Raw genomic sequence first — 69,208 nt, forward strand, 5'->3', positions numbered from 1 at the left:
ATCCCCCTCATTCTTCTCTTCTGCAGACTAAACAAGCCTAGTTCCTTCAGCCTCTCCTCATAAGTCATGTGCTCCAGCCCCCTAATCATTTTTGTTGCCCTCCATTGGACTCTCTCCAACTTGTCCACATCCTTTCTGTAGTGGTGGCCCAAAACTGGACACAATACTCCAAATGTGGCCTCACCAATGCCGAATAGAGGGGAATAATCACTTCCCTCCATCTGCTGGCAATGCTCCTACTAATGCAGCTCAATATGGCATTAGCCTTCTTGGCACCCAGGGCACACTGCTGACTCATATCCAGCTTCTTATCCACTGTAACCCCCAGGTCCTTTTCTGCCGAACTGCTGCCTAGCTCGTCAGTCCCCAGTCCGTAGTTGTGCATGGGATTCTTCCGTCCTAAATGGAGGACTGTGCACTTGTCCTTGTTGAACCTCCTCACATTTTTTTTGGCCCAATCCTCCAATTTGTCTGTCACTCTGTATCCTATCCCTACCTTCCATAGTATCTACCACTCCCCCTAGCTTAGTGTCATCTGCAAACTTGCTGAGGGTGCAATCTACTCATCCTCCAGATCATTAATGAAGATGTTGAACAAAACCGGCCCCAGGACCAACCCCTGGGGCACTCCGCTTGTGACCGGCTGCCAGCTAGACATGGAGCCATTGATCACTACCAGTTGATCCTGATGATCTAGTCAGCTCTCTGTCCATTTTATAGTCCATTCATCCAACCTATACGTCTTTAACCTACTGATAAGAATACTGTGGGAGACTCTATCAAAAGCTTTGGTAAAGACAAGGTATATCACGTCCACCACTTTCCCCACATCTACAGAGCCAGTCACCTCTTCATAGAAGGCAATCAGGTTGGTCAGGCATGACTTGCCCTTGGTGAATCTATGTTGACTGTTCCTGATCACCTTCCTCTTTTTTAAGTGCCTTAAAATGGATTCTTTGAGGACCTGCTCCATGATTTTTCCAGGGATTGAGGTGAGGCTGAGCGGCCTGTAGTTCCCTGGATCTTTTCTTCCCTTTCTTGAAGATGGGCACTTTATTTGCCTTTTTCCAATCATCAGGGACCTCCCCCAATTGCCACGAGCTTTCAAAGATAATAGCCAATGGCTCTGAAATCACATCAGCCAACTCCCTCAGCACCCTCGGGTGCACTGCATCTGGCCTCATAGACTTGTGTATGTCCAATCTTTCTAAATAGTCTTGAGTCTGTTCCTTCAGCACTGAGGGATGTTCACCTCCTCCCCATTCTGTTACACCCAGTGCAGTAGTCTGGGAGCTGGCCTTGTCTATGAAGACAGAGGCAAAAAAGGCATTGAGTACCTCAGCTTTCTCCACATCCTCTGTCCCTAGGTTGTCTCCCCCATTGAAGCAAAAAGGCATTAAACACCTTAGTCTTCCTGATGTCATCTGTTATTAGCTCTCCTTCCCAGCTAAGTAGAGGACCTACACTTTCCTTCACCTTTCTCTTGATGCTAATATATTTATAGAACTCATATCTTCCTGCCTTTTATGTCCCTTGCTAGGTGTAACTCATTTTGTGCTCTAACATTTGTGATTTTTCTCCCCACAGGCTATTGCTACTCTTTTATATTCATCTTTAGCATTTTGTCCATTTTTCCACTTTTTGTAGCACTCCCTTTTGTTTTCTGGTCATTAAACAGATGGAGCCATAGTGGTCTCTTACTCTTCTTCCGTTCTTTCCATGACGTTTTAATAGCTTGCTGTTGTTCCTTTAATATCATCTTAGAGAAACTGCCAGGTCTCGTGAATTCTTTTTTCCCTTCGGTTTATTCCCATCGGACCTTACCTACCATTTCTCTGAGTTTGTCGAAGTCTCTTTATTTGCATTCCATGGTCTTTATTTTTCTGCTCTCATGCCTTCCTTTCCTTTGAGTTATGACGTCTATCTTTTCATGATCACTTTCACCCAAATTGCTTTCCACCTTCTGTTTCATAACCAATTTCTATCTCTGTCCCCTGATTATTTCTTCCATCTTCTCAAACAAACATTCCAAGAACATGTTGGACATTGGATTACTTTTCCAACAGATGTCTGGGTAGTTAAATCCCCCCCCCCCCATTACTAATTATGTTTTGAATATTTGTGTTATTTGCATGACAGAGTCTAGAATGTCAGTCTGCAGGGAAAGAGTCTGCACAGAATTGTGATGTGAAATACTAAATTATGTTCTGAAATCTCTCCAATTGCCCTTTTTCCTTGATGGTCTGCAGCGTAACATCCATGTTTTGCTTTAGATCATCCCATCCTGCTGTGGGACAGGGAAGAGAAATGGCTGCAGTGGGGCCAGATCAGGTAGGGATTATTGGGGAGTTGCTGGTGGGTTCCTGCCAGAAGGAGAGGGGCAGTAAATATATTAGAGGTGGGGGCTTCTGGGTGGCTGTTGGTAGGTGGAGGAAATAAAGAGGTGGGGGGAAAGGGAGTGAGACAGGACATGCCAAAGATGCTGGGATTTGTTTACTTGGGGCCTAGATTGTAGGAACAGACTCATGGGGTTTATGGGTGGAAATTTCCATATTTGTGGAAAGGGAAACAATCCCCCTGGCCTGGGCAGGGAAAACTGACCAGACTCCACGTGCTGGAGCCTGAACCTACGAGCCAGAGTCTTGTATGAAATATGGGGGAAACCCCCACCAATGACGATTAGGGGAGATGACCCATCCCCTTCCATCCAACTGCTGGCAATGGGAAGGGTGTTGGGATTCCTACCAGGGGGTATTTCTGGACCGCGCTAAGTCTCTCTTTCTCCCCTCACCCTGATGGTTCCTGGCATCTCAGGGGGGCGGGAGGGGGAACGGACTCTGTCATCTGTCTGAGCTGCCATCTGGTTGGCACCCCTCCCCCATGAATAGTGGGTTGTCAGTGGGGCAGCAGGTACTGAGTGGGGGGCTCTTACTCTTTCAGAGGCTGGTGACCTTCGAGGAGGTGGCTGTGTATTTCACCAGGGAAGAGTGGGCTCTGCTGGTCCCAGCTCAGAGAGCCCTCTACAGAGATGTCCTGCAGGAGAACTATGAGAATGTGACCTCGCTGGGTAAGGATTCCTGTCCCTTGACTATGAGAAGGGGAAATGAAGAGTTAAGGTTCATGACATCTCACAATGCAGCTCAACTCTGCCCAGTCTCAGCAACACCCCGACAGGCCAATGACACGGATACTAGCACTCTGCCCTCCCCGCTACAGAACACTGGGAAGAGAGCACAGGAGCAGCATAGCAGAAAGTCTAACAGCTTTGCTTTGCCAAGGCAAAACTTGGGGTTAGGGCCAGTGTAGGGAACAGAAGCTACCTCCACCTGGCCTGTGCTCAAACACTGAGCCTACTGCACACAAACTTCTACAGACTTCTAAAATGTTACCACCCCTTTACCCTCACGCTGAGGATTTCTTGAGTCATTGCCGTCACTTTAAGCCCTGGAGACTTCTAGCATGCATGCCACCTGACTGCCGACAGTCTCCGTGACAAGAACACATCCTCGTGCACCTTCACTGAAACAACCTACAACACTCAGCCCTGAAATGAGGCACCCCTGTTCCCTCGAGGTTCACATGCACCTGTCTTTATATCACAGTCCAACTAATCCCACCACCATTCAGTTAGGGCTACAGCTGACACAATACACACAGCTGGAGTGCAGGTGGACAGATGCTGGTATCCCAGTCTGTAAAGCACAACACAAACAATGGCATCTTCTCGTAGTACTTCCTCCTATCGATCATAGATTAATCTATTTTAGGGCCAGGAGGGACAATTGAGTCATCTAATCTGACCTCCTGTATTATACAGCCATAGATTTTTATCCACTTGCTGTCGTATTGAGCTGAATACCTTGTGTTCGACTAAAACATCTTCCAGAAGGGCATCCAGTCTTGAGTTGAAGACTTCAGGAGATGGAAAATCTGCCACCTTCCTTGGTAGTTTGTTAACCTACTTTACTGACCTCAGCTCCAGGACTAGGGGTGGGGGGCAGAGTTAAGATTGTATTGCAGGTGTGGTATGTTGTTTGGTTCTTCAGTTCCTGGTTTTCAGGCTTTGCATTAGCCACGTCTCCTCTCCAGAGATGTTACAGACAATCCTCCAGTAATATGTACACACTCCTATTGCTAACACAATGAACTCCTCGGATACTGAAACTTAATTCAGGAAGGATGGGCCAAGATATTAAAGGAAATTTCTGTCTCTGTCACCCCCCTGGCTGTCTGAATCCATGTATCTCTTGTCTTATTCTTAGATGGTTAGATGGTCAGACTTTTGTTCTGTGTTTGCAGAATGTCTAGCACAATGAGATCCTGCTCCAAGTCTGGCATTACCAGGCTCTATGATAATAGAAATAATAAAAATGGGGAAATTCTAGGCAGTGGGAGGGGGAATGTTGGAGGACCAGGGGGGGCAGGCTTGAGGCAAAGAACGCCTGTGAGGGTCTGTGGGATGGAGTGCGGATGCCATGGAGCAGCTGCTGTAGGGAATCGGGATGTGTGGAGGGGCTAGAAGGAAAGGAACTCAAGAAGCTGGAAGGGTTGTGCTGGATGGAGTAAAGGGAGGGTATTTGCCAAGTAGTGGATGCTCCAGGAAATGGGGGTGTCAGCAGCAGGATAGGGACCCTTTTTGGCAGGAGCTCCTGGGAGTCAGGGGCAAGGAACATTTGTGCCAGTAGGAGGGTAGGGTGGAAAATGGTGGGGGAGCAGAAAATTTGGGAGACCTGCTAGTGAGGAGGGCTGGCTGATGGGAGGGGAGGAAAGAAAGCAGTGGGTGCTGCTTGGGCAAGGAGGTGGGGAGGGCTGAGAACAGAGGGAGGCAGGGCAGTGGGTGTCATGGGGAGTGACAGGGCCAATTGCATCTCTGACTGGCATCTTTGACTGCCCCCACTCAGCTGTCAGGCCGCGTATCTTTCCCTCTCCTGCAGTGCCTGTGGGCCTGTCTCTGGAGTGTAAAAAGTAGTTCCAGAGTGGCTTCCCCTCTGGGTGGAGTTCTCCCCTTCTGGAAAATGACATGACCTTTTCTGGGTTTCAGGAGCCCCCTTTGATGCTGAATGTCGGGCTGTGTGTGTTCCCCATGGAGAGGGGGATAGTTCAGTCTCGCAAAAGCAGAGTGTCCTGGGATTTTACTGCTCTAAAAGGAGCTGGGGTTTAAATAATGGAACTTTTTGGGGATCAAATATCCCATGACTTCATCTGAACTCATTTGTCTTCTTTCCATGGAGCAGGGTTTCCAGGTTCCAAACCTGGTGTGATCTCTCAACTGGAGCGAGGGGAAGAGCCATGGGCTCCAGATCTCCAGGGCTTTGGGCAAAGAGAGATCCTGAGAGCCACTTGCAAAAGTGAGGAATCGTTAAACCAACTCAAAAACGCTCAGTGCCTGAAGGAAACAGATGGGATTCCCCACAAAGCCCTTGTGAGCTCTCAGAGTTCAGGATTGTCCTCAGCAGGTATCGTCTCTGCTAGCTACTTATTGCTTCTGGCTTCCTATCCATCCTGACTGACCCCTGGCAGTAGCTCCTTCCATCCCCCCTCTTCCCGGGAGTGTTTGGATGGGACATGGAGGCAGAATTGGAGAACAGTTTGGGGAATTCAGTCCCTGGTATTTTTCCCTATCTATCCAACTGATATTTTTTGTTTTCCACGTTTCCATCCCTGTTTCTGAGGTGTGTCTCTTTCTCTGTCCCAGCAGGTGATGGGATGGTGACTGAGAAGGACGAGCAGAATCGTTGGCAGGAAAATGCTGAGCAAATGGAATCACATGGACCATTATCACACAGATCCAAAGGGAGTGTGTCCTGGAGTCGTGAGCTAGGAAAAGCCTGTGGGAGTCAGCACAAGTCAGAGGGGGAGCAGGGGAACCAGGCAAGGGAGAAAGTTGGGAAATCTGTTAATTATCAGGGAACTCACAAGGAAACCAAAGCCCAGCAGAGAAACCCCATGAAAGAGAGAAATAACACATGCACTGAATGTGGGAAAAAGTTCCGCAGCCGCTCCCACCTTATTAGACATGAAAGAATCCACACAGGAGAGAGACCCTATGAATGCTGTGAGTGTGGGAAAAACTTCACTCAGGGCTCACACCTGCTTACACACCAGAGAATCCATACAGATGAGAGACCCTATGAATGCCATGACTGTGGAAAAAGCTTCAAGGAGAGATCAAACTTGGTTACGCATCAGAGAATCCACACAGGAGAGAGACCCTATGAATGCCATGAGTGTGGAAGAAACTTCAGTCATAGCTCGGCTCTTACTATACATCAGAGGATCCATACAGGAGAGAGACCCTACAGATGCTGTGACTGTGGGAAAAACTTCAATTCCCAGTCAGACCTTATTAAACATCAGAGAATCCACACTGGGGAGAAACCCTATGAGTGCTGTGAGTGTGGGGAAAACTTCAGTCAGAGTTCAGCCCTTATTACACATCAGAGGAGCCACACAGGAGAGAGACCCTATGAATGCTGTGAGTGTGGCAAAAACTTCAGTCATAGCTCAGCCCTTATTACACATCAGAGGATCCATACAGGAGAAAGACCCTACAGATGTAACTGTGGGAAAAACTTCATTTACTGGTCAGACCTTATTAAACATCAGAGAATCCACACGGGGGAGAGGCCCTATGAATGCTGTGAGTGCGAGAAAACCTTTACTCTGAGTTCGCACCTTATTGCACATCGGAGGATCCATACAGGAGAGAGACCCTATGTGTGCTGTGAATGTGGGAAAACCTTCAGTCAAAGCTCACACCTTATTAAACATCAAAGCATCCACGCAAGAGAGAAACCCCATTGATGCTTCAAGTGTGGGAAATGCTTCAACCAGAGCCCAGCCCTTATTTATCATCAGAAATGCTGCAAGGGAGATAAAAACCATCAAAATATTGTCTAGGGCAAAGAAGAGTCTCCTCCCGCCCCTCCTTTGGTACTTTTGCTAATTCCCACGTTGTGAACTTTTGGGCTGTTGGCAGCATTTTTGTCACCATGGTCTGTTCGCTCCCTCGGCTAAATTGCCCTGTTTGCCCTTTTGCAGCTCATCCTTCCTTAGAGGAACCTCCTGGTCCTTTTTATCTACTCCTATGTCATGGAATTGTGTCCCCCTCCAACAGCTCCAGGTGGGGAAAAGGGGTGATCTCAACTGAGATCTACACTGAGGATAAATCTACCTGGGCCTTGTCCCCACTAGGATTTTCCGTGGGGTGAGTGAGCTTGTGTTAGCTATCCTGATGTAAAATACAACTATTCTTGCAATAAAAAAAGAGCCCTATATAGTCGCTGGCCTAATCCAGTATGTTTCTTCATGACTTGATATAACCTCCATCACTTTTCCTAGTCTAAACAAACCTTGAGCATCATGTTTATACTCTTCTTTCTGCTGCGACGTGATTGTTGTTCACCAAGTTTCCCAGATGGGGGCAGATTGTCTCATTCCCACTTATTTTCACATTCCATTGGATTGTGCTGAACAGCAGTTATTTTTGTACCATTTTGCTCTTTAAATATATTTAAACATGAGCAGGAGCAGGCAGAAGAAAAAAAGTGGTTTTTTTAGCCTCTGGCACAAAAAGATGATGGGGTGAGTTGGATGGTCCCTCAGTCCCCTCTCCCCAGGGCTGTGTTTCGAAGGCGCACAATGCCTCCCTCTGCCTAGACAAGGCAGCAGATCCCTGTCTTCAATGATGTATGGAGCTGCTAAAGGAGACTTGAAGCAACGAAGTATTTTTTATACACAAACTCTCTCCTTAAAAATTCACAATTTCCATACCTGGTTTTGGTGTTTAAACCTGGCCGTGCTCAGCACCAGCAAAGCAGCAAATCATGCAGGGAAGCAGTGTAGTCATGACCATTATTTCTATTGCCTTAGCCCTAGAAGCCTCAGTCACACAGACCAGGGCCTGTTATGCTAAGTGCTGTACAAACACTGACCCCGAAGGCAGTCCTAGCCTGGAAGAGCTGACAGTCCAGACAGCCACAGGGTGGGGGAAGGGTAGACGGTTCCAGCAGAGTGAACAATGTGATGGCAGCGACTGGCGTGTTAATGCCACAGCTTTTTTCTTTTTGCTGGGTTGAATTGGGATGGGACCAGCTAACTGGAGGGGACAAGGACGCTGAAGGGAAGGGGTGAGCATGGACAACCAGGGCTGGGGAGAAGAGAGTAAGATGAGTGGCGCTGAGATGGAGCGATAGGGAGGGAGGTGAAAGGGGTAGGAGGACTGACAGCTCAAACAACGCCGCAGCACGGGGAGAGGAGGTCCGGTCACACTGCAGAAAGGTCTCTGCATCTCCAGAAGGCCCTGCTTTGGCTGCTGCTGCTCCTCCTGGCTGGTTCCTCTCTGCAAAGTGTCCCCTATGAGCCCACCCAGGAGCTGCAGGAAGCGGAAGGAGAATCTGCTTCTCATGTGGCTTTAAGGCCCGAGGCTGGGCTCAGACAAACAGGGCTCTGGATGTAGCCCACGCTGGCTGTTGCCTTCCTGCAGCTGGTAATGGTCCTGGGCTCAATCCCTAACATCTTTTGTGCTGAGACTTTGCTTATGCCCAGATGTCCTGGACGAGTGATTAAGCCGTTGGACTCAAAAGCCATTGAGATTTCCCTGCACAGCTTTGAATCCTGCCCACAGTCAGAGCCAAGCGCCCGTCCCACGGAGGTCAGTCGGGTTTGTGCTCCTCAGTCACCTTGGTGCTGTTGAGAATCCCATCCCCTGTGCTTCCGGGGACAATGGTCAATGCTGAAGGAGAAGGGGGGAATCCTTGACTCCTGCAGAGAAAGATCCCATCAGCCAGACTGAATGCAAAGGGAATGGAGGGGCAGTCGGTGTTTGGAGAACAGAGATGCAGGCAATTCACACACGGCAGGGACACTGTCTCTTTATGGGAGCAGGAGGAACATGCAATCAGTTTGGGATGCTGCTGGTGGATACTAAAAACGCTGGATTCAATGACCGATGAGGCCAAATGAGGGGGAGCAGAATGGCAGCTCCACGCAAGCACATGGCTCTCCGACACCCCAGTTACAGACACCCTGCAGTGTCCTAGCTAGAGAGAAAAGGCAAACAAGGACCCAGCCCCTGCAATGTCTCTCTCCTGGGAGAAATGCCCCTGGACAAGTAGGAGCTGGGTTGGGAGTGGGGACAGAGGAGACCTGAAGTCCCTCAGAGGTATGGGAACTAGGCAATGCAGAGTGAGAGGCTTCGCATCCTGCCCAGCTGGCACTGAGGGGCATTGGCAGCTATCGCAGGCTGCGACAGCTTCATTAGCAGCACAAGAGGCAGGTTGGGATCGAGGTGCCTGGGGAATATTTTTCATCCTTTTCTGTAGATTCAGGGATGGCAGCTTCCACTCATGGGTCTCCCGCTAGAGGAAATGGTATTTCTTTGAGAAACGAAGCTTGTAACTGAACGGAACAAAATGAAAATGGCCACACGATGCGGCCAGAATCTAAGGACTGAAACGCCCCATGATTCCCCTGTGTGCATCAACTCTGAAAAGGGCTTTATTTCGACTCCCGCTATTGCCATGGCTGGTAAATATAAGAACCAAGCAATTTCAATGGCTGTGACACTGGGGTGCGGATGCTCTCACCGGGTCTCCAGTGGAATACTGATTTTATACCCCAGTGACTAAAGCCGTGACTAAAATTAGTGATCCTGGTGTAGCCTGATTTTGGGTGTTTTAGTAATTTGAAGGGGTTTCTAGGCTCGCCAATTGATCTGATCAGAAGATAATGAGGTTCTTGTCCCGGAATCAGGCTCCAGAAGAGTTTTATAGGCACCCCGGGGTGCCTGACAGGAAGGTTCACAGTGGTAGCCAAATGTATATAATGCTTTTATTAAGATAACATAAAATGATAGACAAATGCCTGATTAAAAGAAAATGAATAATCAAATTGATAGGATTACAGTCTTATTTTAGCGACGCATCTGATATATCTATATCTACGGTATGCTTTGGATTAATATACTCACACCCTTCCCTATGACCTGGTTGAGAGAGATGTTCGGTTCCTCAACTCTTGAGTAGAGGGATGGAGAGCTAGGCAGTGCTTGAGAGCTAAGAGCTATAAGGCAAAAACTAACACTACAAACAATACTACGTATAAACGAAGAATAAAATCTTAACACTCACTAAAAGAAGCTTCAAGAAGCAGTAGCTAATGATCGTCCCTAGTAACACGATTTGCCCCTCTTTATACCCTGAACAATATGGGGCCTCCTTCTAAGTCCAAATTTGGATTCTTCACTCCCAAATTATTAGGGTACACTTATTCTGCGTATTAATGACATATCCACGTCCTTTCCAGGCGGTTCGTTTATCTCCCCTTTGTTATTTCTGGTTCTGTGGTGTATCTGTGAAGTTTACTTGGGGCATAACCTGAGACAGCCTTCCCCCCCCATTTTGAAGCCTCCTGAATTATTTAGGGCAAAGGTTATAACCATATATGTCTTATCCTTTACCTCATGATTTCTTATCTGGGCCGAAGGTCCCGAACATATGTGTGCTACCTGCCTTAGCTTTCACACAGGATGTGGCCTGTGAGGTACCTCGCATTACAGCTACAATACGTGAATATGAATCTATGATTCTATTATAATAAACGACACCACTTACATCGATAAGGAAAGAGATATTTATATATATTTATATATGCCAGGAGCAGGCTAGTCCTATAGGCTACACTGGGCAGCAGGGAACCTCCCTAATCGTCTGGGGAATCCTGGGGGTCCCACGGTCAGCTCTCCTTTGCTCTCCATCACTTCTTCCCTAACAAACAGACCCTCCCCCCCCACACACACACACACGCTCCCAGGCCTCCGTTATCAATATTACAACAAGCCCAACCCAGCCCACCCTCTCTCCCAAAAACATACTGTGGGATACAGAGTCCCTGTGACTCAGAGACAGGGGCTTGTCTCTTCATCTCCCAGCAGGGAAGGAAAGAGGCTGAAGATTAAAGGAGACAAATGGAGCTAGACAGAAATGAAAAAGCCTTTCCTCTTCCACTTAAAGTGTCACCTCAACCTCATCCAAGGAAATCTCTCACACTGGGTCAGTCAAACCACCAACTTTTTCATAAGCAGCTGAATGAATTAACCAGAGTGATAACTGGACTGGATGGCCACTCTCCTCCATTGCTGAGGGCTGGTAATGTTTAGAAGCCACGTTAATTTATTTGGCTCAGTCACCACCGAGATCCATCTATAGGGCTGGGTGGAAAAATAGTAGCATGTGCTCCAGTAGCACAAGTGGTTAGTGCACAGTACTTATAGAGCAGTATGGTGTGGAGTGATGCTGGGGTTGTGAGTTCAAGTCTCACCTGGAGCATCAGTTTTCATTAATCAAATGGCTTCCCCCAATCATCTTGCCCTGTGGAATATAAAAGTCCATCACAGGAGGCACTGAGGAGCAGAAGATTCAAGATGTTATAAGATGGTCGAGTTCAGGATCCTGACAAAAGGAAGAAAGGAGAACAGCAGGATACGGACCATGGACTTCAGAAAAGCAGACTTTGACTCCCTCAGGGAGCTGATGGGCAGGATCCCCTGGGAGGCTAATGTGAGGGGGAAAGGAATTCAACAGAGCTGGCTGTATTTTAAAGAAACCTTATTGAGGGCACAGGAACAAACCATCCCGATGTGCAGAAAGAATAGCAAATATGGTAGGTGTGCAGCTTGGCTTAACAAAGAAGTCTTTGGTGAGCTTAAACACAAAAAAGAAGCTTACAAGAAGTGGAAGCTTGGTCAGATGACTAGGCAGGACTATAAAAATACTGCTCGAACATGCAGGAATGAAATCAGGAAGCAAGGGACATGAAGGGTTTCTACAGGGATGTTACCAACAAGAGGAAGATTAGGGAAAGTGTGGGCCCCTTACAGAATGAGGGAGGCAACCTAGTGACAGAGGATGTGGAGAAAGCTGAGGTACTCAATGCCTTTTTTGCCTCTGTCGTCACAGACAAGGTCAGCTCCCAAACTACTGCACTGGGTGGCACAGAATGGGAAGGAGGTGAACATCCTGCAGTGCTGAAGGAACAGGTCCAAGACTATTTAGAAGGATTGGACATACACAAGTCCATGGGGCCGGATGCAATGCATCCGAGGTGCTGAGGGAGTTGGCTGGGGTGATTTCAGAGCCATTGGCTATTATCTTTGAAAGCTCATGGCAATTGGGGGAGGTCCCTGAGGACTGGAAAAAAGCAAATATAGTGCCCATCTTCAAAAAAGGGAGGAAAGAGGATCCAGGGAACTACAGACCGGTCAGCCTCATCTCAATCCCTGGAAAAATCATGGAGCAGGACCTCAAGGAATCCATTTTAAGGCATTTGGAAGAGAGGAAGGTGATCAGGAACAGTCAACATGGAGTCACCAAGGGAATGTCATGCCTGACCAACCTGATTGCCTTCTATGAAGAGGTGACTGGCTCTGTGGATGCAGGGAAGGCGGTGGATGTGATATACCTTGACTTTAGCAAAGCTTTTGATATGGTCTCTCACAGTATTCTTATCAGCAAGTTAAAGAAGTATGGGTTGGATGAATGGACTATAAAATGGATAGAGAACTGGCTAGAGCATTGGGCTCAATGGCTCCATGGCAACAGGTCACAAGCGGAGTGCCCCAGGGTCAGTGCTGGTGCCAGTTTTGTTCAACATCTTCATTAATGATCTGGAGGATGGGGTAGATTGCAATCTCAGCAACTTTGCAGATGATACTAAGCTAGGGGGAGTGGTAGATCCTCTGGAAGGTGGGGATAGGCTACAGAAGGACCTAAACAAACTGGAGGATTGGGCCAAAAGAAATCTGATGAGGTTCAAGAAAGAAAAGTGCAGAGTCCTCCACTTAGGAAGGAAGAATCCCATGCACAGCTACAGACTGGGGACTGACGAGCTAGGCAGCAGTTCTGCAGAAAAGGACCTAGGGGTAACAGTGGATAAGAAGCTGGATATGAGTCAGCAGTGTGCCCTGGTTGCCAAGAAGGCTAATAGCATATTGGGCTGCATTAGTAGGAGCATTGCTAGCAGATGGCGGGAAGTGATTATTCCCCTCTATTTGGCATTGGTGAGGCCGCATTTAGAATATTGTGTCCAGTTTTGGGCCCCCCAATACAAAAAGGATGTGGACAAGTTGGAGAGAGTCCAGCGGAGGGCAACAAAAATGATGAGGGGGCTGGAGCACAGGACTTATGAGGAGAGGCTGAGGGAACTGGGCTTGTTTAGTCTGCAAAGAGAAGAGTGAGGGGGGATTTGATAGCAGCTTTTAACTACCTGAAAGGGGGTTCCAGGGAGGATGGGGCTAGGCTGTTCTCGGTGGTGGCAGATGACAGAACAAGGAGCAACGGTCTCAAGTTGCAGTTGGGGAGGTCTAGGTTGGACATTAGGAAAAAGTTTGTCACTGGGAGGGTGGTGAAGCACTGGAATGGGTTACCTAGAGAGGTGGTGGAATCTCCATCTTTAGAGGTTTTTAAGATGCGGCTTGACAAAACCCTCGCTGGGATTATTTAGCTGAGGTTAGTCCTGCTTTGAGCAGGGGGTTGGACTAGATGACCTCCTGAGGTCCCTTCCAACTCTAATATTCTATGATTCTAAGTCACAACCACGTGCTTTAACTTTAAAGCTGTACTTTATTGGTCTCCAGCAATTCCCATTGGAATGCTTTTACTGGAAGTCTCCGCTTATTAGTCTTAAGCACATACAAAGACAATGGGTTGCTAGAGTACCCCAGAACTGACAGTTCTCTCACAAGTCTGAGGCAGTCTTCGGGTGAATCAGTCAGATTTCCAGATGGCTGGTCCTTCTGTTTGTGCCTGGAGGTCTTTCAATGTGTGCACAAAGTGATACACCTGATTCAGACTTGCTACCTCCCTCTTATATCCCAAAAGCTACAGAGACATGTCAATCAAAATAACGTTACACAGCTGACCAAAAAAATCAATCACTGGGCAAAAGCAGGAGTTACAGAGACATGTCATTAAAAGAAAAATTGTTAAGCAAGTCATCTTAAGCTGCTAGTCAGATAGCTAAATTTCTCCATACTGACAACTCTAAAATATATCCAGACTTTCTGTTTTTCACGGACATTCACCCCAGCATATTCAGAGAGAGCGAACGCATAAAGGCAGGCTTACTTCACATGTTCACTGTCTACCCCCCCTCTTCCCAGTTTGCCTAGTTATGCTAAGTTCCTGCAAAGGCCTGAGAATGGCTAAAAGCAGCAAGCAAAATAATTGGCAGGCGATCCCAATAATTGGCAGTGGTTTGGACACCGGCTGGTTGATAAAATGCCCCTGTACACTGTATCCCTGGGCTACTTCCTGCCTTGCCTCCTCTCACCCTGAGCGTGACTGCAGACCCTGTTTGTGCTCAGCTACTGGGTTTTATACAGGCCCCCCCTGTTTCTCTCCAGCTGAGCTTCATCGCTACTTAGTCCTAGCTCCCAGCACCTCCTCCAGCTGCAGGAGGTGGCCCACCTGGCCACCTTAACCTCTTGTGTGGGGTTGACACCCCATCACACCAGCTTTCCCAGTTCTCTATCTGTCTCTCCTGTCCTTTGACTTGTACCCCACAACATTTCCCAATACCTCTCTGGCCCTGGCATCGTTATTGCCTAATCTGCCTCATTGCTGTCTAATAACATGTCTTGTTCTACCCCCGCTATAATTGTTTTCACTGTGGGACATCGCCAGCTATCCAGAGCAAGGGGCGCTATGAAGGACAACTGGGGCTCTGGGGTCTGACAGCCATATTTGGAGGACACCAAGTGAGTGGGTTGCCAGGTGTCTGGTTTTCGACTGGAAAGTCCAGTCAAAACGGGAACCCGGTAGTGTCTGATTGCCTGCAGTAACCAGCCTCTACCACTGGGGGGTGAGAGGAGCAGCAGCTGCTGCTGGAGCCTGGAGGAGCAGCTCAGCTCAGCTGCTGACGCCTGATAGAGAGAATGGGCCGGCTCCCAGACTGGGCTTCAAGAGGTAGGTACTCGTGCTGCCACCCAGAGGGGAGATCCTGTCTTCCCTGCTCCACCTCGCTGTGACCCAATTTCCTGCCGCCTCACTCCAGGGACCGACCCCCCACCTCCCTCTCCATGACACTGTGTCCCGACTGGGCAGGCGGGCAGGCTCTGCCTCAGCTCCCCCCAGCCCGGCTCTGCATGCAGCAGGTAAGTGCCAGGGGATGGGGCAAGAGGAGTGAGTGGGCGGCAGGGCCTCAGGGGAAGAGATGGGGCAGAAGTGTTCATTTTTCAGCAATTAGAAAGTTGGCAACCCTGCGGGCCCCTCACTGGGCTGACCCTCTGTCTGAGCCCTCAGCCGTTTCACTTCCTTCTCCCATTCCTCTTCTTTCTTGAGCTGCCAAAAAGGTCCCCACATTTTCCCGATCTCCTTCATACCCTCCAAATCCTGGTCCTCTGCCCCAGAACTCTCCTCTTCCCCCAAGTTCCCTGCCTGTAGGGCCCGGTTGCTTTTTTAAAAATCTTGGCCTCTGCCCCCACAGTTTTCTTAGTTAACTCCCACCACTGCTCAGCTCTTGTTAACAAATCATCCAGATCACTGGGATTAGGGGCAAACTTAGGCCTGGTCTATGCTGACAATGTAGGTCGATGGAATGCGTCTCCACTGGCCTGTCAGTTCCGTCGACCTAAACTGGTAAAATTTGACTTAATAAAACCACCTCTCCAAGTGGCTTAGCGCTGACGTTGAATTGTATGGGTCGATTGCTGGTCAATGTAGGCAGAGCACAATGTAAATCAATGTTGTTGGCCTCTGGGAGGTAACCCATAATGCTCTGGTCTGACCGCTCAGGACATTCACACACTACTGCACTGTAGCCATGTAAACAGGAAACAGCCCCTCTCCTCAAGCCCCGGGAAATTTAGAATTCCCATTTCCTGTTAGTCAGCGTGGAGGGAGCTTGCCAGCACAACTGATTGTGGCAACTGCATTCCCCAAATGCCCTCCAGCCTGGAGCGGACCTGAGGTCTTGGATCTCATTGGTCTGTGGGGCAAAGTCTCTGTTCTGGTTCAGCACCCAGCCATCAGAAGAAATGTGGCTCTCTACGAGAAGGTATCTCGTGGCATGTTGGAGAAGGCGCACAACACGGACACGCAGCAGGGCCACGTTAAGATCAAAGAGCTGAGACAGGCGTATCACAAAACTAGGGAAGCTAACAGCCGTTCTGGTTCGTCACCTAAAATGTCACTTTGACGAGGAGCTGCATGCAATTCTTGGCAGAGACCCAACCACTATGCTACCATGCAGAGTAGATACCTCAGGGGAATCCAAGGCCAGGATGAATAAGGACGAGTCTGTGGACAAGGAAGAGGATGATGATGAGGAGAACAGGGTGCAGGCGAGTGGGGTATCCCTTCTCCCTGAAAGCCAGGAGCTGTTTGCTACACAGGAGCAGCCCAGCCAGACGCAGGAAACCGGGAGGTTGAGGTTCAACAAAGAAAAGTGCAGAGTCCTCCACTTAGGAAGGAAGAATCCCATGCACAGCTATAGACTGGGGACCGAAAAGCTGGGCAGCAGCTCTGCAGAAAAGCACCTGGGGGTAACAGTGGATAAAAAGCTGGATATGAGTCAGCAGTGTGCCCTGGTTGTCAAGAAGGCTAATAGCATATTGGGCTGCATTAGGAGGGGCATTGCCAGCAGGTCACGGGAAGTGATTATTCCCCTCTATTCGGCATTGGTGAGGCCGCATTTGGAGTATTGTGTCCAGTTTTGGGCCCCCTACTACAAAAAGGATGTGGAGAAGTTGGAGAGAGTCCAGCGGAGGGCAACAAAAATGATGAGGGGGCTGGAGCACAGGACTTATGAGGAGAGGCTGAGGGAACTGGGCTTGTTTAGTCTGCAAAAGAGAAGAGTGAGGGGGATTTGATAGCGGCCTTTAACTACCTGAAAGGGGGTTCTAGGGAAGATGGGGCTAGGCTGTTCTCGGTGGTGGCAGATGACAGAACAAGGAGCAACGGTCTCAAGTTGCAGTTGGGGAGGTCTAGGTTGGACATTAGGAAAACGTTTTTTACTAGGAGGGTGGTGAAGCGCTGGAATGGGTTACCTGGGGAGGTGGTAGAATCGCCATCCTTAGAGGTGTTTAAGGTGCAGCTTGACAAAGCCCTGGTTGGGATGATATAGCTGAAGTTAGTCCTGCTTTGAGCAGGGGGTTGGACTAGATACCTCCTGAGGTCCCTTCCAACTCTAATATTCTATGATTCTAAGGCACATCTGGTGAGTATGTACTGCGGAAAAAAGTGGTGTGTGTGGTGGTAGGGCTGTGTGTCCTCATAGTTGGTGTGCTTAAGTATTGGTTTCGCCCTGCAAAAGATTATTTACGTGCACAGGGATGCTCTGAGAATCCTCCATGGATATCACCAGGAAGCTTTCATGTAGGTAATCTGAAATCCTTTGCAAAAGCTTTCTTGGGATGGCAGCCTCATTTTTTTCACTGCAATTGAACACTTTCCCCCGCCACTCTGTTATTAATTGTGCAGGCATCATCATGGAACACAGCATAGCAGCATAAAGGCCAGGCCTGTAGCCAGATGCTTGCAGCAAATCCTGCATTTCCGCCTGTGTGACCCTCAGCAGACTGTTATCACGCATGGTTACCGAGGGAAGATGGTATACATTTACAGAGCCCACCCAAAGCAGTTTATTTTTATTGTGTTATTCCACAGCCAGGGATGGTCTCTTGGTTCAGCACACCGCCAGTCACTAAGCAGGACATTATTGCTATGGGCCTCTGGAATCCGCCAACAGGTGCCCATTTTTTTCCTCCAGAGATGGTTAACCCCTACACACCCCACACCCTTTCTGCCGCCTCTTAACGCGCCAATAGTTAGTGAATGGTACCTGGTTCTGCAATAGTTAGTGACAAGTCTGATTTATGGAGGACAATGGGAGCCCAAAATCCATGCTGCTCTGGGAAGCATGGACTTGTGCATCCTGGGCACCGGGGATTTCCCCACCATAGATGCACTAGCCCCTTACTTACCATGGATGGACTGGCATGCCGAGCCCTGCAATAGTTAGCGAATGGTACGCGGTTCTAGCATTCCCTTGGTAATGTTCAGGGGAGTTCTTTTTACATTGTAACATTGCTTTTCATCCATCCACGTTCAATGAGGAACGCCTCCATGGCTGCTGACACTCCATTGTCAGACAAACTGAACTTGGACTGCACATGGTGTGTGACAGCCTGCAGCAAAGGAGGAATTGTTTTGTTCTATGGCTGGCAGCAAGGCAGCCTCAGTAACATCACAATTTTCAGCGCTGCAGCTCCTGTCTCGCCCCCAAAAATACTGTAGAATAAGTCGTGAGGTGTTTGTGATGCTCATGATAATAGTGCAGAGCTGAGCGGGCTCCATTCCTCTCAGCACAGAGTGAAGGATTTGAAAAATGGCACGAAAAGGCGATCATCTGTTTGTTTGGACTCAGACAAGAAGGGGGGGGGGGGAGAAGAGGACATTGCATCATGGGAGGACTAAAACCTTCCCAAATGCCCCTGCGGGTAGTTGCACTGTGGGATAGCTACCCATGGAGCACTACTTTCATTGCCGCCATAAGCACGGATGGTGCAGACGCAATCCCCCGATGCAATGAGCGTGAGTCGAAATCTGCAGCTTGGTGAGTGAAGGTCAATTTAAATTAAATCCACTTCACTCCACAGTGTAGATATACTCCTCAATGTATTAGTTACAACTGTAAAGCAACACAGCTGGCAACAATTCACTAAGAAAAGTCTCCCGTTGTTATTCTACTGAGGACATTTTACACTCACAGATTCCACCATCACGGGAGACAATCTGCCAGTTCACATGGACCTCCTCTGGTAGGAGCTTTAAGGAAATACACCTGCCTGAGCTGTTCTTAAACCATACAACACGTTTGCCAATTGTGCCCCAAAATCTGAGTCGGTAAGCGTATGCCCTGTGACCCCAGCCAGATGCTCCAAGGGTTTCTGCAATACTGTCTTCCAATCCTGCATAGTTAACTGGTCATCTCTTTTAGAGCTTCTCCCTTCAACATTAAACCTGTTCCAGTCATCCCTGGGCAGGGATCCCCAGGCTTTAAAGGAGTTGCCTGATCTATTGATTGTATAGTGATGATACCACTGATTTAGTCTCCCACTTAGAGATTTGGTAGGTTCTTGTCCAAAGAGCAGGCCCAGTATTATCAGGATTATGAGGCTGGGAACCCTATGGGGCACAGGAATACTCACCCGCCAGGAAGGCATTTCCTAATTCCTGTGATTAGTCCAAGGAGTGAAACAATCCAGCCAAGTGAGACAATACATCCCTGTTAATATGTCCTGCACCATTACAGGTACTCACTCTATCTGTGGGAAGAGCACTAAAGGCTGAGGCAGATCCTAGCCTGACTCCGGCATGCCAAAGACCTCCAACAGCTTTACCCAAGATGCAGTTTCTAACCATCAGAGGAGTGAAGTTCTTCCAAGAGAAGCAGTGGGGGCAAAAAACCTACCTGGCTTCAAAACTGGGCTTGATAAATGTATGGAAAGGATGATATGATTAGGGGGCTGGAGCACAAGACTTATGAGGAGAGGTTGAGGGAACTAGGCTGGTTTAGTCTGCAAAAGAGAAGCGTGAGAAGGGATTTGATAGCAGCTTTTAACTACCTGAAAGGGGGTTCCAGGGAGGATGGAGCTAGGCTGTTCTCAGTGGTAGAAGATTTCAGAACTAGGAGCAATGGTCTCAAGTTGCAGAGGGGGAGGTCTAGGTTGGACATTAGGAAAAGGTTTGTCACTAGGCAGGTGGTGAAGCACTGGAATGGGTTACCTAGGGAGGTGGTGGAATCTCCATCTTTAGAGGTTTTTAAGCTGAGGCTTGAAGCAGCCCTGGCTGGGATTATTTAGCTGAGGTTAGTCCTGCTTTGAGCAGTGGGTTGGACTAGATGCCTCCTGAGGTCCCTTCCAACTCTATGATGGGGCAGCCTAGGTTAGCAATTGACGGATCTTTGCCTACTAGTGGTAAATACGCCAATGGCCTGTAAAGGGATGTTGGCGGGGGGGGGAGGGTTCTGAATTATTACAGAGAATTCTTTCTTGGGTGTCTGGCTGGTGAGTCTTGCCCACATGCTGATTGTTTAACCAATGGCCATGTTTGGGGTTGAGGAGGAATTTTCCCCCAGGGCAGATTGGCAAAAGCTCTAGGGGGTTTTCACCTTCCTCCATAGCAAGGGGCATGGGTCACTGGCTGGTGAATTCTCTGTACCTTAGAATCTTTAAAGTCCTCAGATCGTGGTTGAATAACTCAGCCATAGGTTAGAAATTTATTACAGGAGTGGGTGGGTGAGGTTCTGTGGCCTGCGTTGTGCAGGCAGTCAGACTAGGTGATCATATTGGGCCCTTCTGACCTTAGCATCCATGAGGCCTTGATGTTCCTCATGCAGATACATAAATAGCTCTTCCCATATCTTAACTTCCTCACCCTGACCCTGCTGGGTTGCCCTCATCCTCCAGATTAGTATATACACATCACTGCGGTTACTATGGCTACCTGTGGTTAGCCATCTGCTATCATTCTCCTCCAAAAACACCCTCAACTGCCTTCTTGCAGTTACCTGGCAGCAGTTTTCCTTAATCTCAGCACTTGTGATTATTAGACAATCAAGTCCTATACCATCGTGTGACTTAAGGTCATTTGTTAGCTTCCTTCGGCTAACTTATCAAGCAACTACTCCTAGGCAGGCTTTAAGGCCTTGCACTTAAGCTAACTGTTTAAACTCTTCCTATAGGTGTCTCAGCCTATAGGTCACTTGTGTTTCTGCTTTATGTCCATCTTGTTACCATACAATCACTACACAGGCTACAAGCCTGTCACCGTAGCCATGGGCAAGGTGGATGGGCAGGATCCAGCTCTTTGGGGGTGGGCTTGGAAGAGAGATGAATTCTTCCATCCCCCCCCGAGTGCTTGCTACATGGGGTTTCAGATTTGTGAACCACCCCCTCTCAGGGGTGGGGATCTTTCACACCCCTGCCTGGTGTAGTTAAACCAGCCTAATTGTCTTGTATGGAGCAGGCCTGGGAAACCACTAGAGGCAAAGACAAATGGTCAAAATGACTTGAAGTGAAAAAGCAGCCTTGAAACAGCTGGTTTTGCCCTGGCTGGGAATAGAGACAAAAGACAATTTTCAGTACATCAGAATCTGGGGAAGGACAGATCCGTTCACTGAGGCCACACTTAAATAAATTGATTTAATATCAACTTATTTACAGTAATTACAGCAGTGACTGATGATGCACTCCCTTGACCCAAGGAGAGCAGCGTCCTCACCGGCATAACGGGCAATGCAGGGAGCAGAAAGTCCCATCTCTCGACTCCCTGCCTAGAGACCACAGGCTGCTGGGCTCCCTGTGGGATTCCTGCCCCCCTCCCCCCCATTCCCTGCACCTTGGGGGAAGCCAGGTAGGGTCTTCTCCATTCCCCACTCTCCACCAGAGCAGCCATCTCAGTTTCACAGCACCCCCCCCCCCCCCACACCCCCCTGCCATGTTCCCCCAAGAGCAGAGGAGATGCAGCCACCCAGCGGAGAACCACAGCTGAACTGTCCCTACTCCAAGGCCCCCTGCCCAGCTCGCAGAAACTCGTGCACCTGTCAGGCTGCACTGATCTCTGCAGGGCATGGGTGCTCGGAGCATTACCCCAGCTGAGCAGGATTCGATCAGTCCAGCCCTATGAAAGTGCAGCCATTTTGCATTTTAAAATTCATTTTATTTTGTTTTGTTTGTTGCACATTTCACTTTTTGTACCAGGCAAACAGCACCTCACAGCCTCCTTGACACTCAGCTGCACAGACAGACAGGTCATCAATGCCAGCATCACTCCCTGCTTCCGGCCCAATGACTCCTTCCACCATCACCTGCCGGAGGAGAGAGATTTCAGGTCACTGCTGTTCAGGCTCAGCAGTGCTGGGTTGGGCTCCCAGGTGTTGCTGTTACAGCATGTAGCTAGCTCCTGCCACCTTCCCTGCTGGGGATCTGTCGTGACAGCATGCCGGTGAGAAGGGGAAGCAGCACTAGTCTCCATGTCTACTCTGGGCATGTCCTCTCCTAGCAAGAGCCTCCTGAGAGAGCCAAGAGGCTGTTCCTCCTCCCCCCTGGAGAGAGAGGGAAAGAGGAGCCCAGATGTAGGACAGACCCAGAGGGGCTCACCTGCAGCTTCTGGGACTCAGAGGCCGCCACTCCTACTGGATGCCACTCTGTGCCCTGCGTCCCCTGGGCAGTCCAGATTCTGTGCCACTCAGGGGCACGCACATGCTTGATATAGAGGTTTATGGTGCCTGGGGAGAGAATTCACAGCATTACTGCCCACATGATACAGGATCAGAGAGACCCGTGACACGGACACTGAACGTTGTCCCTGTCTTCTCCCTCCACCCCCTGCAGAGGAGAGCTACGGCCTGCTTTGGTTCATGGAAAACGTCACTTCCTGCTTAAGACCCCTTGACTGCCACGCTGTCGCTCAGCTGTGAGCTGCCAGCGTTTAGATCACCACCCCTAGACATATTGAGTACTCCCACTGAACAGCAAAAAGGCCCCCAGTGTGCGCGTGATTCAGGATGGATCATCTAGGCAGAGGCTTCAGGCACTGGTCACTTTCCCCAGAGATCTGATCTAGGAAGCATCTGTAATGCCTGTTAGCAAAGCCATACGATGCTGGGCCAGCGTTCTCAGGAGCGATTCCTGCACCACCTCGTTTCCCCAGCTGGGAACCCTCAGCCAACATCCGTCTTGCTACACTACTGCCAGGAGGTTTTATTCTGAGCACGTGCTTGTTCTGTCTGAGCTAGCTGCCCGGGTACGGATAGTCTGATGTCCTCTCCAGCCTGGTCAGAGGCCACGCTTACCCATGGCCGAGCCCAGCGGGCTGTACCAGAAGCGGATGCAGCCAATCCCATGCAGGACGGGGCTGATTAGGGCAGTCTTCTGTCCAGGGGTTTGTCTGGCAGAAGGAGATCTCAGGGAGATGTAATTGCCTGTTTGAAGATAAGTTGAATCAAGTGCACCAATCCTCCCTGATTGTCCCTAAATGCAGAGGCGGGGCGGGAGGGAGGGGAAGGGAGGCTGTTCTTCCCACCATGGTAGCAAGCAGACAGGTCAGGTGTAAGTGCACGTCTCATATGCCAGATTTACTTGTTCAGTCTGGCATATGTGACTAAGGGTTTTGTAACCCAGGAGTGAAGATCTGCATCCTTCTCCAAATGGCTTTAGGGTTAGACTTCCAGGAGTCTAGTTCCTGGCTTGCAGGGGCTGAGTATAGGGATGCTGTGGGGAAATCCCATTCCACTCAGAGGCAGGCACCCAGAGGGTGTCAGGCCACCTTAGCGCTGCCTGCTTTCTGGGGAGACTTCAAGTTTTAGCTCTTAAGTGACCTGCAAAGAGTTGAGGTGGGGGCTCGTGAGAGTCATGCCTTGCATTTCTTTCGGATGCATGAAAACCCAGAACCTAGAATGGGAATGATCAGCTCGACTCTTCATGGATCTTTGCTGGTTTAGCCAGAGGGTCTCTGGGAGAGAGTCTCAGGAAGTTAAACGCCAAGTGCTGCTTTCTAAGGGGTGGGCTCACTGAGCTTCCATCCCACGAAAGGAAGGGAAAGTTATGGATAGTCCGGTTACTTGACAACGGGGTTGGGTTAGTCCCTTCTCCCCATTGCTCAGCTGCCATGCTTGCTAGTCACTATTAGTACCGAGCTAATGGAGTATACCTTTGAGTTGCACCCACTACGTGCAGTCCTCCCTGGCCTAGAGCTGGAGCAAAAACTGGGCACTTCCAGCCCCCCTACAAGAGAGACCTTTTCCTACCAGGAGGAGGCTCTCTGGGATCAGCTAGCCAAGCAGCACTGGTCAGAAGGCAGCATGGCAAATCTGCCACTGCTCTTCCCCTCCTGCTGAGTAGCTGCCAGGCACCAGAAGGGGAAGCTGCCATGTACATTTGTCCCAGGACAGACTCCCCTGGCGTGAAGTTCCATGAAGCCCTATCAGCCAGGTCATGTCCGGACACGGTTTCCGGCCTGCACTGCACAGGGGTTGGTTTGTCATGTCGCTCCCAGATCCCGTGGCCCAGAGAGTTACTCCCACCCCACTAGTCAGAGATCTGCCAAGAGGTAGTGCTACTTACCCCCCGAGGGAGAGGCACGGGGGTCAGAGATGTTGCCACCAGGCAGTGATCTAGCAGGTCTTTCCCCAGCACGTATCCAGTCAAAGTCATCTGTGTCACTCTGCTGCCAGCTACACAAGTCCTCCTCAAAGTCACAGACCTGCCATTCAAGCAGCCCAGACTCCACCGTTGCCTTTGGAGTGGTTCGGATGCTGTGGCCACGTTTACCAGGGCCAGACTGGTCCCTGGGAAGAGGAGCTGCAATAGGCTTGTCCATGCCACGGGGTGCTGTTGACCGCACTGCTTTGGCAGACATCAGGAATGGAGCCAGGTTAATTGCCTTTTTCCTGCCCAAGAGATGCTCTTTAGGTCTGAAAAGCCCACACTTACGGTCCAGAGCACAGCCGGAGGTACCTGCCCCGCGCCACCAAGGAACACCCTTGAATGCTTTTGCAGTTGGAGACAATGCCGGGACTGGGGACACCTGAAATCCTGGCAACAGGAAGTGCTGCTTCAGAAGTGCCTCCAGAGCCTTTGCCCTTTGTTTTTCCGGAGGGTTTGAAAGCAGGAGACTGTGCAGCTCAGGACCAGTCTGTCCATGGCTCAGAGTAGTCCCTTTGAGAGCTGGATTGCCGTCCTGGGGTGGTGCTGGCCTTGCCACTGCATCCGGCAAGGACCTTTTGCCAACAAGGTGCAAGATCTCTGGGTCCACTGCAGACAGGGCACTCGGGGGCTTGCGGAAAGCCCGTTTCAACTGAATCACCTTCATGCCTTGGGCTTTTCCTTTGCCTGCTGTTGGCGTCCCTCCCACCACAGAGTTGGTGGCAGTTCTCGCTCCCTGACTCTCTGCTGGGGGTGTTGGCAGCTCACTCTTGGCCAGTGTGGTGGTGTGGAGAGTCCATTTCTCCGACTGACTTCCGTGCCATTCCGGGGCATAGGTTTCATGTCTCAGACCCCAGCGACCCACTGGAGTTATGCCTCCATACGTGGAGAGCTTGGATTCCCTTCCATTGCCCTCTGCTGGAGAGCTTGCAGTCTGGGTCTCGAGGGAAAAGCCAATAGATGTAGGTACCATTTCTCCAGCAGCAGACTGAACTCCAGACTCCAACCGCGTCCTCATAGGCTCTGTGGAAGCTAGTGCAGTTTGGTAGTAGGGAAGCCCCAGGGAGCTACTGGTGCGAGTTGTGTTGCTTCCTGCAGGAGACATGCTTCCAGTAAGAGGATGGGTATAGGCTTGACCTCCATTTTTCTTTCTATGGCCACTTGTGGCTGTGTACAACAACATCCTTTCACTCGGGCTGCTAGGGGTCCCCATGGCTTTCATTGTGGTGGAATAAGACTGTCCTATGGCTTCAGTTCCCACTGTTCGAGTCCTTGCTGTTAGGATTACTTCCCTGGTCTTATTTGGGAGTGTGGTTTGAGTCTCTGTACCGTTGCTGGGGACTGGATTCACAGCTTCTGTTACTTCAGCCCCTGGAAAACTAGCTCTCTCTGCAGGTGTAGAGCCACCAAGCAGCTGAGCTAATGAAACTTCTGTAATTCCCAGCACAGTTTGGCTGGTGGTTTGACCTTCCAAGGCTTCCATACCAAGTGCTATCTTGGTAGAAGGTACCATATAAGTCTCATTTTCTGCAGGCCATGCTGTGCCTGTGGGGAGAGGGGTGGGTTTTCCTCTGCCTCTTTTTCCATGGAATTCACTGACCTCCTCTAGTCTCTGTGCTGGGGTCTCAGGAGGCCATGTGGATGTAGTCAGTGTAAGAAGTCCTAGTAGTCCTGAAGCTTCTGTTTCTGCAGATTGCACCCCTCCTGGGGACATGGGACTTTGGCCAGGTTCTTCCCGAGGGAAGATCTCTGCAGGCGTTTCTTGGCTGTTGGTAGTGGTGATTTGCTGTTCAATTGGGCTGAAAGTTTGGCGTGGGGAAGCCTGCAGCAGCGAGGTTCCCTCTGTGGGATACACTGCTTTGGTGGGCTCAGATTCCAGGGAAGGCAGCTCACCCATTGAGATTAGGCTGGTATGTTCTTCACCAGTTTGGGTTTTGTTAGTGGGGTGTTTGCCTGTCCCCAGTTCAGGGTGGCCAGTGGGCCAGTTCTCAGGAAGTATCAGCTCACGTACATGTGTGGACTGCCCTTGCTCAGCAGTTTCAGTGCTCAGAGTAAATGAAGGCAGAAGGTGGGTCGTAGTTAGACCCCCTTCCTCTCCGTAGCTACTAGTTTCTTCCTTCATTGCCACCTCTCCTAATCTAAGGGTCTGATTTTCAAGGGTCTCCAGCAGCAGTGCCACGCTGGTGGAATGCACAGCTTCAGGAACAGTTCTTGCAATGGAGGTTCCCTCTTCTGTGTTCGAGAGGTTTTGGGCTTTGGTCTGAACGGATGCAGTTTCTGTAGCTCCTCTCCCAGGTGGGTGGAGGGATTGTGTCTCCTGAACAGGCGTTCTCTCGGTAGGACGCCCTAGGTGTTCTGACTCACTCATTACAGGCCATGTTCCTGCAGGAGTGGTAGTATAGGGGTGTCCTCCCTCCTTTCCATGGAGGCTTGCAGCTTCTTGCGCCTTCATCTCTATTGATCTATTGAGAACATAGGAGGTATCTTGGAGACTAGCACCAACGCCTGTGGTATTTACAGTCCCAGTGTGTGGGTTTGTTACAGGGGCTTCCGCTGTCTCAGGAGAGCTCATTACATACGTGGCTTTAGTTCCTTCTATAGGAGTGAACACCCTACCCTGCGTTCCATGGCTCTTGGTTCCTTGCAGCCCTACTACAGCTCGGGGAGTGGTTTTGGTCTGAGCCTCCAGGAATTGTCCATGCACCACTTCAGTCACTGACAAGTTAACCGCTTCTGTTTGCTCTGTTCTAGCACCAGCTTTCCTCAGGCTAAGTGGGATTCCTGTTGCTGACTCAGGGGTGCTGATGGTTTGGGTCTCAAGACTCCATGGGGTGGAGGCTACTTCTCCACCTCCTTCTCTGGGGAGGCTTGGGGCTTCTTTTCCACCTCCCACCTCTGTTACATTAGTGGCTTGAGTCCCAAAAGCTTCTGGAACGGGATACCCAGCTTTTGTTGATTCAGAGGCCACAGGTAGCAGTCCCTCTGTTGTAGGGACAGCACCTCTACCCTCCATTCCTTGCACATGTGTTCGCATCCTCATCTTCATTTGATCCTCTATTGCGTTTGTAGCCAGCACGGTTTTAGAAGACTGTTCAGTTATGACAGGTGATGTCTCCCTGACAGGAGCACGGGTATGAACGTATTCTCTACCTCTCTTTTTATAGCTCTCAGTCACCTGTGCTCCCATTTCAACAGGACTATTTGTTCTGGTCTCCCAGCTCTCTGGAGGTGGGGTGTTCGTGGCAGTTCTTGCAGAGGGAGCGCTCTCTGTAGCTGGGATACTTGGTGCAACCTGCTCTCCCTGGAGGCTTGTGGCTTGTGTTTCTCTGTAGCTCCCCAGCTTGTTTGACTCCGGTGAGGCAGGAGTCAGTAGTGGAGGTGGCCGAGGTGTTCTTAGGGAAGGTAGAGCGGGAACAGTGGTGCTGGTCTGTTCTCGATACAGCTGCCAGTTCTCAGTAGTGTGTGGCAATTCTTCTGGGGCAGTCACTGGTTCGGCAGATTTTATTCCCCCAAATGGGCGGGTTTGTCTGAAAGGGAACAGGCCTTTTCTGAGCCGACTTGTCTGGAGGAGCGTGACTTGGCTCCTGAGAGATGGCTCCACTTCGAAGAACTCTCTTCTTCCCACAGAAGGGAGAGTAGGGCTTGGTCTTCCTTCCTTTCTGAGCTCACCTTTGAATTCTTGGGCTCCCAGTTCCATTCTGCTGCTGGAGACAGACAAGCTCCACTGGTTTCCAGCCTCAGTGCCCAGCACTTCTGCAGTCTCTCGATAGCTGGAGCGGACTGTGGGGTGCACAGGCTCCACGGAGGCTGTTGCATATGTGGGTTCAGTTTCTGCCAGTGACATGTGCTCTATGGAACGAGCAGCGTGACTAACCCATCTGCTTCTCTTCCTAGGGGGTTTATTGCTTCCTGAACACCTGTTTCAGCTGAGTTGGTTGTCAGAGTCTCTGGAGGGAAGGTTACTTCTGGGGCTTGACTTAGTGGAGGAGAGGTTCTCTCTATGAGAGAGCAACGTTCTTTAGTTTCCATTCCACTGCCCATGGTTGCCACAGGCCTAAACTCAGCTGGGGCCTCCAAAGTGGTTCCTTTGGAAACATTCAATGGGCTTGCCTTTGTGAACCAAGCCATCAGTTGCTTCCTAGGTCTGACCTGGGATCTAGGTTCCCAAGTGAGAATGGTGTGAGTCTCAGAAGTCCCCAGCAGTTGTGTGTTCGCAGTTTCTGATGGCGTGGTCTTGGGAAAGTTAGCTCCTTCTGCATGAGCTAAGGAAGCTTTTGGAGTTTGTAGCTCAGTTGTACTGGTTGTTTGGCTCTCTGGAATTCCCATGGCAGATTTCATGTACGGTTTTTCTGCAGGCATTGTTGTTCCCGTGGGGAACAGGAAGGTGTTCCCTCTTCCTTCAGCCTCCTCTGCTCTCATTGTAGGGGTCTCAGAAGCCTGAGTGGCTGTAGCTTTTGCAGAATGCTGCAGTTCACCTGAAGAAAGGGAGGCTGTAGGAGTCCCTTCAGGGGGTGTCAGGTTGTCCCTAGAACTGATAGCTGCATGCATTTGTTGCTTTCTTGACATTCTGAGTCTTAGTTCAATTGGGCTGAAAGTCTGCGGTGAAACCTGCAGTAGCGAGGGTCCCTCTGCAGGATATGTGGCTTTGGTGGGTTCAGCTTGTGGGGAAAGCATCTTGTCCACCAAGGATGGAGTGGTATTTCTTACACCTCTTTGGGCCTGGTTAGTTGTGGGTTCAATATGGACAGGGGTCACTTTCTCAGGAACGGTCAACTCAGGCATTTCCACAGATTGCACGGGTGCAGTCCTTGGCCTAGACTCTGGAGGGTTAAGTGTGACCAGTCCAGCCCCTACTCTGTAACGGGCTGTGTGTTTATTGGTCCCCACCTCAGATAGGCTGGCAGATTCCAGAGACTGGATAACCTCGGTAGAATTCCCCTTTTCTGTAGCACTGCTCCTTGGAAAGAGAGTGGCCTCCCTTGGTGAAGAGCTAAATTGGTCTTCAGCTTCAGTCCAAGCAGATGAAAGTCCTGCAATTCCCATCTCACTTGGGCTGCTGGCTTGAGCCACTGCCGTTTCCAGGCCTGATGCTTCCCTTGTAGGACGTTCCATGAATTTGAGTTCAGTTGCTGTGGAGGATGTTAACACAGAAGCAGGTGTGTAAGTGTGTCCTCTCCTTCGATTGGGAGAAGTATTTCTGGCTTCTTGTACCCCCATCTCAGTTGAGCTTCTGGTGGACAAGGTAGCTTGGCTTTGATCTTCACTTCTTGTGACTTCTGCAGGTCCTGCATTCTGTGGGTGTGTGATTGGGTTCTCAGACTCCCCCAGAGAAGGTGTGTATGTGGGTCTAATTGCTGTAGTGTGTATTCTCTCTTTATTTCTATAGTTGGCTGTAGTTGCTTGCATACTCATCTCAGCTGGTTCAGAGACTTGGGAGACCCAAGTCACTGGAAGGGTCTCTGTTTCTGTAGCATATTCGGCATCTTTCACTTTGGTCACTGGAAAGTAAGTCCCCACTGTCAGGCTAGGAAAGCCATGTTGGCCGCTGGCTTTGCTTCTTGTTGCTTCTACAAAGCCCAGCTCAGTTTGGGTCTCCATGAAGGGGATAGCTTTGGAAGGAGGCTTGATAGAGGAGGTTTCAATTCCTGATGAAGACAAGGATGTGCTTTTTTTATGCCTAGTTGTGGCACCCAATGGAAATAGGAGTTCCAGGGAGGCTGTGTGGGTCTCAGTCCTCTCAAAGGAGGTAGTTAACGATGTAGGTTGCATTGCTTCTGTGGGCTCAATCTTTGCCTTTCCTGCCAGTGGTCTTACAATGGTGCTTCGCTCCTGACTCCCTGGGGTTGTAGCCCACCAGGCATACGATTGGTTTCTCTGCGTAGTTGGACTGCTGGTCCAGCTCTGTGTGGTGGGGAACAGAGAGGTCTGCTCTGTAGCATATGCCACAGTGGTAGTCTCCATTTCTACAGATGGAGTCTGCCCCATTGGGGCAGACCTGGCCCTGGTTGGTGCCATGGTGGTTACAGATTTGGCACTGGTCAGACTGGGGAGGTTAGTTGTCCATTTCTCAGTGCTGAGCAGATGGGAGGTTTCTGTGGCACTTACTTGCATGGGGGGTGTTTGCCCCAGAGCTAGAGTTGCTGCAGTATGCATCACTGGTGTGTATGTCCCTGAACTCCCCTCCAAGGAGCTGGTGATCTCTGCGGTGGCCAACTCAGTTTGAGTCTCCAGAGACTGGGTTTGGTTTGAAGTCAAGGCCACCACTCTAAATTCAGTTGCTGGAGAGGGCCCCTTCTGTGCCAAGTAGGTAGAAGGATATGCCAGTTCCATTCCTTGGAGGCTTGTGGTCTCTGCTATTCCCACCTCACTTGGCCTGGTGCCCCCCATCTTCTGGAGTAGCCCCTGGGGAGACACCAGTTCTGGGAATTCAAGTCCTGCAAGAGTTTCTGTAGGAATTTTCGTGATACCAAGTCCCTCTGCTACCTTCCCATGGTGACTTGTCACTTCTCTAGTACTTGGATGGCTCTCTGGAGAGAGCATCACGGTAGTAAAGTCAGACTCTTGAAGAGACACAGTTCCCAGCAGTGAAGTTTCCTCCATAGGTATCAGAAATTTCTCCTCTGCTTCTGCAGTACCCATTTCTGTGTGAGTTGGAGGGGTTTTCCCAGTAGCCCCCAGATAAGTCATGCCCTGGGTTGACAGTCCTGTAGGTGCAAATTTCACGGACTGAAGTCCCTGTACTGTAGTCAGAGACACTCTTAGTTCTTCATCATTCATTGCGGTTCTCCCCATGGGTTTCTCCGTCCCTGCTGTGGGGGCACTCGTTTGTTTAAAGGGCCCCTTGGCAGATTGGGCTGTTTCAAGGGGGTTGGTTCCTGGAGAGGAGGCTCTTGAAGTGGTGGATACTTTGGTTTCCCCTTCTGTTGGGCAAGGTTCCAGCTCATTTGAGATGACGTCCATTATGTCCTCTTTGATGGTACTTGGGCTTCCTGGAAAGACAGGAGTTGTGGAGAGTGATCCACCTATGTACCTACATTATACTGTAGCCATCTTTGGCCACAGCTGGGACAATCAAATGCCAGGACATGTCACTAGTTCTAGTTCAGGGCAGGATAATTCTCTACTCAACAAGCCCATCCTACTGATGCAGAGTGCATCCATACCCCCATTCTGCTGTGGGCTGTGTTCTTGCACCACCCTTCCCCCTTCAGACGTACCACCTCCCCAAACCTAGCTGTTCCCATGGGAGAGAAACCATGCTCCAGGAACTTTCCAAAAGGTTTGGGCCAAACTGCTTTGAAGTATGACCGTCCCCCAATGCACTGTACCTCTCCCCCAGGGAGCTCTTTAGGGCAAGCACCCTGCTCCACCCTACCTGCTTCTGCCCCAGTCTGAGAACATTTGTAGAGTTTGTTGATTCTGGCAATGTCCGAACGACTCAGATTCCACCTCTGCCCCAGAGCAGCGTAGGGATTAGAGAGTGGGATGATGGTGGGCAAGCCGGTCATGCTGAAGGCATACCTAGAATTAAGGAATAATTTGTCAAGGGAGCTTGAAGAAGCAGAGATCTCCCAAGCTGTGTGGATCCTACACTGAGTAGTGGTGAAAGGTGGCTTCAGAATATCAGGCCAGGTAACTGGAGAGGCTTTTAGAAGCATCCCAAACCTGCCTGGTAGTTAGAAACGTCTATATAGACTCAGTACCTCCTTCAATAGGAGGGTACTTCTGGGTCAGAGTGAGGGGTGGTTCTCTCCCAAGCACCACCCATTCGTGACACTAACACGAGGTGCCACCCACAGCAGTGAGATAACACGACCCTCCTTTGTATGCTTGGATAGCAGTGAAAAAATAGTTTGCAATGTGACTAGTCACTGGGCACCTGAGTCGACATCTCAGATGAACAGGGCCGTTTGCCCCACAGCTATTTTGGGCTCTGTGCAGACTCAGGCAGGCACCACTGTGCTGGTTTGCACTCATTCCCATTTAAGAGTGATCTCGATTTGCATCCTGAAGAGCTGACACCTGAAGTTCTGGAGAACAAGCACAGTCAGCTGCTACCCTGACTGCTGAGTGCTGAGCACAACGAGGCACTCACCTGCCGTAGTGCAGGACTGAGGAGTAGTCGTAGTTCACCAGCATGTTGCTTGTCCACGATTTCATGAAGTTAATTTCAAAGCCTGTAAAACAAGACGAGTAAAACTGATCAACTCCAGCAGCCTGGTCACCTAGCGTCCTGGAGAGTCCAAGTGTCATCGGTTATGGCCATGCATGTTTTTACACGCCAATCGGCATGTAGACCGGGACACACCGTACCTGCCGTACAGTAGGGGGTCACTTGGAAGGGCACTCCCTGTACAATTGCCATTCTTCTGTACCCCCATGGCACAGGAGGCAGCAGGCTGCAGTTCAATGGGCATTACATGTACTTTCCACTTTGACTGCTTGGCACCTAGCTAGACCCCGGGGTCTGTTAGATGGGGCAATGCTTGTTCTAAGAGGCTTGGTTCTTAAAGAGGGCTCTGAAGTCCAGCATCTCACTGAGATGTTTCTAGGTTTGAGTCTATTTCTCCCAGCAATGTCACCATCTGACACTGGACGGCCCAGATGTCCACCAGAGAGCACCTGGGCTGTGGTTGTAATGGGCTTAGAATGAGACTCCCTTGGGTCTCCCAAGGGAACACGTTTGATCAGCTGCGGTGGTAGAGTGGAGACAGGCTGGTTGTTTTCAGGAAAGCTCATTCGGAATGGCAAGATCCCAGTTGAGGGAGGGAGCGGACTTACCTGTCAGGATTTCGTTCCAGGAGATGCTAATGTACTTGTCCCGGTCAGCCCGGGAGTGCTCGTGCCAGAAACCCACCACGTGCATGAGTTCATGCAGAGCCACTCCCTTCCCCTTTCTGAGGCAAGCAGGCGCCAGGGAGACCACCTGCATCCCGCCTGTGCGGCCAACACTGGAGAAGCACCTAGTGAGAAGCAGACAGCTGTTCAGGGGAGGGGAGGGGAGGGGGCCACCTGCCAAGCAAAGCAGCCCCTGGAACACAAGAGAAGGCAGGAAGCTGTAGGCTACAGTTTACAGACGGGGTCTTTGCTCCCAAGGGCTGAGCCCAGCCCAGCAGCAGGGACTGCCCTGATTTGGTTCTACCAGTGCAAATCCCACCAAAGGCAGGATCTGGCCCTCCGTGCCCATTCTGGGCTTCAGGCAGGTCCCATGTGAGCACTAGCAGCATCTCTACAAGAGAGAGACTGTGTCAAGTCGGGGACATCCTGGCTTCGGAGAAAATCACCCCGACAGCTTTGACATTTAGCTCAGTAGGAACAGGCAGGAGTTCTGCTAATCCACCGCGGGGCACTGAGCCTCTTCCACCCTGCCAAGAGACATGCTGGAGTTGCCAGCTGCCCTCCGTCACATGGTTGGCGAGTTTAGCCTAAGGGGTCGGGGATCATCACATGAGCAGAACCCAACTGCTGAAGGCTCCTGTGCTGGGAAGGACAAGATTAAACTCGAGTTCCTAGGACTGCAGGAGTCACCCCAGCACTGGAAGAATCCACCCCGGCGAGGCGGTGGTGCTGTCAGGCAGCCGTCACTTCAGCCGTGCATTCAGAGCTCAGCTCCCCGGAATTTGAACACCTCCAGCACATTGGACGGGCTGCTCTCCCACATGGGAGGAGGGCATCTAGGAGCATCATGGCCCCCTCCAGAGGATAACAGGCTACTACTGCTGCTACCAGAACAGCTTCTTCAGATCAAGTGGTAGGAGCCCGTGTTTTGGTGCTAAAGAGCCCTAGGCAAGTCCCTGCTGCTGACTGGGTGGGGCTGGATACTGCCCCCGGGAGTCTGGACTGGAATGAGGGCTGGCAGAGAGTTCCACGCCGCTCCCCAACTTCTTAGGAAGAGCTGGGGCTGGTTTCAGGAATTTTACTGGAGGGGACTCAGACTTCAGACAAGGGGGCCATTAGTGCAACAGCCAGAGAGGAGTTTGCTTAAACAGGGGCAGCCATAAGGTGTTGGGGTCGGCAAGGGGGAGAGAGAAAGTTAAACCCTGGACGAGTCAGCAGGAGCACGCTAAGGGATTTTACTGCCCTGCCCGTGAGGCCGTTACCATGTTACCCGCGCAGGCTCAGCACTCACCCAGACATCGGGGTGACGGAGATGAAGTCTCTCTGGTACGAGTAGGGAACGAACTTGATGCAGGTGAACGCCGCAAAGTCTGCAAATGCTTCCTTGATGATCTTCACGCTCTGCTTGTCTGGGGAGAACAGAGGTGCTTCAGCGTCAGGGCACCTGGACGATGGACCTGCATCACTGCGACCTGTCTGGCCATGGAGCTCCAGACCAGCCAACTTCTCCCCAGTAGCCCAAGTTACTCCAGTCAGGTGACAGGCCAGCTTTGGGCCATGTAAACAGACATATGGCTTAATATCAGCCAGCCATTTGCAGCATTCAGCTTCATGGCTAATGGCATTATCAGGGTTCCTGGAGAGACAGGAGCTCTCTGGAACAAACACCACAAGGCAGCACCTTACTGCTGTATGGAGCCTGACAAGTTTGTGGTTAGCCCTCGTGAAACCTCTTCCACAGAGGACCGGGCAGCAGCAGGTCTCTGGGTTCCTACAGCTGCCGGGAGATAATCCATAGCCAGATACAGCTGGTGCACCAATCCAGCCAGGCCAGACCAGGCAGAGATCAGCTGCCCCTCGTTCTAAGCATCTTTCTGCACCCCGGGGAGTCTATTGGTCTATCTAGCTCTGGTCACCCAATACCTGGAACCTGCCCTCGGCAGGAAAGGGGATTCAAGCACTAGACCCCACCTACCGTATTTGTAGGAGAGGACGTAGGGAATTCGGACAATTCCTCTTCTCTTGGGCCATTTGGGGCTCGCAGAGGAGAACAGTCTGAACGGACTCTGCAGCAGGAGACGAGAAACAAGTCAGGTTGGTGGGCAGGACTGGACTCTCCAACCAATAGCCCCACCAAGACGAGAGCCATCTGCCAGGCTTGAGTGTGTCCCTGCTACGTTACTCCCCAGACACCCATTACCAGCAGGTCAGGGATTAGACTCTGCCCCGAGAGGCCCCTCCTATGGCTGCTGTGTTTGCATTGTGCAGTGGTTATTGTGTTTTAGTCACATGGTATAGCGCCCTACCTTCCCCTGCGGCACCACCACAAGCCTATGTCAGTGCAGCACACATGGCTGCCACCCGAACCAGGCCTGGCTTTCATCAGATCCCTGGAGCTGAATGCTGCTTCAGCCAGAATCCGACACGGGCTGTCCTAGCAAGCCGTCTGCTCAGCTTGAGACGTATTGACAAGGCCCTGAAGTCACAGAAATGCAGGACTGGAAGGGACCTTGAGAGGTCATCTAGTCCCGTTTGCTGCCCTGAAGCAGGACAAAGGCTAATCTAGACCATCCCTGACAGGGGTTTGTTTAACCTGCTCTTAAACCACCAATGCCAGACTCCACAACCTCCCTAGGTAACACGTTCCAGTGCTTAACTACCCTGACTGGGAGGAGCTTAGACATTAGGGACGAATGTAAGTCTCCCTGTTGCTATTTAAAACTTCTTGTCCTGTCTTTGGTGGTTAAGGAGAAGAATTTATCACCCTCCTCTTTATAAAAGAAACTTTTACATACTTCAGGATTTATCCTCCTCCTTCCCCCAGTCTCTCTAGAAGAAAACCTTTCCCCTCATAGGTCATGTTCTCTAGCCCTTTAATCATTTTGGTTGCTCTCCTGGGGACTTCCTCCAATTGGTCCACATCTTTCCCAGAACCTGCCACCCAACTGCGTATCAGTGCAGTGTGAGGTGGAAAGCTACTTCTCATGTCTTAGCAGCATTGCTGTAAGCAAGACACCATTCTGGGGTGTAGCATTGTCACAATAAGCAACAGTCCAAACACCGTTGACTCGTTTAGTATGAAATCCACTCTAACCCCCAGAGCCTTTTCTGCAGTACTCCTTCCTAGGCACTTGTTTCCCCATTTGGGCAACCAACTATTCCTTCTAAAATGGAGTACACTGCATTTGTCCTTGTTGCATTTCATCCTATTTCTTTCTGGTCATTTCTCCAGTTTGTCAAGATCAATTTGAATTCTAATCGTGTCCTCTGAAGTGCTTGCAACCCCTCCCAGCTTAGTATCTGCCACAAACAGTGTATCTTTTATGAAGCTATTGGATAGAATTGAGCCCAGAATAGATCCCTTCAGAACTCCACTTAATATGCCCTTCCAGTTTGACTCTGAACCATTGGTAACTACTGAGTACACTCTTCCAACCAGTGGGGCAGCCACCTAATCATAGCTTTATCTAAGCAATATTTCTCTAGCTTCTTTATGAGATGGTCACATGAGACTATCTAAAGCCTTACTAAAGTCAAGATATATCACATTATTGCTTCACCCCAGTCACAAGGCTTCAAAGAAGAATTTTAGGTTGGTTTGACAGGATTTATTCTTGGCAAATCCACACCATCACTTAATTTTCTTCTAGGTGCTTGCAAGTTGATGATTTTCTCCATAATCTGGGTACCAAAGATAAGATGACTGGTCTAACTCCCTTGGGCCATCCATATTCCCTTTCTAATAGATGGCCTATTAGTACCTTTTCCAGTCCTCTGATCTCTCCCATCCCCCAGGAGTTCTCAAAGGGGATTGTTAATGGCTCAGTGATCCCTTCAGCCAGTTCTTTAGGTATTCTAGAGACAGTAGGACACCTAACTTGTCTATGGGCTGGTCTTCACATACAGTGGTGCTATGCTGTATCATTGAAGACGCTACCACTCTGGTGGGAAGAGCTGCTCCCATAGACCTAGCGCTGTCTATGTGCAGGTTGAGTACATCGCACAGTGGATTTTTTTACTCCAGAGTGACAGTTATATGGCTATAGGTCTGTAGCGTAGACCTGACTTAAGTAGTTCTTAACTTGTTCTTTTCCTATGTTAGCCTCAGAGCCTGCCGCTGTTACACTGCCGTTCACCATGTTAGCCCTTCAATCACCGCTAACTGGTTTGGTGAGAAGTTAAGAGGCATTTGACACTGGCCATTGCTGCATTCTCAGTTATTGTCCTCACTGAGTAATGGGCCAACCCAGTCCTGCATCTTCCTCTTGCTTCTAATGTATTTGTAAAGTGTTCTGTTGTTACCCTTGTGTGCCTAGCTAGTTTAATCTGGTTTGCTGCCTTGGTCTTTCGGATTACGTCCTTGTCCTGTGTTCCTCCTTCATAACTTGATGTAACTGCACGCCAATTTCATCAGCTACCAGGACCACTGCAGGCCTCCGGGGATGCTGCAGGGCCCCGTGCCCAGACTTTCAGAAGCCAACCCCCCTGCATCCGCCTCCTCCCACCACATGCTGCACAGCCCTGCACATCTTAATGCACAATTCTTCCCACACTTTGTAGCACCAACGCAACTATTTCTTCTCTCACGCTCTGAGCAGCGAAAGTAGCTCACGCGGACGTTTAAATCCTCACACAAGATCGGATTCAGCACTCACAAAACAGATGGGACTGCTCACCCCCTCGGCTATTGTTGGCAGAGGGCCGGAAACTCAGCCTGACATCACTACGTTATTGGAACTCCTTTGCCGGGGAGAGTTCTCTGCCACCCCAAGAGACAGTGAGACTTTAACGTGAAAGCCAGGCGATTAGAATAGGGGAGAGGTCTGCCTGTGCCCCTGCTGACTACCCCTCCACCCCCCAGGGCCAGGCACACATCTTGCGCCAACACTGCTCTAGCAAACACACGCACCCACCCACTGTTTGGAACGTCACCAGGACCCTCTCAAGCCTTCATCCAGTTCTGCCAGCAGCACCCCACTCAACGTTAGGGGGCTGCCAAGAGATAGGGCCTCATGACCCTCCCTTGTTAGCCACCCCTCCTCCAAAGGGAGTCTGTTCCAAGGGTGGATTTCGTCATGTGACACCCACCCCGGACCTTCACTCACCGCCTTCACGATGTCACCCTCCAGCAGGAAGCTGCTCTCTGGGGCTTCTGGAGGGATGAGCTCTGGAAGCAGGAGAATCCCCGTCATCGGACGCACGTCTCAGGTGGAAGCTACCTCAGCTGCTTCCCTCCCCAGCGCAGCAGCCAGCCCACAGCCAGAACACATCCTGCCCCCTGATCACAGGACATGCCACCCTGCCAGTTTCCCTTACGATTTAATGGAGCAACGAGCCATCTCATTGGCAGCTTCCCACTGCCTAGGCGGAGTTACTCCCGCTCACCCGCCCCTCCTCAACACTGACAAGAGTCCCCCTTGTCCCCACACAAGGGGATCGGCTTGGACGTTCTTCCGCTCATGGCTTGTATCATCGCAGACACCCCCTTACCCTCCTGCAACCCTGGAGGGGTCAGAGACACCCAGCAAGAGCTGCTCGAGTTGAGAACGGTTGTTCGAGGCACACGCTGCCCAACCGGGCTCCTTACCCCCACCTGAGAGGGGCTGGGTTGGGTCTCGGGTTGCCCTGAATTGGGATCACCACCCCACTGCCAGACGCTTCTGGAGACCTGTGGGGCTAAGCCTCCGTTGCCAGCTGCGGCAGGGAGCCTGCCCACAGTACACGCTGGCTGGCCTGATCCTACAGATATTGACACCCCAGCAAAACAGGTCACCGCAAGTGGGAGCTCTCGAATCTCCGAGGGAATCCCTGACACTCGTGTGCTTTGAGGCATGGGAGAGGATTTCCCACCTTGGTTAATCCGCAGGATATCATCATCATCACCACCACCACCACCGGGGGGATTCCCGGCCACAACAGCATTGGTCTGAGGGTTTCCGAGCTGGAGGGAGTCACCCCGGCCTCCCAGAAGGAGAGCTAGAAGGAGGGAGATTAAATAAGTTACTGAAGATTTCTCTCCCACCCCCTCCCTCAGGAAGGTCAGGGACAAGCCATCTCAATGGATAGCAGCTGTTCCACCACAGGCGGGCGGTATGTAGCCCACTTACCACTGCAATCCCGGCAGTGACTGGTGGTTGTGGGTGCCCGCTCTGACACAATCAGGGGGGTGCTATTCAGAGAACGCTGACCACCCACCCAAAGTCAGAGGGGCAGTCAGGGCGAAGCTTTACCAGCTGGTCTCTTATTTAAATGGCATAATGGGGAAAGGGTCATTTCTTTTGCATTCCTTGAAACAGGATTTTTTTAAAAGATATACATGATTAACTCAGTGGTTGGTTAATTGGTTAGCAGGCTGACTAACAGCGATTTCGACAGAAGACAAGTCTGCATGAATTCCAACCAAAGATTTCTACAGGCAAAGGGAAGGAAGGTGTTGCTTTGGACTCCGCACACAGTACAGATTCAGTGCTCAAAGACTAACAGACTCAGGTGAATTCAAGCAAAGTTTTGGGGAACAGAGTTTCTTCTTACTGTGTTCCCAGGGGGACTGACCCGTTTAGACTGAATCTGTTTTCTTTACATACAACTGAAGATACTGGAGGGTGCTTGTAACATAGCCACATTAGGTTGTAAAAATTGATTTATGTTTCTTTATCATAATATTTGATAAAGTTCATACTAAGTTCATTCCTTTTGGGGGGGTTTCGGGGGGAGTGGGGGACTGAATGTGAGGCATTTGGCCACCCCCCCCCCCCCCCCCCAACCCGGCTGAAAGTCCTTAGAGATTAATTCTGAGCCTCAAGATGCTTTTCTAGGGGAGTTGGTATTTTAGCCACTGAAGTGAACTCTGGGCTGCCCACAGGTTCCTCTGACACTCAGCATTGCAATGCTTAAGTCCCTTTGTGAACCCCACCCTTGGTCTTTAACTATCAGGGGGTTGATTTTTAAGTGGTACAGCCAATTATCTCTGGCTAGCAGCCTGACCAGTATTATTCAGAGCTCCCCTTGAACAGAGAGATCACCTGTTAAACCAGGGCTAGAAGAGCCCTGGCTCTAGACAGACACATTTAAACAGCCTCCTGGCTGGAGGAGGAAAACCCAGGTGGTTTCCTTTAACAGAGCCCTAGCAACATGGAGAGCAGAGCAGAGCTTGCAAAACCAGAAGAGGAGGAGATCATTAAGACCAAAGCTGCCCACAGTATTAAATGGAGGGTCGATATTATGAGCGACCCCAGCTGATCCTTTTCAAAGGAAGCCACCCCTGCATCCCACTCTTTTTGCAAAGCCAAGGCTGCCATTAGACAATCCTTAATTAAAGCCACAGGCCCACACACGCCACCCCTGAACTCCCTGGCACTGCATCAGCACCTTACAGCCCAGCAGCTTCTCTAAGGAAGCTTCCCCAACACGCTCAGTGGCAGCAAAGCCTCCCCCGGAGGATGGCTTCAGCAGCAGAACACAGCCAGGGAGCCCATCTCCCGAGCCAAGTCCCAGATCAGTTACACTCTGAGCTTTTGGAGCAGCCCCAGCACGGACCTGGAGGTCTCAGCCGACCCTTGCTCTGTGAGCCAGGAACACGAGGGCTTCTCCAAGCCATCACGGCAGCAAGCTCAGGTTTGAGGCATGCCCACCCCCTCCCCTTGCTAGCTCATTGACAGAGGCAGCAAGCCCAGTTTTTCTAAGCCCACAGTCCATGTTTTAGTTAAGTTACAGGCTCTGCAGCTCAGGGGCTGTTTAACCAGCCCCTTGAACACACTCTGGGGCAGCCCCACATCCCCTAGCACTGCACTCAGGGGAGGGAGAGCAGAGGCTGTTGGGGTGACACAGCAAAAAGCCAACATCTTTATAGAACAGGGGAGAACTTTCTCTTACCTTCTGCTACCCAGATAAGGCCTATGAATATCGGCCACATGCCACAGGGCAAACCCATGGCAAAGGAGGGAATCCAGAGGACCAGCAGCCACTGTGAAGTGAAGCAGACACTTAAAAACCTACCACATTACAGCTAGCACACAGCCAACACAAAGCAGCCCCTGCCTGTGCCTCTTTATATAGGGAACAGGTGAGCCGTGCAGCTGGGCCTGGCCTTCTGATGAAGGGGTGATCAATTAACCCCTTGTGCAGAGCCCATGTAACAACAAGAAGAGCCTGCGACACAGCTGCCACCACTAAACCCACTGTGACGAAGCGGAGCTATTCTTGGGGTTTTCGCTGAGCTCTGTGTGCGTGCCTCAGTTTCCCCCGTGTGTTACTCATGTATTTCGGTGATGGGACCCCGGTGTGTGATCACTGCAGCGGGCACTAGGGAGCGGATGGGTCTTCCCCAGCCACACGCAAACAGACAATGGCTGGGACCCCTCTGCCCTGGGTCAACCAGCTGTGAAAGGCTGTAACAGTTTGCGGCAGGCGGAGACAAGGAGGGGTGGCCACCTTGCCCGGAAAGGAGACAAAGGACTGGGGAGGGGCAAGGGGATGGCTCAGGGAGGGGGTGGCTGGCTGGAAGGGCCAGTCCCCCGTAAGGGGGCTCAGGAGCAGGGCCTGAGAATGGGCTCTGGGACTTCTCTGTCGGTCATTGCTGTAACTTCTAATTAAGCTGCTAACCAAGTCTGTCTGCGCTGTGATCCTGAGAGTTCCCAAACCCTCCTGACTCCCACACTGGCTGGGAATCGCTTCTGACTGCAAGGCGGGGTGCATGGCCCCTTTGGGGGGGTGTCAGAGCGCCCCAGGGACTCCCACAGTGCCCGGGGTCCCGGCAATGGCAGGGAATTATGAAATGAGACACAGCCAGATAATCCTGGCAAGTGACCTGTGCTCGGAGGTTGCAGAGGAAGATGAGCCCCTCTGCCCCTCCCCCAGTCCTGCCAGTCTGACCTGGGGGAAATTCCTTGCCGGCGATCAGTTAGATGCTGAGCATGTGAGCAAGAACCAGCCCAGCCAAGCCCCGGCCCACCACAGCCAACGTCCCATCTGCAGCCGTGGCCTCCCTGCTGCTTCTGAGCAAAGAGATTTTTAAAAACCCTTCCTGACCCCTGCCAGTGGCTGGCTGACACCCAGCAGCATGAGATTTTAGGAGCATAAGACATGACCCAGAAGGGAGTCCCAAGGCCCCTGAGCCATGCCCCTGGCCATCACCATCAATCACACTCCTAAATGTGTCCAGCTCTCTCCCCCACAGCTCCCATTGGGAGGCTGTTCCAGAACCTCACCCCCAGCCTGACTTGTTCCTGGCCAGTTTGTATCTATTAGAATCATAGAATCATAGAATATTAGAGTTGGAAGGGACCTCAGGAGATCATCTAGTCCAACCCCCTGCTCAAAGCAGGACTAACCTCTATTTGTTCAGCCACAAGTACACACCAGTGTGCAAATACCCTGCAGTGTGACACTGATGTACACAAAACCCAGAGCATGGCAGGTACCTTCCCGTTCCCACTGCAGGGGCAAAAACCAACACTCCAGATTAGCACCCAGTAGTGGAGGTACGTGGCCACCAGCAAAAAGCATGGCAGGAACACCGAAAATCAGTGCTGCACCCCGCACTTTACAGCTACACACACACACAGCGTGTCTCCTACCAATGCAGACGAACACACACTTGGAAGCACTGCAGAGATACAATGACCCACACCACAGCCAAGGGATTTTTCTCTTTGGTTTGTATCAGATCTGCTCTGCCTTGTCTGCATGGCTTGAACCTCGGCTGCGAGTCACTCAAAGCTGGTCGCTCCCTAGGCGCTGGAGTCACAACGGGAATGGGGCATGGCTTTTAGGAACCTAGAAAATCCCTGGGGTTCCCGACATCTGAGCTGGGCGCTCAGACGCCCTGATCAGTGAAGGGAGGCAGAGGGGTGCCTAAGCCTGGAATTCCCAAAAGCCACCCCACGGGGCGGCTGCCCACCTAAGCTGGCCAACGGGAGATCCTGAGAAGTCTTGGCCCAGCGGGCGAGGGAAAGAGCAGGTGTGAGAATGACTCTGCAGCCTGCTGGTCAGCGCACGCAGCCAGGATCCGGCCCCCGGCTCCTCTGACGCTTTCAGTATTTATCCTCAGTACAAAAGGAGAAACTGAGGCAGCCCCCAGCCTAGTGACTAGAGCATGCACCCACGAGACGGCTGGCCCCTGTTTGAATCCTTTTGCCTCTGCAGCAGGGGGGGAGTCTGGTGCCAGCGCCTCTCACAGGGGCATGACCAGAATTTTCCGAAGCCCTCTTCTCGTCTTCTGGAACCGGCCAGCGCCTGGGAGGACCAGGGTACCCGCCGTCGGAGCCCTGCCCCCGCTGCAGGCTGTGTGGGTCACTGACAGCTTCAAAGGCGCGGCAGATCTCTGCCCCAGCAGGGCTGAGCTTTGCGGAGTGGACGGTGGCGGAGGGGGAGCTGGGGAACCCCAGCTCGCACCGAAATCTGGGTCTCAGGTGCCAAACGTGGCAGGTGGGTCCCTCAGGCCCTTGGTGAATCCAGCCCTACGTTTCCACCTGTGGGCACGCACGGCCTGCCGAGAGCCGCATGCGCCGAGCTAACGCCTAATCCCAGAGGGGTTCCCCAGCCTCCCTCAGCTGCAACGCCTAATCCGTGCCGGGAGATCGTGCCGGGAGATCAGCGCTGCCTGGGAGAGCAGCAGCACGGGCGCTCCTCTAGAGTGGGGTGACCCCAACTCAGCCCCACTTTGCTTGAGTCAGAGCAGGACCTGGAACCCAGCTCCCCCTCTCCCAGGACAGGCCCGTGACCGCCAGCAGACTGGATGTCCTGGGCCGTTCCACTAATGTAAAGTGCTGGTCTCCAACAGAAGACGTTACATTGTGCCCAACAGGGATAGCACATCAACACCAGATTGACTATTGTGGGACATTAAAGAGGACAAAGGACATTTGTTGTTTGTCCTTCTTGCCTTGAAGATGAGTCATGCAAGTCCATTCCCCCCATCAAAGGGTTTGCACTCGCGAACACCTGTGAGGAAGGGGATAAAAATCCCTAGCAAGGAGGAACTTAATCTCTTTGCCGTTTACATTCTGGATGGCAAGTAACCTAGGCACAAGGAAGGAATACCCAGCTGCTTAGCGCAGGCTAGCCCTAAAGGACATATAGAACTTGCTTATTACTGAAGCTTCTATTACCTTTTGAAACTTAGGAATGTAATTCATGTGTGTATCTATATTTACCTGCTTTAACCTTGCAAATAACTCCAATTTCCTTTTCCTAGTAATAAATCTGCATATAGCTTATTACAGGACTGGCTACAAGTATTGTCTCTGGTGTGAGATCTAAAGTGCAATTGACCTGGGGTAAGTGACTGGTCCTTTCAGACTGGGAGTAACCTGAATATTGCTGTGATTCTTGGTGGAAGGGGCCATCTATCAGAAAGGAAGGCTCTCCTGGGCGGCAAGACAGAGCAGAATACCCAAGGGGACTATCTGTGACGCCATGTTATATGGAGGAGTTTACACTTGGGAATTGACTGGTGGAATCTAAGTATAGAACTCGTAGCCAATTTGGTTTTTTGCCCTCGTTCTTAATTGCCTGCCCTGATGTTAGTACTCATGCTCTTGGCTCATTGTAGGACAGCTTGACACAGGCTCCAAACAGTCTTACCCCGTGAAGCTCGGGGAGACAGATCCGGAGGTAAACAGGGCACTGTGTACATGGAGGTTCTCGAAGCCCTGGTCTGAAGCCAGTTTTAAAGCTTTCTCCGTCATGAGGAGACTGAACTTTAGCTCCCTGTTCTCAAAAGATTTTCTTTTAACGGAAGGGCAGATCTTACACTTTGCAGGGAATATGGCCATTCCCAAACACTTCAGCCCCTCGGTGTCCGTCACTAATGGGGAGAGATTCCTGGCAGGAATGACGTTTAAAGCCTGGGAATCCTGGCACACGCAGAAAGAAAGAGCCCGAAGAGATCCTGCAAATGGGGGGAAACAAGGGAACTATTTACAGCTACAGTGAATCCCGCGAGCTAGCTAGCACCACTAACGTATTCAATAGAACAAGACACACTAGAGCCTCACGGAGCAGGGCAGGAGGCTGGGTGGAGCCAGATGGGCACTGCTACCAAATATCTCTGATCAAAGGCACAGGCGCCCCTGGAGTGCAGCACACAGAGTGACACTACGCAAAGAAAAACCAGTGCTATCCAGATGGCCCCCGCATGAGAGAGTCCCCGGGTGCCCAATGACACCCAGCACAGACTGGGCCCGGTTGTGGAATACAATCCTGTATTACACCATTCTGCCACTCGGTGGCACTGTGTGTCAACTACTTTATTTCTTGCCAGCCTCTTTCTGTCCCATCACTTCGTACCGAGAAAAGTGGGCTAAAGCTGGAATCAGGCCCCCTGAGACAGCAAGAGCAATCTGCAAATGGAATGCACGAACCAGTGCACCAGAACACAGATCTATACTGGGGCTGGTAAATTACCAGCAAGACCTTGCTACAGTGACAAAACCCCGCAATGGATGGTTCAAGTCCAACAACAGCGCCAGTTCTCAAGTCCTACTACCTGAACAGACTCACAATGGTCAGTGTGGATGCAAGCAACTGCGGCCCAGTGTGCGCACTGTCACAATAACATGGCTTGGAGTGGAAGCCAAATGCATTTTGCTCGCGCGTGCTCACAGACAATGTGCACAGCTTGCAAAGGAGTGCCAGGCAAGCGTATGGGCCTGTGAGAGCTTTTACAGCTGTTTGTATGGCCTGGCTTCGTTTACACCGCTGGAGGCCATAAACGGCTTGTAAACCTCTTCAAGGGAAAAGACCTGGATGAGGCCAACTGAGAGGTCAACATCTAGTGCTAAGATTAATGTGATTTGACCCAACTGCTAAATATGCTCCTGGGGAAAACGCGGTAGTAGCAGACACGCTGCCACAGAGTCCAGCATCACACTCAACTACCTGGGAGCTCAAAAATGATGCACAGGGATACGGGGATGCTCTGGACACACACAGAGCAGTGTCTGGAAAGACTACTCCAGCAACAAAAGGTGACCTCAACAGGCTGACAACGTCAGGAAGGTCTACGTTACGCTGGGATGGCCGGCCCAAGTAGTGACATGAGACAACTTTGCGGTGCGTGGACAATGAAGCAAGTCAAGTGGACTCATGATTAAAGGCAACTGCATTACAATTCCAAACGAAATGAGAGGAGAAATCCTAACCCCCCATCCACGGAGGACATCAGGGATGCCGAGAACGGGCCAACCAGTCATTGTGCTGGCTGGGTATCACAAATGAGTGAAGGGTATTGTAGGTTTTAATGTAAATACGCGTGTGTGCGTGCATGCAAGCGTGCAAACCTCTGTGTGTGTGCATGAGTGACTGCATATGGCGTGCAAGCGTTGTTGCTGTAGGGTCTACGAGTGTGTGTGTGCCATTGCTCAGAGTTGGTGAGTGGCCTGGCGGGGGGTAGCTGTGTGTGTAGACAGGGTGTACAGTCCAGTTCTGGTTTCCCGGGTGGGCGGCTCACATGGAGGGTTTGGGCTACATTTCTGCAGCATTTCTAAGAAGTGGCACTGGCGGGGGGAGAACTGGCCCGTGGGGGGGGTGGGATCCTATACCATTCACTCCCTCTTCCCTGCAATTGGGATTTTATATGCCAAGCACCAAAGACAACGGGACAGGGAGACCTCAGATCTGCAGTTTATCTGGGCCTGAAATCAGCACTGATAACAGCTCCTCCAGCACCGAAGAGGCACCACGGCTTCCAGCCTCTAGGGCAGGGGTGGGCACATCTGTGAATAGAAATTGTATGGCGGGCCATACGGAGGGGCAGGGGAGGGGTGGGGCTGTGCGGGGGGACCAGCTGCTGCACGGCGCTGCTTGGGCCGGTAGTGGCTCCAGTCGGGGTGCCGCTGGGCCCCCGTGGTGGGAAAGGCGGGTGGAAGTTGTGGGGCTGGGAGGAGGAGCGGTCTCTGCCGCACAGCTTGTTCCGCAACTTTTCCGCGGCCCACCGGCTGAGCTGGAGGGCCTGATGACAAATGTAGACAGGCTGTGTGCGGCCCGCGGGCCAGAGCTTGCCCGCCTGTGCTCTAGAGAGCAGCCACTGAGGCGAAGTCCTGGGCCAGGTGGGTGTCCCCTCTCATCAGTGGCCCCGGATGTGCTACGTGCAGAGACAGGAGTGCAGCGCTGTCTGGAACACGAGTGATCGTTTCTAACACGATTGAGGCCCGCGTTACGAGATGCCAGGGAACTTTACAGGCTGAGCCACGTAAGTATCAACGGAACGGTTCTGATCGGCTAAATCCGGTGACATCTCTTTGTGGGGTAAGGTCTGGGTGTGTGTGATAGAGCCGTGCTGTGTTTCTGGGTGACACCCCCACCAGATTAGCCTCAGCACTATGCAGCCTGCTGGATGGGCCCTGACGAGCACTCAGCGATACCGTGCACCCAGGAGAGAAGCCAGGCCACCCCACGAGTCAGAAGGACACGCAGGGACGTGCCTGTAGACAGGGGACACCAAGAGCTTTTCCCTGCCCATGTGGGAAGCCAGGCTGTACCAACCACAGGTCAGCGAATACAAAAGGCGGCTTCACCATCCTCCATCTTATCTTCATTCCTGCTTCTTTCCTCTGGAGCAACTTCTCTGCCGCTGAAGCTTTGAAACCAAGGACTGACAGAGCCGTTCTGGCCGTGGGTGTGATCCAGAGGGACTGTACAAGCAGCCAACTCACCAATACTTTAAGAACCTGATCTGTGGACTTTGAAGTCACTGGGTGTCTCTGATTGCTTTGACCATTGAACACTGCTCGTCCTAGGCTCCCCTAGGCACAGACAGGCACAAAGAGCATTTACATTCCTAGAAAGCCAGTGTCACTAGTGGTTAGAGCAGAGACTGGGGGCCAGATTCTGCTTCCCCCGCCTCTCCACCTTGTCCGGGTCACCTCAGTCGAAGGAAACTGCTGGCCTCTAGCAATTACCAGCTGTGGCGACAGTCCTTGGGGTGTTCCCAGATGACGTAGGTTAGAGCAGACCTGGGGCTGCTCTGATTTATGTCATGGACCCAGGGTGGCTCCTGGGGGAGCATAAAGATGACGTGCAGCTGTCCTCTTGGGATCTGAGTTCCAGACAGGCCCCAAGCGTGGAGCCTGGTGCCAGGCAACCAGGGTGCTAGCGCGCATGACTCTGCCATTGGCTGGGGCTAAAACTTTTAACAGTGACCTCTGTGGCTGCTGAGGGGGGGAGGGCACAAGACATTTCAACTGTTTACCATGAAACTGAAAACCACCAATATTTCCGTTTTCTGCAACTGACCCCTGTATTTTCCGCCGAAAACTGCCCAAAAAAATGAACCTTTTTTAACCTAAAACTGCCAAAACTAAATGATTTCAGCCAAAGTGCTTTAGCTTTTCAATTTCTGGTTTTCCATTGAAAAAATGCAACTTCCTGCAGGAGACCAGGCAGATGCTTTCTATGAAACAATGGCTTTTGTCTGAAACCCAGGTTCCCCACTGAAAAAACAGCTTCAATAGGAAAAAAATGTGACCAGCCAACATTTTGGGAGCACAAACTGAGACACCTTCTGGGGCTGATTGCCCCACGTGCCCTGGGATTATGCAGATTGGGGACCAATCAGCCCCACATGCCCTGGCTTCATGCTGCTCATAGCCCTGTTGAATTCAGCGGCACTGCCTCTGATTTGCACTCCGAGGAGTGATCAGAGAATCAGGTCCCTTGAGCCTCATTTTGCAGAACAGCTGAGTGCTCACATCTCACAGGCGCTGCGCTGGGTGGGGCCTCTGTCCCTTTAGCACCAGGCTGGAGGTGTCTCAGAAATCTGAGCCCACTGCAGTGACCTTGAGCTGGTCACGCAACCTGTCCGTGCCTCAGTTTCCCCATCACTAAAGTGGCGCTAGCAAATCCTTCCCCCGTGGCGCAGAGCACGTTGATTTACACGCTCTCTCCAGCGGAGGGTACAGGGCGCAGGCCTGAGCTGTTCTGGCTGTGGCGAGTCCTGCACGGGCGAGGAACGCCGGGGCCAGCATGAGTTCTAGGAGCACAGCCTCAACTCCTGCGAATGGGAGGCAGGGATCGTTCCCACCAGCCCTGGGCAGCCCAGGCCACGACTCAGCTCTGTCCCGGGGGAGGAAGGGGGACACAGAGCCTGGCTGTGGGTGCTGGTGATCTGTGGCTGGGGGGCTCCATGGGGAGGCTGGGCTCAGTGGGTATGAGGCAGTGCTGTGGTCCCTCTGGGTGAGGCTTAGAAATGCACAAAGGCTCTTTGCTCTCCTTGATCAGAGGCAGCAAGACCCTCCCCCCACCCCCTGCTAATTCCCTGTGGGAATCTCCCTGTGGGGAGATGCCAGCGCAGTCACCAGCAGCCTGCCCACGGCTGGAGAGGGGCTGGTTGCTGGCACGCACAGGGCAGCTGCGCCGCAAGCTGGGTGATCCTGCGACGTTGGCTACAAGCAAAGGGAGAGGAGGCTGAATGCACACGCACACGCACACACACACACGCACACACACACACGCACACACACACACATGCACACGAACACACACACACATGCACACGCACACACACACACATGCACACACACCCCCCCCAGCTGGCCACTGACCTGTACCTGCTAGCAACACCGAGCTGAGCCTGCGTCAGTGCGGGCCCGAGTGCGAGCACACACCACTCTTCAGCAGGGCGCCCCCCGGTGGCAGGGAGTGGGGACTCGCAGCCCGCTTCTGAGAGGGAGCCTGCCCTCCTCTTGTAGGGGTGTTGTAGCACCCTCGACGGCCGGGCCCTCCCGCCCATGTGTCAGCGTGTCCCGTGTGCCCACCTCCGACACGGCCTTGGGGCCTGACTGACGGCACGAGAACTGTCGCTCCCTGCAGGAAAGGGGCGAGCACAGATGTGTGGCGAGACACTTCAGCCTGCAGAGGCCACTTGTGCTTTATCGTAGGTGGCACGGGGAAGGGCACGAGTGCGTGTGTGTGTGTGTGTGTGTGTGCACGTGTGTGCACGTGGGGGTGTGCGCAAACAGCTTAATGCAGCCCTGGTGTAAATGGGCTCAACTCCCATTGGCTTCACACGTATGTGTGTGCACGTGTGCATGTTCATGTGTGTGCGTGTGCGTGTGTGTGTGCACATGTACGCGTGTGTGTGCACACAAGTGCACTTGTGTGTGTGCACTTGTGTGTGTGCATGTGTATGTGTGTGTGTGCATGCACGTGTGTGTGTGTGGTAGTTCAGTGGGAAGCCCGTTCTGGGCTATGAAGCCGATGGGAGTTGAGCCCATTTACACCAGGGCTGCAGTAAGCTGTTTGCCATCAGCACCAGTAAAGCACAGGCAATGCCAGGACAGGCGCCGTGGGGTGCCGGACGGTCGGTCTGGCTGGGCGGGCACTAGACCAGGATCCAAGAGACCTGGAGTCCATTCCCGCCTGTGGTAAAGTCAGGCCAGATGGCCACGAAAGGGGTTACCAGGGCTGATATGTGAGCCCACGAACGCCAGAGGCCCTTTGTCCTGCAGGCAGAGGAGAGATTACTGCAGGGCAATTAGAGACATCTGGACTACTCCAGCTGTACTTAAACCTGCCTTCCCAAAAAGGGGGAGCAAAGCAGGAGGAAGCTGCCAGAAGGTTTGTGGCAGTTGGAGGAGAAACTTCCCCCGGCTAGGAGATGGTGCTTCTCTGTGGCCAGAGGAACAGAGAAGAGGAAAACCCATGGCCCCAGTCGGCAGGAGGGAGCCATAGCAGGGTACCTCCCCGGCCCCGGGGGCATGCCGAGGGGAAGGGACAAAAGACTTGTTCAGTTTGGGGGCGGAGTTACCACAGGCCCCACTGATAGAGGAGACGGCTGCCAATAGGCAAGAACAAGGGGGGTTGCCATACCACACGACTCCGCTACAGACCTCCTGGGTGACCGTGGGCGAGTCACTTAGTTTCTCTGTGCCTCGGTTGCTGGGGAAGAAATAGCCCTGCTCTGCCTCACAGGGTGTAGAGAGAATAAAATCCTGTAGGCGCTCAGCACGATTGTGCCAGCAGAGACATCACGATCACGTCCAGTCTCTGGCCCCTCTGCTGAGCTGAGTGCAGGCAAGTCGCCCACTCAGAGCTGGGCCGAGACCTACCAAACTCGTCACAAGACGCCATCAAAGAGCCCTAAGAAAGTGACAGCTTCTGGTGCCTGCCAGCTGGGGAAGCAAAGCCCTTAAAGGCAGTGAGCATGCCTGGGGTTCGCTTTACCCCCAGGGCGCAAGAATCAGATCCCACCGCCAGAAAAAGAAATGGGGGGAAAAAAGTTCCAGTCATCGAGCCCCGTTTTTCCTTTTGAAACACCTTTTCAGTCTGAATTGTTCTTTCGTGTTACATCGCATGCTGAGTAGATGACAGAACGGAACCTTTTCAAAAGGCGAGAGCAAAGCAACACGGTTAACATCACTTGTTTACATTTTTTTCTTCCGCTGGGAACTGAAAAAATGCGGGGCTGTGACTCAGAATCAGAACGAAAGCAAATTTGAAAATAGCAAAATCCTCTGCCAAGCAGAATTTCTGTGCTCTGCTCTGCTCGTGGGGGCTGTCTGCTCCTCTGCCCCCCTTCTGGGCTCCCAGTGCACCCAGCTCAGATGTTTGGCTTCATCTGTGTTGAGGTGGGATCTCACAATTCTCCCTCCGTGAGGCTGCTCTAATTTACACAGGCCCTTGCATGGCCCTAGACCAACTGGAGAATAAAGTGACTTAAGCCCACCTGCCCCCAGCGCTGGCAGAGAGGAAATACCTGGCCCAGCAGCTATGAGCTGAGCTGGAACCCTGCTCCTTTAAGACCCGCTCTTGCCCCGCAGACAGCTGTGACAGCGGGGGGCGCTCGGTCTCACGCAGCAGCGGGCTCACGTCCCCTTTTACGCTCGTCCCCACGTAGCCGCAGCAGCGTGATGCCCAGAGACACGAAGAACAATATAAAAAACCAGCGTTTAATCGAAACATGGTTCAAACCACTTCTGTGGATTCTTATATAAATATAAAGTGCAACATTTCCAACAGACCTAGACATCAATGGCAGTTGAGCGAGAGGTTTTCCTCCCGGTACACACGCACAAAACTGTATTGCTTTGTGTTGTCATAGACAGCTCCGTTAAGGAAGTCAGCCCCCCCATCCCCTCGAGAGTTCTTTGGCTTGGCAAATTTTGTCCAGTCCCCCGGTGCATTCAAAAGAGGAGACCTTTGCTGGGAGATGGGCACCCACCTTCTCCCCGAGCGTGTTGTGCAAGGCTCACTTTATCCAAGAGGAAGGATTGAATCATTTGCAATCAATTCTCCCGACAGGATCTCAACCCACTTCCACCCCCCATTTTCACAGCATATTTTAAAAATGAGCGGGGGGTGAATCACAGAGGGGGGGGGGGCTCAGATGCAAAGAAGAATGGCTATTGGCTGTCAGAAGTGAGACTGGCACATGGTGGCCAATCACAATCATATAATCTGGTGCTAACGCTCCAGTATATTTGTCACTCTGGGCCAGAGCAGATTTTTCACGTCAATGAGGCTGACCAGATAAAGGCAAGATCTTTGGCCAGGAAAACTTTTACACTCTTTTTTTCAATCACTACAGCCCAAACCCTGCTCTCTTACATCAGTCCAGTCCCTCTGACTTCACTTTAAACTCTGCGGCCTGGGTCAGGCAGGGCGCTGGATGGAAGTTTGAGAGACAGAGCACTCGAAGGGGAAACCGTGGAATTACTGCCTGCTGGGATGGTGGGAATGGAACCAAATTCTCTGCAGTGGAATTATCCCCGCAGAAAATTTGGACTAGAGTCTTTCCTTCTGTCCCCTGGTGTGGAAAAGGGGCACATTTCTGGATTGTACTGAATGAGCTGAATTCCTTGACATGAGACCTGGCGCTGCTCAGTGGCCATAGGTTCAGGCCCCATTCAAATACAATGACTCACTTTGCCCTAATTCACAGTGTACAGCAGGTGGCGTCATTCTGACACTACCTGCCACGATTTCACCCAGTAAAATAATCGGGGCAAATCAACCCTGTCCTAAGACTGGGGAGAGGATGAGGGATGAGCAACGTGGGAATAACCTGCAAGGGACCCATCCCAGTGTGAGGAACAGGGCCACCCGATTGCTCCCCGTGCTCCTGGAGAAGTGGAGTCTCATTCCTTTTTGGCATCTTGTCCATCTTCGCCTCTTTTCTTTGCATCCAAGGTCCAGCGCATTCAGAGAGGGATGGGGCTTTTAACACAGGGCAGTTGAGGTGTCTGGATAGGGTGCAGAGGGGTGTCCTCTGATATCTTAGTGCAATATACATGAGTGATACTGTCTGGGCAGAGCCCCCCTTTGGGGCCAGAAACGGAACCCCCCGGCGAGTCCATGTCTCTAAAAGCAGTGCCGGCTCCGCTCCGGCGGGCGGCCGCTAATGGCACAGCACCTCCGTCTCGAACTGCAGCAGCTGTCCCATGAAGGCAAAGTTGGGGGAGATGACCCCGCGGCGCTGCTTGACAAAGTCGAAGGCTTCCTCCAGGCGCACCCGCTGGGTCTGGATCAGGTAGGCGAGGCAGATGGTGGCTGAGCGGGAGATGCCCGCCTGGCAGTGCACCAGCACTCGCCCGCCGCTGCTCTTCACCGAATCTACGGGAGCAAGCAGAGAGGGGTCAGTCGGAGTCCACGGGAGCCAGCCTCTCCCCCTGGGCTAAGAACATCGGAACTAGACGCACCTTCCTGAGGCCACTGCACCAGTAAATCCCCTGTGCCTTGCCCTTTAAACCCAGCCTCCCCTGGAGATCCCCCCTCCTCACAGCAAGGGGAAGATTCACTGCCCCTTTGTCCCCTTCACGGAGGTGGCCCCACAGGGTGTGGTGACTGGAGGCGCTTGGGCCAAGAATCCCTAGATATAAGTGTCTGAAGCCCAGGACAGGACATGCTCTCGGCCCTGAAACTCACCCCCCTCCTCGCAGCGCTCTGATCCGGCAGAGCACGTGGGCGTGATTCTGCTCTCACTTACACCCGTGTAAACCCCCCTGATGCCACTCAACCTACTCCTGGTTCGCACCAGTGTCTGCGAGAGGGGAACCAGGCTGCTGGCCGGCTTGGTTTTCAGGCATCGTGTAAGAGTTCTTGGGACGTTGCCCACGGGGGATGAAAGAGGGCCAGGCGGCGCAGGAAATAATTAGGGGTGAGACTCTGCCAGTGGTGGAACTGAGCCACATGGCTGGACCTGGTCCTGGCATATGCAAGTTCTCCTGCTGGAGCAAGGGCTGCAGGGTTTTAATATTGCCCACTGCTCGGTCTCTGGGCCGACTCCAGCCAAGGGAAAGGCTCCTGCCTCAGATAAGCCTGTACATTTCATCCCTAACGAATCTTGCTCTTACCAATAAAGCCAATGGCCTCCTGGAACCAGACGCTGATCTCGGCCATGTGGTTGTCCTCCACGGGGATGCTCTTGTAACGAAACTGCCCTTCAAAATGGTTGGGGCAGCTAGCGGAGACGTTGAGCACGGCTGTGATGCCCAGGGACTCCAGCACCTGCTTGTTGGAGGAGTGGTAGCAGCTGCCCAAGTAGAGGAACGGCAAGATCTCCACAGGGCCGCCCTGGGAACAAGAAGAATAAAGACGATGTGAGACCTTCCTCCTCTAGACGGATTTCATGGCTTTTCACTCCTCTTGGAGACGTGCACCCAGCTCCCCCTGAGATCACCGGGAGGTGCATATGCACCAAAGAGTCAGTCCAGAGTCTGCAAACCACAGAGGCTAGTGATGGACCATCTGCCCTGCCCAGTCAGGAAAGGGAAGGACGTAGGTCTGATGCCCAGGTCTGTCTAGCTGTCTGTCTATCTGGGCCCCTCATCCATGCTGAATCTGAGAACTACCCCAGCAATGAGATCAGTAGACACTGCAGAGAGGGATTAGCCAGATGGACAGATTAGACCTGTGCCGGGATGGATGACTTTTTGGGGCGTGAACTGACAACGGAGCCCGCACTCGACCTTGGCCGAAAAGCCAGCTCAGTTAATGATTAATTTAATCTGCCAGCCCCACAAATCCTGCTGACAGATGTTTGGGCAGATCCACGCTCCAGGGCAGATCCTGAAGCTGTTGGAGGCTTTGGCAAAACTCCCATTTTCTGAAATGGGATCAAGGACTGGCCCTAACACCAAACGAAGGACTGATCATCACGGCACCTGATTCCGATGCCCTTATTCCAACCGAGTAACACCGTGGCCCATGAATATTCCCTTCAGCGGGCCCCTCAGAGTTCAAGGGACCACTCAGTATGAGTAAGACTATCAGCATCTGGTCTGGGGTCTCTTCGGTGTCTACACTGGGGGATGGGGGCTGTGATTGTTGGTCAGCCTCCAAGCCCAAGTTTGTTGTATTGCTGCTGAAGACAGGAAAATTTACCTGGTCGTACAAAGGGGTGATGGCACCCGTGTTCCTGTCATCTTTGGAGTCTCTCACGGCTGGCAAGGGGGCAGGAGGCGTCGGCGGCTCAGAACACAGTTCCGGAAAGCAGGCTTGGAAACCATTAAAACCCCCTGCAAAAAACACACCCCGACAAAAACACCACATTAACGTCAGCAGCAGGCAGCGCGTCACAGACCAGGGTTTGCTACTGCAGTTTATAATCTCAATCTCCCAGGAAAGGCCTCCCAGGCTGGGGCAGGAGCTATGTATTCTGTCTCCTTCCGTCCTTCCACGTGTATTTTTAGATCACTAAGGCGTAGTGTGAGCTGCCCAGTGAGTGTGTGTCAGGCGGTAGGTGGCTGTTTCTGAATGTGTGTATTTGAAAGTGTGTGTGTGTGTGAGAGAGAGAGCTGCCAGACTGAGCTGGCCATTGTGTGCGTGTGACAGAGAGAGATTTCTGTTTGCAGGGTGTGTGTTTGTGTTGTGTGTGAGAGAGTTTGTGAGCGCCTGTAAGTTTGGGGGGGGGGCCTAGTTAGAGTGTGTGATGCTGTGGAAGTGTGTGATGCTGTGGAAGTGTGTGCTGTTGTGTATGTGAGAAGTTGTGGGCCTGATACTATGTAGGAGTGAGTGTGTGTGTGTGTGTGCATGTGAGGGGGTGTGCAGGGGTGCGCTCCGGGTGTCAGGGGGTGCTCTCCGGGTGTGTGTGTGTGGGGGGGTGCTCTCCCGGCCGGGGGTGTTCTCCTGCCTGGGGTCGGTAGCTCTGTGCCGGTGCCAAGCGCGCCCTTTACCTTGGAGCAGGTAGATGCCTGTGGTCCTGGCCCTGGCCTCCAGCAGCAGGGAGTTGAGCAGGAGCCTGGCCAGGCTGTCGTCCCGCAGCGCCGGCACCGAGCCGCTGGCCTCGTCCAGCACCACCAGGCGGGCCAGCTCCCCCCGGCGGAGCCGCCCCAGCAGCGCCCGGTCCGGGACCAGCCAGTCCAGGCTGACGCCGGCCCTGCCGCGGGACCGGCGGCGCAGCAGCCCGTTCCAGTGCACCGGCCGCGCGTCGCGCAGGTGCGCCCGGCAGAAGGCGAGGAAGGGGCGGCAGTCCAGCACCAGCGTGCGCCCGGCCTGCGCCGGGTCCCGGAGCAGCCGGGCGAGCTCGGCGCTCTCCAGCGGCAGCACCTCCTCGGTCACCATGGCTGGGGCTGGGGCGGCGGAGCGGGGCGGAGCGGGGCGCGCAGCGAGGGTCCGGCAGAGCGCACGGGGCAGGGCGCAGCGGGGCAGGGCGCACGCAGCGCACGGGGCGGGGCGCGCAGCGAGGGTCCGGCAGGGCGCACGGGGCAGGGCGCGCAGCGAGGGTCCGGCAGGGCGCACGGGGCAGGGCGCACGGGGCAGGGCGCGCAGCGAGGGTCCGGCAGGGCGCACGGGGCAGGGCGCACAGGATCGGGCGCTGCGCGCTGGGCTCAGACTGGCCCCGCAGCCGCCGGGGGGCGTTTAAATAGCAGCGCCGGGCCGGCCCCGGCCAGCTCCGCCCCGGGAGGCCATGTACGGCCGGGGCGTGTGTGTGTGTCACGGAGGAACTCCTTTTGTGGGCACCGCCTCACGTGTCCGGGCGGCAGGGCACGTCCCGCCGGGAGTGTGTGTGTATGTGTGTGTGTGTGTACATTCGTGTGTGTGTGTGTGTGAGAGTGTGTACATTCGTGTGTGTGTGTGTGTGTATTAGGGTGTGTGTGTGTACATTCGTGTGTGAGTATGTGTATCAGGGTGTGTGTGTGTGTGTGTGTGTCAGAGTGTGTACACGTGTGTGTGTGTGTGTGTGTATTAGGGTGTGTGTGTGTACCGTATGTGAGGGTGTGTGTGTGTGTGTGTGTGTGTGTGTGTACATTCGTGTGTGTGTGTGTGTGTCAGGTGTGTGTGTGTGTGTGAGAGAGTGTGTACATTCGTGTGTGTGTGTGTGTGTGTGTGAGTATGTGTATCAGGGTGTGTGTGTGTGTGTGTGTCAGAGTGTGTACATTCGTGTGTGTGTGTATGTGTATCAGGGTGTGTGTGTGTGTGTGTCAGAGTGTGTACATTCGTGTGTGTGTGTGTGTGTATCAGGATGTGTGTGTGTGTGTGTTTACCTAACATAGTGTTATATTTGTGTGAGTGTGTGAGCGAGAGAGCCTGTGCCTGCCTATCAGAGTGTGTACATTCGTGTGTGTGTATGTGTGTGTGTATCAGGATGTGCGTGAGTGTTTACCTAACAGAGTGTGTATCTAACAGGGTGTGTGTGAATGTATACCTATATATATATATGTTCACACCTATATAGTGTGTATATCTGTGTGTGTGAGTGTGTACCTCTTAGGGTGTGTATATTTGTGTGTGTGCGTATGTACCTATCAGCATGTGTATATTTGTGTGTGTGTACATGCCTCTGGGTGGGTGTGGATCTCGTGTCTGCGTGCCTGTAGGTGAGTGTGACTGTGTGTATCTTATGTTGTGTGTCTTTCTCTGCAGGTGCATGTATCTCAGTGTGAATTGTGTTGTGGGCCGTTTGGTTACAAGCCGGATGTGACGCTCCAGGCCCTGTATAAAGACAAGGGGAAGTCAGGGAAAATTGCCCTCTCCCCCTCAACTATCACTTCCCTGTATTTACGCAGCCCTTTTCCCCCCTGCCCCATCTCCCCTCTTTCTCAGTAGCCCCCATGAACTCTCTAGTCTATCTCGGCCCCTTCCCAACCCCGACAATGTATCCCCTGGAGCCCCGGCCCCCCGCCCCTTGGCTTTCCTGTGGTTTCTATATATGACTCAGATCAGTGGCTTTGGGACCATCTGTGGTTCCCCCCATCGCGCCCCCGGTCTCAGAATGTGAAATCGTGGGTGCAGAGTGACACGGGGGGATTGGAAACCTCACAAATCTCTGTTCAAAGAGGGTCCTGTGATCTGGTCCCATTTCACCCTGTGGCTTTAGTGGGTCTGCTCTGGCTTTGACTCATCCTCTCCACGCCCCCATGCTGACCTTCTCTGGCAGCGACTCAGGGGGCTGGGGGCGGGGGGAACGAGGGGGGCAGGATCCCTGCTAAGAAAATAGTGCTCCACCATGCGCAGGGAGCACAGACAGCGACAAGGTGAACATGCGTGGGGGGCACGTCCCGGGCAGAGCTGCCAGAGCCAGGAAGGAAGCTGGAGTGGTGCAAAGCCGGGCCTTCGCTTCCTGATGGGGACGGCGCAAACTCAGCCACAGGTCGGGGCTCAGACCGGCCAAGGGGCGGGTTTGGGCAGGGCCGTGGGTCGGCCTTTAACCTAGCTCCAGCGCTGGGATCCCGTCGCTTTACGGAGAGGGCGGCTTTCCTTGGGCACACACTGGACTGAGACTTGGGGTGAATGGGGCCTCTTCTGGGACGCTGGGCAGATCCCTTCGCCCCTTAGCCCCCCACCTGTGCAGTGGGGGTACCTGGGCGTCCTCCTTTGTCGTGTCTATTCAGCGGCACAGCCCTGGGCGGCAGGGCCGGTCTCTTTCCGGGTAAGGGCTCAGCGGCCAGCACGGCGGGCGCTGATCGCCAGGGACCACCAGAACACGCAGGCGCACACCAGCGACTCAGCCAGTTCAACCTGGGCCCGCGGCTTCTGCCTCGCTCCCTTTACGCTTCTCCGAGCGCCTTCCCCATGCGTCCACACTGCGACTCCCCCCCACCCCGGCAACTGGGGGTCAGGCCGGCTGTAGGATGTAGGAAGCCAGCGGTGCTGCGTCAGCCTGGCCTTCCACCAGCCGGTCACCGCTCACCGGGCGGCTTCCAAGGAACAGCCCCATGGGAAAGTGCAGGGAGCGAGGGGGGACCTGGGGGGCCCTGGCTGCCCTAGGAGGCCGGCAGGAAGATGATGGTTACCTAGTGGAATAAATGAACCCTGGGGAGCTATAATCCACTGCAGATCCCTCCTCGGGTGTCTGCTCCAGGTGACGCCATCCAGGGGTGCGAGAAGAGTGATCTGGGCTAACTCAAGAAGGGGAGGGGGGGTGTAGGAATTGCAGTGGGCCCCCCCGGCAGCAGCGTTTCTCTCGACAGCTGGGAGGGATGCAACAAGTATGAGCGGAAATGGGGGCCAGAGTCAAACCACAACCCAGCCCCCCTCCAATCACCTCTCCCGCATGTCGGGGGAGTTCAGATTGGGCGCTGGATCTGGATGATGGGGCCTGGCCTCTTCCCCAGCTGGGGGGTGACCCCTGGGGGGGGGGCTCATGCCCAGGTATCAGGTTGTGACCCCCCCCCCCCCGCCCGTCCCATATTGTTAGATGGGAGGGGAGTCTCGGCCGGGGTAGAGCAAAGGCTGTCGGGCTATTCTTGGCCCGGGGGCGAATGAAGAAGTCCTGTGCCTCCCCCCATCTTCCTATCATCCAGCCCCCAGAGCCCCCGCTCCATCCCCACTGACTGTGTGGGCCTGCAAATGCAAATCACCCACTGGGCTCTTTTCTGCCTACACACCCCCGGTGTGACGCTCTGACAGGTTTCTGCTTCCTCTCCCTTGGCCTTGGAGTTTCCCTGCTCGGGGAAGGAAGCCGCAGCCGGCCAGGGGAACCCACAGGAGCAGTGACAGGCCCTGGAAGCTCCCGCCACTGGTTTCCGGTCGGCTAGTGCGCGCTAAGGAGCGCAGAGACCCCGAGATTTCAGGTATCTTGCCAGCTGCAGAAGGGGACCAGCCCGGCTACCGAGCCAGGATTCAGCTCTGAGTCTGGCCAGAGGCTCTGAGCCGCTCTCAGCGACACCCCTGTGACTTGCTGGAGCTCAGAGCCGGTTCTGGCCCATGCTGGGGCCCTGGGTCTGCCGGCTACTCTCCGAATAGCAGCACAGGGCTGTACTCCAGAGAACGCAACACGCACACAGGTATCTGCACACACATACCCGGGAACACACACACACACGTCCCCATTGACACAGACACACATACCCGGGAACACACACACACACGTCCCCATTGACACAGACACACACAAATACACATACCCGGGAACACACACACACCTCCCCATTGACACAGACACACACAAACACACACACACCCATTCTCTCTCACACACACACACACACACACACGTCCCCATTGACACAGACACCCGTGAACATACAAACATGTTCCCATTGACACAGACACACAAACCCATGAACACACACACATGTACGCATTGACACAGACACACATAAACACACATACCCAGTCAGACACATACACACACGTCCCCATTGACACAGACACACAGACACACACACACGTCCCCATTGAAACATCCCCTCACCCATCCTTGAACACACAGACACACACAAACCCGGGAACACACACACACCTGTTGACACAGACACCCACCCACTCGTGAACACACACACACCCATTGACACAGACACACCCACACCCACCCATTGACACAGACACCCACATACCTGTGAATACACACACCCATTGACACAGACACACACAAACACACATACCCGGTCACACACACACACACACACACACACACACACACACACACACCTATTGACACAGACACACACATACACACATACCCATTGACACAGACACACACATACCCGTGAATGAACACACACACACACACACTTACACATACGCACACTCAGTCCCCTAGGCAGCGCTTTGGCAATGCCCCGTTTCGCAGTGCTTGCCTGGCCCAGGCTACTGTGTGGGTGTGTCAAACCAGAGCCACCTCTCACGCCAGACACAAGACAGGTTCCGGCTGAATCCCTCCGGATTCTAGGGGGCTAAACCCCTGAGCATCTGCTGCCCGCACCAGGCGGCGCTTCTCTCATGTCCCCAGCCACAGTTAGTCTGGAGAGGCCACGGGGCGCTTGCATTTAACTCCAGGATTCTCCACGGGGCTGTGTTCTTCTCCTGATTCCTTGGCGGCTGGGCACCTTCAGACAAGGCTGTGAGCCTTCCTGGTGCTGGGAGCACAGCAGAGGCATCCCCACAGCATTGAGCGGGCTCCCAAGTCCAGTCCCATTCCTCAATGGGGCCGGTTGTCTGGAGAAGACAACCCTGGACGCACACTCTGCTAAGGTGGCATAAAGGGGCCAGATCCTGGCCATCTGTGGCCAGCACAGAATTACCTTGGTACAGGGGAACACCCTGCTTCTGTAAAGCCAGGAGAACTAACTCCCGCATCAACAGTTTCCCCACCTTCCCAGCACAGGGGGCCTGCCAGGGGAGGAGGGAGTATGCCCAGGGCTGGACAGGGGTACAGTGGAACTTATAGACCTTAGCCCGGTGGCGTCAGTTAGAGCAGCCTAGGGACTGCTCTAACTTACATCAGAGCTGAGCCAGCACAGCATCAGAGAGTTGTAACTAGTTTCCTAACAGCCCCCACTCCTCTGTTCCCAGCAGACCACAAATTTAGGAGAAAATAAAGCCCTTCTGTTCTCATCTCCTCCAGTCCCTCTGGGCTTAGAAAGAGCCTCCTTTCTGGGGGTACTACGTTGTGAAGAGACGCGCTGTCCCCAGAGGGTCCCTCCAGCTGCCCAGGTGGGCTGGGATGGACCGTGCCAGCTATCAAATAAAAGGCATAAAAAAGAATCGTATTAACGTCAGTCTCTTGAAATCACAGGCTCGGCAGCCGGGAGACCGAAGGGCTCCAGTTATCGAGCCACGTGTGCCAGCCGCCCCTGCGATGGGCCCAGGCCAGCGCAGAGATGGCTTTCTAAGAACAGGGCGTTCTCCACGGCCCGTGCTGTCACAGGCCACTCGGCTGAGATGGGCAGATGGCGAAGCTTTGTCTATTGAGACATAGACTGAGAGTCCCGGAGCTTGATCCTGAGCTTGCTCCGCGCGTGGAGTGTGGGTGTCCCGCTGGGCGGAGGGTGCTGTCCCTGTTTGGTTAAAGCGCCGGTGTCACCGGCAGTGGAATCAATGTGAAGATCCCTCTGCCACGTGCGGGTGTGACCGGCAACCTGTTCTGCCCGTTTTCCTCTCTTTCTGGGATACAGGCTGGCTGCACTGCTGCCTGCCTAGCCCGGCCTCTCTGACGCTGGCTGGGGAATTCGACAAGGAGACTAAGGCACTGAAATCTCTGAGCTAGAGTGTACACCAGCCCCTGCCCCGTCTGCTAGCACAGAGAGCGAGGGAGATTAGAATATAAGAACGGCCAGACTGGGTCAGACCAATGGTCCAGCTAGCCCAGTGTCCTGGCTCCCGACAGTGGCCAATGCCAGGTGCTTCAGAGGGAATGAACAGAACAGGGCATTGAGCGATCCATCCCCCGTCGTCCGCTTCCAGCTCTCAGAGGCTTAGAGACAACTGGAGCATGAAGTTGCGGCCCTGACCATCTTGGCTAATAGCCATTGATGGACCTGTCCTACATGAACTTAGCTAGTTCTTTTTTGAACCCCGTTGTGCTTTTGGCCTTCACAACATCCTCCGGCAAGGAGTTCCACAGGTTGACTGTGCGTTGTGTGAAGTGCTTCCTTTTGTCTGTTTTAAACCTGCTGCCTATTAACTTCCTTGGGTGATCCCTGGTTTATGTGTTATGTGTGGGGGTAAATAACACTTCCTTATTCACTTTCTCCACACCAGTCATGATTTTACAGACCTTTATCATGTCCCCCCCTCGGTCGTCTCTGTTCTAAGGTGAACAGTCCCAGTCTTTTTAACCTCTCCTCATATGGAAGCTGTTCCATCCCTCTGATGATTTTTGTTGCCCTTCTCTGTACTTTTTCCAATTCTAATGTATCTTTTTTAGATGAGGTGACCAGAACTGCAGGCAGTATTCAAGGTGTGGGCGGGCTATGGATTGATATAGTGGCATTAGGATATTTTCTGTTGTGCTATCTATCCATTTTCTAATAGTTCCTAGCATTGTTCGTTTTTTTGCCTGCTGCTGCACACTGAGTGGATGTTTTCAGAGAACTGTCCACAATGAGTCTAAGATCGCTTTCTTGAGCGGTAATAGCTAATTTAGACCCCATCATGTTGTGTCTCTAGCTGGGATTACGTTTTCCAATGTGTGTTACTTTGCATTTATCAACACTGAATTTCCTCGGCCATTTTGTCAACCAGTCCCCCAGTTTTGTGAGATCCCTTTGTAACTCTTCACAGTCAGCACTGGACTTACCTTGAGTGGTTCTGAGTAATAGAGACTCCCCTGCTGAGAAAGAAAGAAAGAAACAAAGAAAGAAAGAAAGAAAGAAAAGTGTACGCTATATTGGTTGGAAATATTTTGTGGAAAAGTGTTTTCACTTAAAACCAGAGGAAAATTCAACATAATTTGCCACAAAAAAAAAAAATCATGTGGGTTTTTATCCTGCTCTGGTCCTGCCTGGCCCATTCTGCCCCGCGCCATGTGTGATCCTACTGTGTGTGTGAGGGAAGGGTTTCCCCACTGGCCGGATGCTCTCGCATTTTCTCTCTCTCTTTACCCCGTTTTCCCAGCAGCTCACCCAGGAAAAACAACAACTGGCCACTGGAAAGCTGACTATACAGTAACACCGTTATGCACAAGTCAAACTCCTTTGAGACTCTTTCATGGGCCAGACTCCTCTTTCCAGCCCCTACGAGAGTGGCCGTGTAGCCTCTGGGAGCAGCAGAAGTTCAGGCTCAAGGTCCCACTCCCTTGTGCTAACAGATGGGGTGAACGCGGCTGGCTGTAGTTTGTCCAGCCTCCCACCTCCATTGCCAAGCTGTTCCCAGCCTTTCCTCCAGGGGCGCTGCACACAACGGGGCCGGCCTGCGACACCAGATGAATGACATGCAAAATGTGTAGCCACAGGGCAATGAAGGGGCTAAGAGAACTCTGACCTCCCGCTAGCAGCACAGAGCAGGGCTGGGCTCAGAGACCCGGCTGGCATCCATCGCGGTGCATGAAACCGCCAGCACTTTTTTTGTCTTTTGTATTTTGGGTCTTACGTGAAAGCACTTTGTTGAGTTTAATGACCCATTCCCCCCCGGGTTAGGGCTAATTCGACAATGGACTGGAACCAGAACTGCACATCTGAACACTTCTAAAACCAGGGGGGGACTTCAAGTATGTCTCCCAACTGTGTAGCTCAGGGGAAATCTTCTAGGTTTGCTACATGCTTTGTGCAAAAGAAATCACCCTGGAGCTGATCTTTATTATGAATAATCCTCCCGCTGAATGTGACCCCGCTTGTGGTTAACAAATCTGACTCACCCACCTGCTTTTGTTCGATTGTTTTTTTGGCTATGAGCCATCTAAATCCCACTTAAGCCCTACTTTGATCACTTAAGTGGTGCGTGGCCTCGACTTTCATCCTAACTGAATAGCTTGGCCTACAGCCAGCTGGGAAACAATGTGAGTCCCTCCCTCTGCGTCCCTCCTTTTTTTTCCCCCCTCACCGACATTTTACTGCTTACGAAAACATTGCAACGCAGGGGGAGGCTGGTCTTGTGCTCCTGGCACTCAGGAGCTGCGGGGATCAATTGTCACCTCTGCTGCCAGCAGTGGAAGCTTTGGCCAGTCACTTCATTTCTCTATGCCTCAGTTACCGTCTGTAAAAGGGGGCTAATGGTTTTGCCTTGGTGTGTATTTAGATTGCAAACTCTTCAGGGTAGAGCCCGCCTTTTACTGGATGTCTGGGCAGGGCCTCGCATCACAGGGCCCCTCACTTTAAGCGGATGAATCATTTTCATCCGACGGGTCGTTTGTTTCAGCTATTCAGTGATTGGTGATTGGTGACTGGTGTCACATGGTGTTATGCCTGCTGCCCCAGGCTTCGTTTGTAACGAAAGAGGTGCCGGGGATCAAGCCATTTTTTTAACATTCATAACTGACGTGGCGAGCCCTGGCAATCCCTGGCACGACGGCAGTCACTGAATGACTGTACCACGTTAAACTCGAAACAAACACATTTTCCCAGGGCCTATAAACGTGCTAATCCTGGAACCCCGCGTTTTGGGGGGTGTTCTAGTTTTCCCCTCCCAAAACCAGAATCATCTGCATTACTGTTATCGTTCTCAGGAGCCCCCGTCATGGCCCGGGACACTCTTGTGCTCGGTGCTGTACAGACGCCGCAGAACAGAGAGCTGGTCCCTGCCCCAAAGCGCTCCGACTCCAAGCAGAAGACACGAAACACTAGCTGGTTACGGACGGACAGCCTGAGGAGTGCAGAGAAACTATGAGACAAGGTAAGTCAGACCATTGAGCGGGGGTCTCCGCACACCAGCTGCCTAACTGTTACCATAGCAGGGCACCTGCTGGGAGAGAACCGGCACAGCCACCTGCCTGCAGACCACTTCCAAACGGTGGCATTTCAGTCGTCAAATCGCCAGCGTTCGAAGGGCCTAGAGATACGGGGCGGCTGCGTCTCCCACTGACTCCCGTGGCCCTGTGTAAGTCAGAAACGTTTCCTGCCTTCCTTCCTTCCCACAAGAGCCGGGGGCGGGGGCTTTGCACACGGGGGCTGGTTGCTGACGCAGCGGCGTGGGCTTAGACAAATATAGAGTCAGAGGAGTGGGAGGCTGCAACCTCCAGGCGAGGCTGAGGGGAAGCCCCTTTCTCTCAGGTCTGAGTGAACCGTCCCCACACAGGGTAGGGCTGGGGTCAGCGGGCCCCAGAGCCCCGTGGGCAGGACTCCATGCTGCTCTCCATCAGGGCACGGCTGTGCTGCGGGAGGGGTGGAGAGTCAGCAGAGAAATCACACTCGCTTTTTACCCACCCTGCCTGCCTGCCTAGATCCAGCGCTAGGGGGACCCCCAAGGCACGAGAGGGGAGCTCAGCCTACTTGTCCTCCTCACTCCCAGCTTCTCCAGCTGAGACAGTCAACAAGGAGGCCTGGTTTCACGGCGTGGCCACCGCTCCTCTTGTTAAGGCCCGGAGAGATGACTAGGGTCATCTAGTCTGATGCTGCTGCTGCCTAGCGCAAGCTAGAGAACCTCCCGCAGGGATTCCTGCACCCGGCCCACCCCTTCCACGTGAACTACAGCCTGTCTTTTCAAAAGGAATCTGGAATGGACAAGGGCAGCCAGGGCCTGATTCAAACCAATAATCTCGAGAAGAGCCGCGCCGTGTCCTAGTCCCAATGTCTGAGGCCACCTCGTCACTCAGGAAGGCAGGGGCTTTCGCTCCAGGCTGTTACAAAGCTTGGCAAAAGAGAGGCCATCGCTCATGGGCCCAGAGGAACCTCCCGCGGCGCTGCAGGGGAATGTCACCTGGGGCTGAGCCCCTTGTCCAGCCAACACGCAGCGTTAGTGGAAGATCCTTTCTGGAGCCACCCTACGCACCTGATGGAGACACGAACCCCAGGAGAAGTGTCCAGGGCCCAGAGTGAACAGGCAACAGCAGCCGGGAAATGATAATTACAGTGTCAGTGAAAATGTCATCCTTATATAATTGCAAACAGGTCTGCAGTTAATTGCAGAAACTGGAGTGAGCTAATAAAGAAACACCTGGCTGGGGATTGCACCTTCTCTGGGTAATCGCAGCCAGAATACAGAGTTAACACCTTGCTGCCGACTGGACTTGGTCAGCGCTGATGGAACAACCTCTCCACTGCATGAAATACCAACACATCGCTGGGAGGTGCCAGCCACAGTCAGGCTTGCTCAATGCGCCTCGTGCTTCCTGGTGCAGACAGGACACCCATTACAGGGATGAACCTCGTCTGCCCAGATGCCCTCGAGAGGGGTGTTTGCTGGACATAACACTGTACTCCTGGCCGTGATTCAGAAGCACTTTTCCCGGATGTATCTGGAGAGCAAGTTGATCTGTGGTCACTGCAGAAAAGCACCTGGCTCTCCAGGTGCAGTGGGAGAGTGTATAAGCAAGGCGTTATCATTGTCTGAATTCCAGTAGTGCCAAAGCAAGATTGCGGCCCTATTATTGCTATTATTATTTAACCAGTCTATAATGGTCACACCTAGAGGCCAACCAAACCGTTGTGTCAGGTGCTGTACATGCACGTAGCGTGAGAGAGATCCTGTCCCAAAGAGCTCACAATCTAAATAGATAAGGCAGATGACGGTGGGAGAACAGAAATTTTATCCCCACTTTACAGCCGGGGAATGGAGGCTTGGAGAGTGAAGGGCCAGACGTTCAAAGCGCTCAGCTCCCCTTGCTTTTGTGTGCGCATTTCAGAAAGGTTCTAGTCTCATCACAGAGCCCCTCACCCAGTGATTCCTGCACCCAGCCCTTAAACGTGTGGCTGAAATGTCATTAGAAAGACACCCACTCTCAATGTAAAGAATCATAGGTTCATCGACTCCGAGGCCAGAGGGGACGGTTGTGCTCATCCAGCCTGACCCGCCAGCATAACCCAGGCCAGAGAGCTGCCCCACAAGCAGCCCAGCGCAGGGCTTTTAGAAAAACATCCCATCTTGATCGTAAAACTGTCAGTGATGGAAAATCCACCTCAACCCTTGGTACTTCGTTCCGACGGTGAATTACTTTCACTATTAAAAATGTGCACCTTGTTTCCAGTCTGAATTCGTCTAGCGTCAGCTTCCAGCCACCGGATCGTGTTAGACCTTCCTCTGCTAGGCGGAAGAGCCCATCAGTAAATATTAGTTCCCCATTAAGATACTTACAGACTGGGGTCAAGTCACCCCTTCACCTTCTCTTTGTTAAGCTAAATCGACAGCGCTCCTGGAGCCAATCACTATAAGGTGGTTTTCTAATCCTTTAGTCATGCTCGTGGCACGTGGCTGACCCCTCTCCAGTGTATTAACACCCTGGGATTGTGGGCACCAGACTGCACACAGGATTCCAGCAACGTTTGGACCAGTGCCAAATACAGAGTAAAATCACTTTTCTGCTACTGCTTGAGCTTCCCCTGTTCATGCATCCCAGGATCACACTGGTTCTTTTGGCCACAGCATCGCACTGGGAGCTGATTATTTACCAGATTATTTCAGAGTCACAGCTCCCCAGGTTAGAGTCCCCCAGCCTCTAAGAAGGCCCACATTCTTTGTTCCCAGATATTTACATTTACATTTAGGCATAATAAAACACACATTCTTTGCTTGCAACCAGTTTGCTAAGCAATCCAGATCTCCGTGAATCGGGGAACTGTTCTCTTCATTATTTACCACTACCCCAGTTTTTGTACCATCTTTATCTTTATGGTGATTTCTTCCAGGCCATTGATAAAAATGTTAAATAGCGTAGGTCCAAGGACAGATCCCTGCAGGACCCCACTGGAAACAGACTCGTTCAATAACAATTCCCCATTTACAGTTACAGTTTGAGACCTATCAATTAGCCAGTTTTTAATTCATTTCATGTGTGCCGTGTTATTTGTATATCATTCTTGTTTTTTATTCAAAATGTCATGCTGTACCAAGTCAAATGCCTTATAGGAGTCTAAGCATAATGATGTCAACACTTTTATCAACCAAACTTGTAATCTCATCAAAAATTAAATCAATTTAGTTTGACAGTATCTGTGTTCCAAAAACCCATGTTGATTTCCATAAGCCTCCTTTAGTTCTTTATTAATAAAGTCTTATATCAGTTGCTCCATTATCTTGACTGGGATCGATGTCAGGCTGATAGACTTATAAGCACCTTGGTGATCCCCTTTTCTCTTTTTAAAAATTGACATGTTAGCTTTCTTCCAGTCTTCTGGAACTTCCCTAGTACTCCAAAAAATATTGAAAGTCAACATTAACAGTCCAACAAGCTTCTCAGCCAGCTCTTTTAAAACTCTTGGATGCAAGTTATTGAGACCTGCTAATTTTAAAATGTCTGACATTAGCAACTTCTTTAACATCCTCCAGAGACACTAGTGGAAAGGAAAAAAATGTTATCATCACCATATGATGAGGTGACGTCATCTATTTTTCCCCCAGATACAGAACAGAAGTGTTTATTGAACACTGTTGCCTTTTCTGCATTATTATTGATAATTCTACCATTTCCATCTA

The 69,208-nt window shown here is 52.2% G+C and overlaps 3 protein-coding genes and 1 non-coding gene across 6 annotated transcripts; 2 read left to right on the forward strand and 2 right to left on the reverse strand.

Annotated features, from left to right (window-relative positions):
* Positions 1 to 1,576: 1,576 nt before the first annotated feature.
* On the forward strand, positions 1,577 to 7,315 carry LOC137147876 (zinc finger protein 154-like). Its single transcript, XM_067540269.1, has 4 exons — positions 1,577 to 2,331; positions 2,941 to 3,067; positions 5,235 to 5,456; positions 5,696 to 7,315. Exons 1-4 carry the CDS (start codon positions 2,239 to 2,241, stop codon positions 6,802 to 6,804), a joined length of 1,551 nt encoding a protein of 516 aa, XP_067396370.1. The 5' UTR covers positions 1,577 to 2,238; the 3' UTR covers positions 6,805 to 7,315.
* A 3,918-nt stretch (positions 7,316 to 11,233) lies between these two features.
* Positions 11,234 to 11,327, forward strand: TRNAI-UAU (transfer RNA isoleucine (anticodon UAU)). Its single transcript has 2 exons — positions 11,234 to 11,271; positions 11,292 to 11,327. It is a non-coding gene; the product is annotated as a tRNA-Ile (tRNA).
* Positions 11,328 to 21,515: 10,188 nt separating this feature from the next.
* ASTL (astacin like metalloendopeptidase) lies at positions 21,516 to 41,056 on the reverse strand. 3 transcript variants are annotated; one of them, XM_067540273.1, is made up of 12 exons: positions 40,916 to 41,056; positions 38,894 to 39,019; positions 38,149 to 38,210; positions 35,019 to 35,109; positions 34,335 to 34,452; positions 32,987 to 33,168; positions 32,301 to 32,382; positions 31,581 to 31,726; positions 24,125 to 31,194; positions 22,855 to 22,983; positions 22,160 to 22,287; positions 21,516 to 21,867 (listed from the first exon to the last, which is right to left on the reverse strand). In XM_067540273.1, the coding sequence occupies exons 1-9, from the start codon at positions 40,971 to 40,973 to the stop codon at positions 28,055 to 28,057; spliced, it is 4,005 nt and encodes a 1,334-aa protein (XP_067396374.1). In that variant the 5' UTR covers positions 40,974 to 41,056; the 3' UTR covers positions 21,516 to 21,867; positions 22,160 to 22,287; positions 22,855 to 22,983; positions 24,125 to 28,054. The 3 variants fall into 3 exon arrangements, with proteins under 3 accessions (XP_067396374.1, XP_067396372.1, XP_067396373.1); XM_067540271.1 differs by lacking the exons at positions 31,581 to 31,726; positions 32,301 to 32,382; positions 32,987 to 33,168; ... (3 more) ...; positions 38,894 to 39,019; positions 40,916 to 41,056 and having other exon boundaries at positions 21,698 to 21,870; positions 24,125 to 28,044; XM_067540272.1 differs by lacking the exons at positions 31,581 to 31,726; positions 32,301 to 32,382; positions 32,987 to 33,168; ... (3 more) ...; positions 38,894 to 39,019; positions 40,916 to 41,056 and having other exon boundaries at positions 21,698 to 21,867; positions 24,125 to 28,041.
* Positions 41,057 to 53,378: 12,322 nt separating this feature from the next.
* DUSP2 (dual specificity phosphatase 2) lies at positions 53,379 to 56,542 on the reverse strand. The gene is made up of 4 exons (XM_067540249.1): positions 56,155 to 56,542; positions 55,364 to 55,497; positions 54,334 to 54,553; positions 53,379 to 53,593 (listed from the first exon to the last, which is right to left on the reverse strand). Exons 1-4 carry the CDS (start codon positions 56,540 to 56,542, stop codon positions 53,379 to 53,381), a joined length of 957 nt encoding a protein of 318 aa, XP_067396350.1.
* Positions 56,543 to 69,208: the final 12,666 nt, after the last annotated feature.

This window comes from Emydura macquarii, unplaced genomic scaffold (assembly GCF_026122565.2).
Source record: "Emydura macquarii macquarii isolate MOO-44397 ecotype Brisbane River unplaced genomic scaffold, CSIRO-AGI_Emac_v2 contig_573, whole genome shotgun sequence".
Classification (NCBI taxonomy): Eukaryota; Metazoa; Chordata; order Testudines; family Chelidae; genus Emydura; species Emydura macquarii.

Coding starts and splice junctions, on each gene's coding strand:
- LOC137147876 (XM_067540269.1), top strand. CDS start 2,239: ATGGTCTGCAGCGTAACATCCATGTTTTGCTTTAGATCATCCCATCCT. Junction 2,332..2,940: donor CTGCAGTGGGGCCAGATCAG/GTAGGGATTATT, acceptor TTACTCTTTCAG/AGGCTGGTGACCTTCGAGGA. Junction 5,457..5,695: donor TTCAGGATTGTCCTCAGCAG/GTATCGTCTCTG, acceptor TCTCTGTCCCAG/CAGGTGATGGGATGGTGACT.
- ASTL (XM_067540271.1), bottom strand. CDS start 27,902: ATGGAACTGGGAGCCCAAGAATTCAAAGGTGAGCTCAGAAAGGAAGGA. Junction 22,288..22,854: donor CCCGCTGGGCTCGGCCATGG/GTAAGCGTGGCC, acceptor TTCTCTCCCCAG/GCACCATAAACCTCTATATC. Junction 21,871..22,159: donor CTGAGTCCCAGAAGCTGCAG/GTGAGCCCCTCT, acceptor TCTCTCCTCCGG/CAGGTGATGGTGGAAGGAGT.
- DUSP2 (XM_067540249.1), bottom strand. CDS start 56,542: ATGGTGACCGAGGAGGTGCTGCCGCTGGAGAGCGCCGAGCTCGCCCGG. Junction 55,498..56,154: donor AGGCATCTACCTGCTCCAAG/GTAAAGGGCGCG, acceptor TGTTTTTTGCAG/GGGGTTTTAATGGTTTCCAA. Junction 54,554..55,363: donor TCACCCCTTTGTACGACCAG/GTAAATTTTCCT, acceptor TCTTGTTCCCAG/GGCGGCCCTGTGGAGATCTT.